Raw genomic sequence first — 72,089 nt, forward strand, 5'->3', positions numbered from 1 at the left:
AGTTGAGAAAATGAAGATAGAGTCAGCTGGAATGTGAACTGTGTAATTTTTTTCCAGGAAATGAGTGCAAGCAGAGGGAACAGAACATCTTTTTTGTTGTGTCTGCCATTCTGGAGTATCATCCATCCCAGAGCTTAGTTTTATTTCAGTGGCAAGAACATGGGATGCAAATCATAAACACCCCTTATAGATTCAGCAATTATAGTTCATTCTCCTTCTAAAGCATCCTTCTAAAGATAAAGCTTATCACTTGTTGGAGTCAACCTTTAGATATTATGATAGCTGCTCTGTGCCTTTGTGTAAGGTTTGTATCAGCAAAAACAGCACCTGCTGTTGTCCTGTGAAGAAGGTGGCTTCTATCTTATCTTTCACAGACAGATTTCACTGTGGCAGAACACTGATGCCTTTTGTATTCTGGCTTTAGAAAAAGGCTCCTGATTTTATCGCCCTCTCCTGTCTAGTCATCTCCTTGTTTTGACATAATATCTCTGGAACACTAATTGAGATTAAAAGTAATCTTCAAAAACATCATTCTCATACTGAGAAAACCAAGCTGAAAGACAAGAGAACATGATACAAGATTTGCCATGTTTAGCTAGGCAGAAAGAGGAACTGTTTTGCATATATTATTGTTTAAAACCTTGAGAGTGTAGTTGGAAAAAACTGATTTGCATCCATTAAAAACCACAGGGAAATCTACAGAACACGTCAGTTGTGTTATTTTCAGCTCATTTAGCCCCCAATTCTGCTGACACCCAGAACAAAGCTAGAAAATAACTAATTACAAACAACTATTTAATTTTAATTAATTCTTTTTCCCATTAAGATAGGTATAACTAATTTGCATTACAACTGTAACCTAATAATATGTAATTTCACTCTTCTTTTGATGTAACTATAAATGTTAATTATTTTTATGGTTACATTCTGTAGCTTCAATAAACAATAGAGGAGGGATATCATATAGTTCATGTTCTGACTTATAGCTATAATTTTCACCCACAATGAGCATCAAGAGCTTTTGAGGCAGCTTACATCATGGCACATGTTGGGGAGCACAGAGTACACTGACACAGGGTGACATTGCCTGTTCTCCATATTCACAAAGAATTGTGTTGGTGCAAATTCCCCATTTTCATAGGTTCACCTTGATTCTGGCAACTCCGTTAAATGATTTCCAAGTGCCCCAGGTCTCTGTGTGACCAAGGGCTAAATTTCCCTGGGATTCCATCCATATAAAGAGTATTAAAGATTTTAGTCTTGGCATTCTCTGCTGTTCCTTCAAGATTCACAGATGTTCTGAGAAAACTTTTCCTTCATTTTAACCTCAGAAGGGATTGAATGATAGCCAAAAAGCAGATACACATTAAATGTGGAGGCTCTCACTACTAGCTTGGTAGTTGACAAGGGACAAAAGAGATCAAACTGACTCTTTATATAAGAGAAAACAATATTACATCGGCCTTTGGAAAGTTTCAGCCCTCTCATTTTAGTGGACTAGTGTCACAATCTTGGACTGGAATTATTGACTCAGGTGAGGAAGTAGACCATGTGGTTCTGAGGCTGGGACTTTGGTAGTTCCATGTTCATGTTCATGTGGATACTGCTCAAAGGTCCTGTTGCTGGGTCATCACAATCCATGCACAAATCCATGTGAAGTTCTGTTTCATAAGAAGGTCATTCATATACTTTAGAGAAAGGTGGGGGCAAACTGGTCAAAGTCCCCAGTGGAAGAAAGTCTCTCATGTAATTCTGGGACTGTTGTATTGGCTTCCTTGATCCACTGGAGACATCACTATACAGTACTGTAGTTGACTATGTGACATGTGCACCAAGAGAGAGCTGGACACATGCCATTCATTTTCCTTTCCTTTATTTTCCTTTCCTTTCAAACTCCTGGAATTCTCTACCTGATAGGTAGATTTGGACACCTGTCTCCTGACTCACGTTTATTCCATGCTACATTAGGCCTCCCTGCAGGAGATGGGCAGTTAGAGTTGTGACCCTCATTAAAACTCATCACCTGTGTCTTGCCTCATTATACTGGGACTGGGTGGGCAAAGGCTGGGTCAGAAGGCTTTATGCCTCAGAGAGGCTGAGCTCTGGCCTAACTGTCTGACAGAAAAGGAAGCCCCGCTGCTTGCTGGGAACTCAAAACCCAGCCTTTCTGCAGCTACACACAATTTAGGTGTGGGTCTGGCAGATGGAATGTCCAGAATGGAGAATTCTGGGACTGGGAATAGGAAGGAAGGCAGGCAGGCAGGCAGGCACAGTGTCTAGCCCTGCCCACTTTGCTTCCTTCCTCCTCAACACCAAGTCTGAAGAGGACTCTGGGTCCTGACTCTGGGTAACTTGTATCCAGATTTTCCAGGGCCCTTGCATGCATGTATAGCTTACATACCAGCCACAACTTCTTCTCTTCAATCTCAGTACAGAAAGTGTGAATTAGATGGTAATGGGAGTGGGAGTGGACACTCCCTTGTGTGTGCCAGCTTTAGTAATAATGAATAGGGTTCTAGATTCCTACAGATACAGCCCTGTCCCATAAACTAAAAACTACTGAACTGTTTACAACAATGGTCAACACTGGAACTTGTCAAATAATTGCAACCAAGAAAAATCCCTCTGAAAAGCAGAATAATGTACAGTGTATCCCTGTTGCTGTTTTGGGCATTAATGTATGTTTAGTGAATGCTGATAGACTGCTGATAATTATGGTTTCCCCACAAGTATCATTGTAATCTTGTCCTAAAGTATGATGTAATGTCTCTTAAAAAGCTTCTGCAACAACCTGCATTATTTGAATTTCACCTATTAGTTCTGTACCCCATTCTGATGAAAGTGAGTGACATCTCTTCTTTGGCTGCATTTAGGTCCAGCAGGGCTCTTGCAAAGATTGAGCTTAATGAAACAAGCAATAAGCATTAGTCTCCAGTGGAAGGAATAGCAAATCAAAATATTATAAAGGTGTAGAACTGCCTCAGAGTTACAAATTTTGGGAATATAAGTAGTAGTAGACGTTGTCTAGAGCAGTGGTTCTTAACCTTTTTGAAAGAAACGCCCCCTTGAGCCATTGAGGAAGTTATCATCGCCCCCCTCCCCACGGTGATGATATCTTTTTATTTATTTATTTATTTATTTATTTATTTATTTATTTATTTATTTATTTATTTATTTATTTATTTATTTATTTATTTATTTATTTACACTTAAATCCAATGACCCCTGAAAACAAAATTCAATTCCAAGAAAATGAAATGCCCCAAAAAAGTAACATTTAATGATTTAGTTGCAAGCGAATTTTAAGACGCAAAAAGAAATATAAAAAAGGGCATTAAAAACAAACTGCAATGCAGGAACTAAAACTTTCAAGACAAAACTCTGAAACTAAATTAAGATTGGAGGAAAATATATATTCATGCACTGTAAAAAGGCTGTAGCCATCTTCACAGGTTTGGCTTGCTCCAGCGCCCCCCTATCGCCCCCCTTCTGCTCCAGCGCCCCCACACCGCCCCTTTTCATTCTACTGCCCCCCTGAAAAATGAAATCGCCCCCTGGGGGGCATTATTGCCCACGTTAAGAACCACTGGTCTAGAGGGGCGAGGTAAAAACTGAATAAATAAATAAATAAAATAAATAAAATATAATCTCACTGCCATCAATTTTTTCTTCATAGCAAATAATTTTACATTGGGAAAAATGCGAGAGGTAAGCATTTAGTCTATTGATCTGGGCAGGTGAACAATTTGTTCCATTTCATTTTTGAAGCATAGTGCTGTTTATCCGATGTAGCAGCTGAGAGGGGATTTTATTGCTGTAATCCTGTGATAAAAAAATCAACAGGAGGCAAAAACATTTACTCTGCTAGAATGTAAGGCTCTATAATGCTTTCATTTAGGTTCATTTCAGGAGCCCATACAAGTCTATGTCCCATGGTCTTGATGTTTTAAAACAATAGTGTTTTTGTTTTGTTTAGGCTATGGATCTGCTGATTATCCAAAACACAGTGCACACCTTCAAGCCACCTTGGGTCCTTTTAAAGGAAAAAGGTGGGATAAAAATATTTAAAATAAATAAATAATGAATATATTGCGTAATTCTACATTTGTGTTAAGTATCTCCCACAGAGCAATGAACATCTTTATACTTATCTTGGATATGAATTTCCCATTATTTTGAAAGGTCAGTTTTCCCCCTTTGTACTTCCCAGTTTGGTTGATCTCCTCCTTTGTATCTGGTGACATTTCAGTTATGTAGGGGATGGCACTAAATGCTTTATTTAGAGGGAGGGAGGGAGAGAGGGAGAGATTTTGTTTTCTCGTGACCTATATGTGGAATTATTCTACCAGGTATAGGGAAGAAAATGGAGAGAGAAAATTCAACAATAATTAAGCTATGCAGCTTTATGAACACGCCCCTTTTCTCGGGGCTAGTCTTAGCATAAGGCATAGTGGACAGTTGCCTCATTAGCAGATTGTGAGGGGCACATGATGGACAGGGGTGTATGAGCCATGTGACCGAGTCTGAAGCCTTCTAAGTTACCTTGTTGCCCTTGGATGCAATGGAATGCTCTCTTGTCAACAAGGTTGAAATAAAAGTTGGCTATCAAAGGCTTTGTACATTGAATGGGGAAGGCGCTGTTTTGCTGTTTTGCCTTTTGCCTCCAGCAACATAATGTTTGGGAAGCCCCTGTCTTCTTTTACTTTTTCCTTTTTGGGATCAGCACTGAGGCCTTCATTTTGACCTCTCAAACTGCTGTCTTGTTTGAATGTTACTCCATCACATCCCATTTTTGTATATGGGATGTGATGGAATAACATTCAAACAACACAGCAGTGTATATATATATACACTGCTGTGTTGTTTGAATGTTATATATATACTGGTTGGTAAAGAGGATTTGTATTCTGAAGAAATAAAACAAAATAATGTAGCCTACTTATTGTTTACAGAAGTGCTGTTCTCAAAAGGCAGATTAGAAGTTAAATAAACCTTTTAAATTGGTGGATCTGATTACCCTATGAGTAATAGTGGCATTAGAATACAATATTATGGAGGGAAATTTGTTTTAAGATGTTATCTAAATTGCAAAGTAAGGCAAGAAGCAAGCAATTTCATGGGAATTAATACTTTTCCATACACTGGTCTCAAAACATCATTGCTATATTGTATACCCAGTCTATCCAGGAGATTTCCATCCTAGTATTTATTTTTCTATTAAAAATTAACTGCACCTTTCTTTTCAATGTGGTTAACTTTGAATAGATTGTTTTGTTTTACACAGCTGGATGGCTTTACCACAGACTACTTTGGAATTTCTCTCCTCAAGAATTACAGTATGACAGAATCAAGTCATTTGTCTCACTTCTTCCCCCAAGAAGCCTTTAAAAATGAGTGTCACTGATAGTGAGAAGGTGCAGATATCTGTTGTGAGGCATAGGGAAACAGTGTGCAGGCTGCACTTGTCTGTGGCAATATGCAAAAAAGGGATAGGTCTACTGGGAAGAACTGAGGGAAGGTTATCATATGAGTAAGAGCTTCATGGCACAGTACTTAAACCACTGTACTGTACTGCGGTGAAAACTCTGTTGATGACCTGGATTGATCCCAGCAGATTCAGGTAACCGGCTCATTGTTGACTGAGCCTTCCATCCTTCTGAGGTCAGTAAAATGACTACCCAGCTTGCTGGGGTGGAGACAGTGTGTATTTTGCATAATTAAATTGTAAGCCACCCAGAGAGTGCTTCAAGCACTATGGGATGGTATATAAGCAGAACACTTTGCTTTGAATGATTTGTCCCTCTGCCCTTTCTGCCATATTTCCCAGAATCTCAGTCCCTGATGATGCTGTGTTAATGTTTTCCCATGTGAAATTTCAACCACTCTCCAGCAATCTGACAGAAACAAAAGCTCTTGGAAAAGAATTGCAAAGGGGCAAAGATTTTGTGGGTGAGTTTGAGGATTTTTGTGCTTACTTTGCTCACAAGGCAGGTGAGGAGTGTGCCTGTCCTATCTTTGATGCATAATTATCTCTAGAGCATCTGTCAGCCTCCCTGCACCCTAGCTCCATACACATAAATGCCAGAGGAACAGGTCACGTGGTAACTCCTCCCCCAAGATCTTTTCAGACAAAGAAGTGTGGGCAGCTAGGGAAGCTGCAGAGTGATGCAAAAATGTACATTACAGAGCAGGATCAGCACCGCCCTCAGTCACCTTACTACATTGTGTTAAGGTCAAAAATATAACCATATAGATTCTAAAGGATCATGTGAATGAGGCTGTAAATTGAACCACATTTCATGGAGAAATAACAGGTTTGGGAAATTGGAGGCAAATCACAGCACAACAGCAGCTTTAACATTCTCCGTGAGCTTGACAAAATAGACTACTCTCCCTCACACCCAATTCAAGGTTTACAAGGAATGTGCAATATTATAGAATTCTTATGGGTGTAAGAACATTGAAGAATGAAAAAAACTGAGCAAAAATTCTTGAAGATGTTTATTTTGAGAAAAATTACAAGATTTTCTCATTTCTTACTCCCCTAAATATAAAAGGCCACTATGAATAATTATTTTCAAAACTGTGTGGTGTTAGTTTCCCTACCTATAATACCATCATGCCCTAAAAAGACTCTTAAGTAGAGGAAATTGCAGAGAATTCTTAGGGAGGAAAAGAACATAATTTTACTATAACCACTGCTAATGATGAGCCCCACTTCTGAGAAATTGCTGAAGAATTTCTCCCTCCCCTAGAGAGATTTGGTGAAACTGTAACCCAGTTTCCCTGCCCACATATGGGGTAGAGAACTTCAAAAGGCCATTTGTGCACAGCTACGGTTTTTGGTCACTTTACTGCCTTGCTCTCATCTGTCCTTCTTTTCTTATTCTTGTTGCTGCTTTGGCCAGATCAATCTACAGTACATTCACAAATAATCTGTGCAGTCAGAAGTTGCCCAATATGAAATGGATGCTTTTATTTCAATATAAGCATCTTAAGCAGAAACGTTCATTGCTTCCATGCTATCCTCGGCACCAACTCTCAGTGAAAATTTCATCTTCCTAAATTCCAATGGGTACAGAAGAACTCTCTGTTCCCTGTGTTGTGGCAGGAAGTCACTAATCTAAGCGATATCTCATGATAAGCTGTTGGTAAAAATGTCGTATTTTGACAGCAACCTCTGGGTAATAATTACCTGCAGTCCTGTCATTAAACTAAGATACTTCAAAGAATCTTCTTTTACTTGTGGAGCTGGCTTCTGAATATAACAACAGCCTCCTTTGGAATACCTGTGTTTAGATTAAGGAAATGAGCAGATCCTTAGTTTGAATCTCAATTCTGCTCTCTCTGAGGCATGGTTTAGTTTTGCTCCTTTTTACAATTTACTGAATATTAAGATAAATGCATCTTTTTAAATGTGACCTTGGGTGAAATGCTGTTTAAAAGAAAAAAGCAGAAATATACAACTATGTTGCAATTATCTTACTTTTTCTGTGGGATATTGTGTGTAGTTCTAAAGTTTCTTTCCTTGAAGTATCTTTTCTTTTTCTTTTTTTAAGTTGGCTTCTAAGGGGGATTTGAGTGATAAAGAAACGTGGGCAAACACTTCTTATCCCCTTTCCTACCAGTTTTTTGCTTCCTTGGGAGTCAGCTCCAAGCTTTTGCTTCCCCCCGCCGATTGGAGAAAAGATCAAAAATCTCCCTTTTTATATATATAAAAGATATAAGAACTGAGGTGGCAAGGACATTATGCCCAAGCCTATACTTCATAAAATGCTGACATGTCATGTATTTCTTAAACGTATCTATAGCCATATGTAAGTTAACAACACAGGGGAAAAAAACATTAGTGAACTACAAGCAACATATTGTTTTGTAGGTCTGTGTCTCTGCAGACAAAGGGCATGTTTGAATAGATTCCTATGCATACTTGCTTTGTAGAATTTTCTGATGCGTTGTTTGTTCTCTATTGTGTAAGATCAATTTTGATGTTCACTTCTTCTCCACCTGGCATAGATTTTTGGATAAGCTTGAATCTGAAGACAAATCAAAAGAACAATAAAACAACACAGGCTGTTACTGCCTACAGCTCACTCACAGCGTGTGATTCTATGGTATGAACAAACATGTGGACTTGTAAGAAAATGTTCATCATGAAAAGAATGAAAGGCCTCCCGCCCTGCTGACACTCAATTTCTTCCCCCCCTTTCTCTCTATAACCAACTCAGCAATCGATAACCTGCAAGCTAAAAAGGCCCATGTCAATATGAGCCCCTCATGGCATCTTGTTCTGATGCTTTTGACATTTGCTCTAAGTATATCTCTGTTGAGCCCCACAAAAATATTTTCATCTGCTTTGACCGAACAAAGTCTCTTTCCATATGTGTCCACCAAGAGTGAAATGGGTGTGATTCAGAGATGCAATTTGCTGTGGTCAAAAGTGTACCCTTGCAGCTGCTTCTACAAGTTTAATGGCCAAGCAAACTCTCAAAGTCACTGGAATACGCAAGTTAGACATACACACTTCACGCAGGCAAAGCATGTTTAAAAGTTCAAGGTTCACTACATCTTTGTTAGTACATGTTGGCACCTCCCTGGTACAGAATGACATGGGGCACACTGGAACACATGGAAATAAGCCAGCTCAACAGAGTCACAAAATAGTGCTGGTATATTGGGCCATTCATCATTAACAATGTGGTAGGCAGTATCAATTAAGAGGCTCAGTACTGTACTTTCTGAAAACTTGCTCCATGCATTGGTAATATTCCCAGTTTGGATGAAGTAAGACTGTGTCTCAGGGACGACAGCAGGTGCAGGCTCGCTTCCCTATAGCAATGTTGGAATGCTGCACTGCAGAGCTGAATGTAGGCTGCCAACTAGGTTATTCCTCTTTGTTCCTTCTCTGACCCTACCAGACGTTTCTGCCTGTTGGATTAAAAAGCTGTCCCATTTGACATACTCTTCTCCACCGCACCCCCAAAAGTGCAGAGGAGGCCAGTGTCTGGTTGCCAGTGCTGAACTTCCAGTGTATGACTGAATAACTTGGCTTCAAAACTAATAATTTAAAAACTGGATCAAATGTAACATCTGTCCCTCAACATAGCAAAATGGAGTTTTGACACCACAAAGGTTTCCATTTGTAGTCCCTCCCTCTTTACATACAACTCAGTTGGCAGACTTGGGGTTGGGGGAATCAAGCTAGCTTTTGGTCTTCAGAAAGGAGAGGATCTGCATATTAGTATCCTTTTCACCTCTGTCCCATGTAAGGTAAGCTCCATTTGATTTTGTTAGTAGTGTGACTTCATGAGCCACTGGCATTAGCTCTGGCTCAAGTTTTATTGGCCCTAACCCAAAATTGCATACTATTTTTGCCCAATGAATAATTATGGAGAGTACAATACTTGTGTGTGACTTTTTTAGGTTATCCAATAAAGATACCGCTCAGCCGTGGACTTCATTCCCACAATTACTCACTTTTCTTCCCTCAGTACATTTCCATGTATGCTACTCCACAGGTTAATATTCCATCACACTTTTATTCACTGAATGAAGATAATTAGTGTATTCTGGCCGTTTAAACACCTTGTTGCTTTCATATGAAAACCATGGCTATTTTGACTTGGGATGCAACAGTTCTAAACAACGTTGCACTGCATTCAAATCAAGGTTCTTTAACCAATATGTTTGACTTCCTGCACTTCCTTCCCAATTATTTTCACTGAATGATCTTGAGTTTGTTTGTTTTTTAAATTTATTGGCCATCATCTTGGCATCCATTTTCATTTATCCTAATATTTCTTCATTGCTTATCCTCTCAAGGTAAGAATCCGTTAGCACTCTGCCATATATATTTGCCTATGTCCACAACTCCATGTCATACAATGGAACCAGAAACACATTCAATGATCAAGGATAAAGAAATCACAGTCTTTAAGTCTCAAAGGTGCTGTTCCTTCTATATTTGTATGGAATTGCTTAAGCATGAAATAATGGAACTTCCATATAAGAGCTTCCTACTTCACTTGACAGTCAAGCAAGGGAGATTACTATGAGGTCTAGACATACTTTGCATACAAACCTCACTGACTCCAAAGCAAATGCCTACATTTCATGGGCAGATACTGAAACCTCAGTGTGTTTTACTGTATACAACATAAAAGGCATATAAAAATATAGCTAATGTACCTAAAATGATATTTATGATACAAGTACAGTAAGGTGCTTTGGGTCAAAGATGGTATATCATCAGTGAAAAAAATGAAGGACAAGACCATGCCCAAAGACCATGTGTTTTACTGTGAGCATGAAAGCAATGGGACAAACACATGGCTTATGGCCTGCAGTGAGCACATCACACTGCAATAATTTGTTACACATCCACTTGGAAAAATAATGCAACCAAGCAAGAATCTGAATTTTGTAGCTTCATTTTATTTTGAAAAATACAGATACCACACCTCTGGTTACTGTCCTTTTACATTTCTATGCAACTGAACATTATTCACATTCTGAAGCAGCAGTCTAGATAAAAGGAGAAGTTAGCTGTTCAGCCAATGATCATAAATACTTTAATTTAACCATTTCTCTGGCAACATAGTATGATAAAGCTTAAGGAATGATTCCATACGTATTACAATAGAATACTGGTAACAATAAAAGATAATCAGAAAACAGGTTTCAGCCTCATACCCCAAACCAATTAAAGTTACATGTATTTAATACCAAGGAAAGTTAGTCATGACTATATTAAGCTCCTTTGATATTTCAGTGGGAATTGACCACAGCTAGCCTCAGTTAGACTGAGATCCCAGTTTCCATTAAATTTAGCAAATTACCACATTACAACAGGTGAACTTCCCTGCCTACTTTTTGAGAGCACGTTGGTTTAGAAAAAGCCTCATGCTTGTCAAGAGGTGAACTCCCAAATTATTCCTAGATCTCCTTCCTATAAAATTATTCCCTTGAACCCATTCACTTTTGATGTCTAGGTGGATATGACCACTTGGCATGCATCCAAGTTGCTGGGAAAGGGAGATGATGAGGGAGGGCTTTCCATATTGCAACAGAAGTCATTTTCACATGATGTCTTCCTTAGAAGGGCATAATACAGTGGATGAGATGTTACCATGCCTTGCTGAAACCACCCTGCTCAAGCTACATGTCAAGTCAGAAATCATACAAACTTGGAAGGAGCCTCATTGGAAGGAGACTTGCTTTGAAAACAATATACACATTGCATGGATTGTATGCCTCATTTATTTTAATTTATCTGTGTCATGCCAGAAGGCACTTGACAAAAAATGGGTGACAAATGCTGACATTTCTTATCTTGAGTTCCCAGGTCTGATATAAAATGGGAAAATGCACTTTTTTTGCATGCAGAGGCAGACTATGCATCTCCCTGCTCTGTAAGAAACTTGATTTGCAATCGAGATGGGTAAGGAAGTACGTCACCCATGTTTCCTTGTTGAAAAATATCAATCGACCTCAAGTATTATCACATTCCATAGAGCCACAGCTAATGAGTAAATGTATATCCTCTCCCTCCTACAAAGACCAGTCATAAATGGTTTTTCCCCCACCGCTGAAACTTCTTGTAGGAGCAGATCTTGGAAGGTGGGGTCAGCCCCCTTCTCCTAAAGCCCTATCACAAGCATTCAAAACCAGCCACAGAGGGCCGACAAACTCCCCATAGCAAGTTTCAGAGTAACATAGAAGGCTGGAAGTGGGAGAAGAAAGCTCCACTGGTCTAACAGTGCAAGGCTGAATTTATTTAGGCAAAGTGGAAGACACCTTCTTAGTCTAGGCTTTACAGTCATCCAACACAACACACAGTAGTTTCTAGGCTGTGTTATATCTTTCCTTAATTGGGATGTGGGTGCTTCTTATAGTTACTAGAAGTGATCAAATGGAGGACTCAGGAAGAAGAAAGTAGATAAATTACAACTACAGTTGGGCATAAATCAAAAAAAGTGTGATTCCTTTTCATTCATGATTTGTTCAGGTCAATGAATCATGAAATGAATTTGATATGTTTTTCTTTTGACTTTATAACCCTATAAAATCCACCCCTCAGCACCTAGAGACACCATATTTGCAGGGACGCTTCCTCTGACTCTCTTCTACAAGCCATGCATGTTTAGTAAATTTTGGATTTTGGATGTCTGAGTTATACACCCACAAGTTGGACACCCCCAGGAAAGTCCCCCACCTAGAGACACCAAAATCACATAGAAACTTACATTGACTCTCCTCTACAATCCTCCCAAGTCTGGTGAAGATTGATGAAGACTGGGTTTCAGACATCCATGTTATACACCCACAAATTGAGTCCCCCCAGGAAAGTGCCTCTTAGCAGCTGGCTTGGGGAAACCCAATCTTCACCCAGTCTTCCCCAAACTTGGGATTGTTTTAAAAAACTGCAGACATGTAGAGGAGGAGGTAAGGAAAGCTAAATTAGGCTTGAAGTATCAGTGAATACCACTTAGACTATCTTCATAAAGTATATTTTCTAGTTTAATTCTCATTTACAATACAATGGCACTTAAGAGGCACTAGCAACCTGCATCTTATACAGCATTAAAAACTAAAAATGTTATTTTTATATATTACATGATCTCTGGGAATACTTGAAATTGCTAACTAATGATTTACATTAGCTTTTTTTTCCGGCACTGGAGATGTAAGAATTTATACAACATCTTGTGAAGTATAAAAAAAGATGCTTGAAAGCATTAATAAATTAATAAAAACCTACAACACCTAATCTGCTATTCATCTCTGTTTCTACTGAAAGCCAATAGGCTAGAGACCACAATAATTAAGGCAATTAGTATAATGCTAAACAGTAACAGCCACCATTTTTAACAAATGAGGCAGTCAACAGAACTCTGTAGAAAACTCTCTTCATAATATCCAAAATAGAATGAAGAATGAAGAAAACATTTTCCATGTCATATCCGAGTCTTTCCTAGTCATGTTGAACATCTCAGCAGAAGGAAGGAAGGAAGGAAGGAAGGAAGGAAGGAAGGAAGGAAGGAAGGAAGGAAGACAAGAGCAAATCATATTCATAAGGAAGATAATGTCAACATTTCCAAAGGACCAATACTGCTTCCATTTATCCATTCTTAAATACTGTCCTTTCATTTGCAGTCTAAAACAGGATCTAACTCAGGCCAACCAAACCCACCATCAAAATGGCAGCCATGTACTATCACCATGGGTTTCTTGGTGCTTTATAGCAAACAGCTGATGCAGTACTTGAACTGTGGTCCATCTGTTTAACAACCAAAGTCTAAAATATACATTCAGTTCACTGAACCTATTCTTGCTTAGCTAAGGTATGTGCAAACACAGAACCTTTATATATATTACAAATATACTGTAAAATGACATATAAGAACTGTAGCAAGCCAAAGCAGGGGCGGGGGGGGGGGGGGAGAGATGCCAGATTCCTATTCAATCTAATGGCACTGTAATGCTCTTTGTAATTTTTTGCCACATGAAACCTTAATTTTCTTCTACTTATGTGCTGAGGAAAAACAGTGACTCTGGAAAATATGCATTGTAAGGCCACTTTTTCAGAAGCAAATAATTTACCTCAAGTTCAGACAAAGAGTGCTAAAAAGGGATCACTACCTCTCAAAATAATGGCAACTCCTGAATTTGATCATATGAGTCACACGTTGTTATGTATGGACTTGTTGATTTAATAAGAGAGTAAAGGCAAATACATTTTTCTTCCATCATCCCTGCCAGCCCCAGCTCCAATACTTTTTTTGCACACGTGTCAGGGAAAGGTGTGAAAAAACAAAAAAAATCTTGTGCACAAGATATCCACACAGATCTTCATAAGATGGAGTGAGCAGGGTCAGAATCATCAGAGCCATGAAGAATACTTTGCTTGGCAGTGGGTCAATTTATAAAATAATGAGAAGCAATAATATTCCCCATGGGACTGGAACAGATACATATGGTGATCGCTTTTACTTACAGTGGTTTAGATTATAGTTCTTGGTCCATTACCACTACAGCCTAGTTAGGCTTTTCTTTGTCAAATGCATTTGAAATCCTCTACATGAACTATGATTATGCTCAATTGGCTAAATTATTTGCATTAGGAAGTGGGGGGAACCATTTTACTCTTTCCTCTTTGCAACTGAAAATTAGCTATATTTTTGACTTATGACCAAGTTTGCTGACTTGGAAAGTCTTATGCCGTCAGAACACCTTACACCACCTTATATATATTATTATCCCAATGTCTTTAAGGGGCATTAATATTACACTGTTCTCATAAAAATAAACAATTGTCTACTATGTGGACAATAGCAGTGCATCCCCTATAGCTGTTTCTGAGTCTTGACTATGAGTAGAACTGATTCCAGTATCAGAGTCTGTATCATTTATGTCTAAAGTGGTCACTTTGTGAAGAAGTTCTGTCCCTGCAAAAGTCTTGGTAACCGTTTCACTACCCTTTGCTAATTCCTCACTGGGTGGGAATCTACATTCAGTTTCGTCTTTAGCATGAAAGGCATTAAGCTCTTCCACAAGCAGTTCAAATTCTTTTCCCTTCTTCTGAAGCATTAGATCTCTGTATTTTAACTCCTGCTGGATATAATTCATTTGAGAATGGATCCTCAAGGCATCTTTCATACTTTTTTCTAGATCACACTTCATGCTTTCTACATCAGAATGTTTCATTTCACCATTAATTGCTTCCTCTGTCCATGTGTCTCCATCGTCTGCACTCTTTTCAAGCCCTTTCATCTCTTGTTCAATCTCTGAAGACAGCTTTTCAATCAACAATTGGTGATGCTTTAGCCCTTCTTCCACTTGTGCAAGTCTCTCATCTTTGCAAAGGCCTTCCTGCATCAGTAGCTGACTGTGAGACACATCCTTTTGCTGTTCAGCATTACCCAAAGTTGCCATTAAGTAAGTCTCCTGCACATAATTTTCTCCATCACTTTCAAGCCGGTCTTGGTGACACTTGGCCTCACACTTCTCAATTTCTAAGTCCAGCTCCTTCATTCTGTTGACTTGCTGGTGAATGGTGTGATCTTGGGACAAGATCAAGTGGATGAGTGTTTCTATATTGTCCCTCTCCTGGAGAACCCCTTCTTGTTTAAGTTTTGCCAGCTTCCGGAAAGTTTTCCTGACAATCCTCTTTTGCTTGTCCACTGGCAACATCTTCATGTAATTCGCTGGGCTGAGGTCCCAGTGTTTTTCTAGATTTGGTACCATCTTAGCCTCAGCTGTCCTCCATAATGGGAAGGGCGGGAAGACATCTGCCTTGACTAAGACAAAGTGCAAATTGGGTTGCTCTTCACCCCAGGCTTTCCAGAGTCTCAACATTTTTGTGAGAGGAGGAAGAACTCGCTCAGAACCTCTCCATTTCTCAACAATGCAGTAATCCTTTGGCTGTCCAAAGAGAAACCTCTTCTCACCAAAAGTGGCTTGATGTTCTTCAAGCAGAGCTTCAATTACTTGCATGCAAGTTGTACGCTTGGTGAGTCCACTTACAATTTTCTCTTCCTGGCAAACCCAGACTACTATTTCTCGCTCAGAGGAAGCCATCTCTTTCACTGGCGATCTGCAATAAAAGAAAGAAAAATATTACATAAAGTTACTGTATCTCTGTGGCACGGAATATGATACACATTGGTTATACAGTACTTCAATTGTGGGATGATTCTGACAACTTAAGACCATCTGGCCAGAGAGGCAAAGAAAGATAACTTGTAAATTAAAATGGTTATGACTGTAACAAACTGCAACCATTAGCTTATCTTCTTGTTAGCTTTTTAAAAAGAAGTTGAGAATGTAGCAAGCTAACTACTTCATAACAAGCAGTTGTTGTTTGTTAGGTGTTAATGAGGAGCTACCAGGGATAACTAGCGAACAGCAGGGGAGAGAGAGGTCAACCACTTAGGAGAAACTAGAACCCATGCTGCAATGAATGGTGCAAGCATAGAATAGGCACAATCCAGTAAAAATGGAGCCTGCTGCCCAATGATACTGTAGTTAAGTTCTACGGAACTCAGTAGGACTTGCATACTCATTTATTTGTTTCTCCAAGCATTCTGCCAATGTGCTCATGGCTTTGCTTCTCCCCAGTTTCTCCTTATAACCACCACCACCCAGCACTTTTCATGGCCGACTGGGGATTTGAAACTGGTATCCCAAGCCCTGGTCCAATAATCCAACCACTAGAAATAAATACGGGCAGAACTGCTCTATAATTCTCATTTACTTTCAGTGGGACTTCAGCAGGAGGAACCTTCCGAACCCAGCTATCTAACACTGTCCTACCATTATATAAGCCACATATGAAAACGGCATATGGGACCACATTGTTTGCATGAGCTGTGTGGCATTTATAGGTGCAAACCTGTTAAACTGGCTATCACAGAAGCACATGCTTCCAAGTTTCCTTCACCAATTTATCAAAGAGACACCTCTGTAACACTCATGTTTTGTTCAGCAAACATCTAAATGAGGGGTGGCCAATGTATGGACATGAATGACCAGCAGCCCCCAATCCTCCCTTTTTAAGCATCCCTTATGTCCTCTAGTACTTCAAATTTTTTTTTTGAAAAAAAAGTCATGATTTACTGCAAAATTGAGTTGCAAGCCACTAAATCGGTGGTTTCCTTCAATGACAGAGTGAACTGATATCGCTTGCAGTGTTGACTGGAAGAAGAAATTGTAACTATATTCCATTACAAGCCTCATCCCCTGGTATCTCTTCAAGCAGAATTAGTCAGTCACAATCAATCAATCAATTAATATCTTCTTTATTATTTAAAAAGCCAAACCACCTCTGCAACCTCTTGTTAGTTAAACAGCCCCTACTGTTTCTCCTTCCACCAGAATCGTTGCATGGTTCTGAAAGCCGATTTAGATTTATTCTATAATAAATTAAATCCAATCTTAAATTAATTTTGATTTGTCTTTTATTTAGTCCCAGTGCATTTTGAGGGGAAATTTTAAAAAATGAATCAAATAAAATCTATCTTTTCTATTAACAGCCGGATTGTTGATCTTAACATCCATGAATCTGAATATAATACACTATATCATATAAAAACATAACTATAAACATAGAAACATATTTCCACATGTAATAATGCCGTGAAAGGTTAAAGGCAACAGGAAAAGAGGAAGATCAAACATGAGATGCATTGATCCCCTAAAGGAAGCCATAGGCTTGGGTTTGCAAGAGCTGAGCAGGACTGTTGAGTTCAGCCCATTTTGCACATCACTTATTCATAGAGTCTCCATAAGTTCTGGTTGATTTGACAGCACATAACATATGAACATATATATTTATAAACATATATATATATATGTACAAATATAAAAAAAAATAAGTTATAATTAAAAACTACTTAAATTTACCAAGCTCCAATCATTCTGTGTGCAATTCTCAAGCAACTGCCAACTGGAAAAGTGGCCTCCAATCCATCAAATTTATCTATCCTTGACCTGAGGCATAAATTGGAAAAGCGTTTGCTTAAATCTGCCTGCTTGGGAGTCATACTTTCATATTTTCTCATTTTGGACAAAAATGTGTCCTTCCTTGAGATATTCTACTTCTGTTTGAGAGCAAAAAGATGCAACATTATATAGCACATACACACAGTAAACGTATTCTGCTTTAAGAACTTTGCATTTTATACAAAATACAGGTGGGTTTTGGGTGCAACATATAAGTTTTTGAATACCAAAAAACAAAACAAAACACTGCAAATATTTTCTCCAAGTAGTGCCAAAATGCACCCACATACAAAAGGTTTGTAATTTGAACTGAAAATAAAACTTTTGGAATTTTGGTTCCAACCCCCAAAATGAAATAAGGATTTATATCCCTACTTGGAAAACAAGACTACCCATTACTCTCTAATGCATGTACAGAGATGCTTAGCCTGTCATTATATTAGCAATGGCTGTTCTTTGCTTTTCTGTTATCTGTCGAGAGTAAATGATAATTACTTGTGTCAAACATGTATGCTGTCATCCAACCTGAGCTGTCCTGTGTCTCAACAAGAGTACAGTATAACTGGAGACAACTCTTGTGTTCTGGAAAGAATATTCTTGAGCAGAATAGCCTTGAAACCTGGCTGGCTAGTATTTTCAACAGAAGCATATAGCCTGGAAACATTTTGTTGCTGCTCCCCATCTTAATCCTTGAATCAAAGTAGGCAATATTGTACTTCACTTCTAGCCCAAGTGTATTTAAAAAGGTGATAAAAGCTGGAATGCACAGATAAATTTGCTGTTTTGCCTGCACTAGTCTTGCAAATAGTTGTTAAGAATATGACACAAGTCAGCACGACACTGGTAGAAGTTTAGAATGTTAAAGGACTATTGAAACTTTCATCTTACAACCCAATTATCCTACAATAGGCAAAGCAGCCCTCCACCCACCTGTGACTGGTTTTCTTTACTATTCAGTGCCATTCAGAGTACAATTCCAAGGTCATTGAATTAACTTTCCAATAATAAGATTTTAACTGCTACCTGGTTCCCTCACACCCTCAGTTTTTCATGGATCTACTCATTGCTAATAATAATTATAATCTATCAAGCCCATTCTGAAAAGGTAAAACTTTCCACAGTTTCCTAGGAAGTGAGTACTCAGAAGTGGTTTGCTGTTCCTTTCAGAAGAGGGTGCCTTGGGACTGGAAAGCTTGCCCAAAGCTACACAAGCTAGCTGCATGTATGTATTACAAGCATGCTACATATTACATGTAGCAGCAACCTCATGCGACAGGAAAGGTCCATGTGAAGCATTATAATTACACTTTTAAAAATGTGGAGTGTATTCTTCATTTGATGTATTTTAATTTAATGTTGAGTTATTTTTTATAACCCAGGCTGAGAGTATCCATTTGTAACACTTTTAATTATTTTCAGTGGATAGCTCAGTGGTTTGGGTATCTGGCTGCAGAGCCAGAGGTTGGGACTTCCATTTCCCCACTGTGCCTCCAGGAAGAATGGCCAACCTGTGTGGCCTTGGGCATTCTCCACAGTCCCAGGATGCACTGCAGAAGAGGGAAATGGAAAAACCACTTCTTGAATAACCAAGTTTTTAACTGGCTTTTAAAAACACCCAGCGAGGGTGCCAGCCGAATTTCTGTTGGGAGGGCATTCCACAGCCAAGGAGCCACCGCCGAGAAGGCCCGGTTTCTTGTTTTTTCCTTCCGGGCCTCTCTCGGCGTCAGACCCCTCAGCCGCCCCTGCTGGCTATGTCGGGTGATTCGGGTAGATCTGGGTGGGAGAAGACGATCTGCCAAATATTGAGGTCCCAAACCGTTTAGGGCTTTATAAGTGATCATTAGCACTTTGAAGTCAACGCGGAAACGGATGGGCAACCAGTGCAAAGCAGCCAGAGTGGGGGAGACATGCTGGTGTTTTCTCACACCACTAAGGAGCCTGGTTGCTGCATTCTGGACCATCTGAACTTTCCGCGTCAGCCTCAAAGGCAGCCCCATGTAGAGTGCATTACAATGGTCTAATCTCAAGATTACGAGCGCATGGACTAGAGTAGTGAGGGCCCCCCGATCAAGATATGGTTGCAGCTGGGCAATCTGCCATAGATGAAAATAGGCAGAGCGGACCACAGACGCCACCTGGGTTTCCATGGTAAGCGCCGGGTCCAGATGTATTCCCAAGCTGCGGACCTCACTCTTTGCGGCAAGGGTCGTCCCTCCAAAGGAGAGGGAGTCACCTATGCCGCTGACGGAAGGGCCGCCCACCCTCAAGACCTCAGTCTTGTCCGGGTTCAGCCTCAATCCATTTGACTGCATCCATTCCAGTATGGTGTCCAGGCAGCGCTGGAGGGACCGGACGGCATCCACTGAAGTTGGTGTAAAGGAGATGTAGAGCTGTGTATCATCAGCGTACTAGAAAACCTTGGAAACAGCTGATGTAAGTCAGAATTGACCTGAGGGCACTTCTACCTCCTCTTACTACTACTACTACTACTACTACTACTACTACTACTACTACTACTACTACTACTACTACTACTACTACTACTACTACTACTACCTCAATACAGGACTGAAACTCGCATCAACAGTGTCAATGCAGAAGAAAAGCCTTGGCTTTCTGGTATTTGTTTTATACCACCACCAGGTGATGATTTTTTTTTTTTGGTCTCTTTTCAATGCAGGCCCTGTTTCTACGGTCTCTGACACTGAATAGTTATCTGCCAGTCAGCACATCACATGGGCTGGGGTCATTTGATGGCATTTCCTTATGGGGTTTATTTGTTACTCCACCTCTCCAAATGCCATCAATGGGTAAAACAAGGAGGGAAGGGAGAAGAAAGATGGCATAGACAGGATGGAGGATATAGGCAAAAGAGGAGGGCCATCTGTGTTGGGCATGGGACATCTGGGAGAAATTCTAGATGGGAGTATAGACTGGTGGTAGGAAGACAACTCAGTGCATCTAGCAATAAATACCCTCCCTATACATGGACACTAATTCCATGATGATCACTTCAAATCTCCAGCAAAAAAAATATCCAATATAGTAGGTGTCTAGAAGCAAAGCCCCAGTAACTAAAGCATATTCTCAAAAAATATGCATGTATTTGGGAATAGCTCTTTGTCAAACTGATATATTTTGTCTAAACAAGGTTGTAGACTGCAATTGCTAAGCAGCATAGATGCAGAAAATGTGTCCTGTAGTTCTGTGATCACACAGCAGCAAGAGCAGGCAAACAATAGAAATTCAAAGACAATGATTATTATACATTTCCCCCTCTAGGCAAGTATGTACTTGTAAATCACAGAAGAAAAATGAGAGATTTAAAAAAAAGATTCTAAGAGGGCATCTTTGTGGGCAAGAGGAGTCTTTGTATCCATGGGGATTGGAAGATGGATTAATCGGTCTGTTTCCAGACAGCACTACTTCTGCATTTATTCACCTCTAGGTCTGCTTTGTCTTGCTTCTCAACAACTCATGAATGTTTTCTTTTGAAATCATCATGAAAATGCATATCTAAACATATTTGAGCATATTTCCCCTGAAAATAGGGATTTCTCAGTATACTTTATATCAAAATATGCTGTTCTGAATGGCTTTTTAATACAGAGAGTTACAAATCAGTACATGTTTGCATTACATTGCAGCACATACAAGAGACTAACATCTTCGCTGGAATGAAGGATTACTCAAGGTACTTCAATATCCAGTGGTTAAAATAAAGAAAGCCAGAACTGTAAGTTAGAAAGACCTGAGCAATGTTGTTAATAACAGCCATTCTGAAGGTCAGTAATTCACACCGTAGATCCACCATCATTTGGAGGCAATATCAATATGAGTGTCTCTTGTCTATAGTTTTGTTTACAAACACTAATACATATATTGGAAATAAATGTGCCAGTAACGTGTGTGTGTGTGTGTGTGTGTGTGTGTGTGTGTGTGTGTGTGTGTGTGTGTGTGTGTGTGTGTGTGTGTGTGTGTAAAAGTTGGCACACATGAATAATAGCTGCATCTGCAATAATAAGTAAATCAGCAAGAGAAAAAAATAGCAACATATTATATTGCATTATGTATAAAGCTGGTGACTTTTTGTACAACACACAGTGACATTTTTAAATAGCAGGGATTTCATTTTGTAAAGTTACAGTACTCTGCTTTTAAAGTATGGGTGTGTATATATACCCTTTGTGGAAATAGTCAAGCAAAGGACGGTCAGGCATCTGTCAGGAAATAGCTTATGCACAGGATGTCCTGCTTTAGGGCAGGAACCAGAGCCAGATGACTCAGTTCCCCCTGCAGTGCTACAATTCTTTATGGCTATACAGTATGGATCAGGAGGGACTAAATGAAACCTTTCTTAGTCTAAACTCCTTTCTATTACTATATGCATTCTAAGTTTCACAAACACACGCCAAGGACAAAGTTTAAGGTGCTTCAGTATATGTCAGTATTAAGGAGTTTCCCTCTGGTGACAAACTACTATTTTAAAACAAGTGTAGGAATCCTTTGTGTCAACCTATAGCTGAAATACATTTTGTATGTGCAGCTGACAATGCAAAAGCAAGAGAAAAAAATCCTAAATGTATCAAACGATGTCTATGCATGCATATTTAAAGAGAAAATACCTATAGAAATCTGCATTGGAATATGAATTTAATGAATGTGATTTTTTAAAATGGTGGATTGTTTTAAAAGTTTACAAGGACGTCACAAACAACCCACCAAGTGATGCGCATATAGGAAAGCAGTACACTCCAGGAACAGACTATCCCACCCAATCTTAAACACAGCCAGACACTCCAGATCGAGGATGACACAGACTTCTCAGCCTAAGGAGATAAAGTAGTAAATTTGAACAGAAGCTCAGCAGTCAATGTAGACATCCATGAATAGCTACTGAAAGGGGGGGGGGGGCTCTGCAAGAAGAGATTGTACTTTAATAACCTGGCAGTGTTCCATGTTTTGATCTGCTTTCCAGAATGGGTATCATCCCATGCCCCAAGGTGCTAAACAATAATTAATTTTAAACTGAAATTCGGTACAGAACAAGACGAATCATTGGTCTGGCTCCAAGTCTAAAATGAAATCTAAATGGCTAACCATTTACAGATAATATTCCTCCTTTGATCCTGTGGGTCTTACAGAACAGTTCTGCAGTTCTACTACACTGGGCAGTAGAACTATAGAACGTCAAGGCTAATGACAGTCTAACCAGCAGTATGTCACAGCGAATGCTGATCTAAGATAACTGTGCTCTTATGCTTTATAAAAAGTACTCAATAACACAAAAAATACTTTTTTAAACCCCCAAGCTTGTGCTACAACCTTCAGAGACATGATCAAGCATCTCTGACAATTCAACCACCACAGTATCTGGGGATTCCTTTTTCCAAAAATGCTTCTTGATAAATGCTGCACAGCTCCTGATGATCACTACTGAACTAGATGGGATTATGATCTGATTTAGGATAAATCTATTTGTGACCTTCTCTCTTTTCAATAGCCAGTTATGATACTGCGCATTAATGATAAACTCACACTATCGAAATAGGTAAGAAAACAATGAACACCCAGTAACAGCAGGAATGATGAATGTCATCTTCCCATTCAGTTTCCATCCCTTCCACACAAAACTCACAGAGCAGCTCTTGTTAAGTGACAATAGTTATATTTTATGTCCATGGCTTCGCACGGCCTTGCGCTCTGTAGATTTTCATGGAAATTTAACTGTGGTCCTCCACACAATCTGGTTGGCAACTGAAAGAACTTGGGAGTTGCTGTCCAAAACAATCTGGTGGGCCACAGTTGCCTAGATGAGGTTTCTTAGAAAAAGAGGTTTGTGTTGATATGCTATTAATTACACTCATATACACACACAGTGTTCAGAATAGTGAATGTGGCACACATACTGTATGTATGGTAGCTGTAGGAAAGTAGCATGTCTTTTTTCAAGAGCTAGTGAAGGAAACCACACGGCAAAGCAACAACAGTAAGGCTTAGGAGGTAAAACCAGGAGTTATCTAGTGCCTCAGTGGGAAAGAGGCAAAGAAAAGAAAAATAGGAGGCTGTTATCTCTTTGCTAGAGAAGCAAAAATAAATGAGTGAGGTCATCGAGAGAGAGGTGGGATATAAATGAAGTGAAGTTAATAAATACATAACTATCCGAACCTTAATCGAATGAAAGGACACAGTCGTGTTTATGAGTACTCATCTCTAACCCAGCCTGTGCAACACAGTACTGTATAGGCCTGTGCTGTTTCTCACTCCGTATATGAACTATCATTTATATTCATTTGGCTTTCTTTACCATTTCTTTCATCTGAAGCAAACTATTAATTCCAAAGTTATCAAGCAGTACCATGCAACCACAATATCCAAAACATCTGTTCTTTGTCATCTCACAGATGAGAAGATTAAAGATAATAAAGTCTAATATCATGTGGTCCTTTCAGGCAAATTACATCATAATTCTTTAATTATAGCTAATCCTGGTAATACTCAGCAAAGATGTCCTGAACTCAGCTTCTGCTTGTCAGTAACTACTTAATACCACAGACTTGTTTTTTTGTTTCTCTGTCCAAAAATTGAGCTTATATAATAATGATGATCAAGGAATTGCCAAGGGACATACACTGACATTAAGAAGTGTAAGAGAGAAGCCATGCCTTTACCACCTGTGGAGACACTGTGGATAGTGTCAGACTTGAACTCCAATCAGTCCTACCTAGCATAGCCATTAGTGGGCGTGGTGTCCACCCTCGTGCCCCTTTGCTTGACCTTCAAGCCCCAGAGCACACAAAGGCGAACACTCTCTTCTTTTACACTTGCTGCCACCAGGTGATCTCTAAATCACCATTACTTCAGAAAGATTCAGGTCCACACTTCAAGTTCTTTTAAATAAAACTTTGGTTTATAGATTACAGAGATTCATAAATCTCTTCAATAGCTAATCACCTTAAATTTCCCAAACTACACACTCTATTACTCTGTCTGGCTTTTCTCTCCTGCCTGACTCTTACATTTCTCTAACTCTCTCAATCTGACTTAATCTGCTCTTGACTCTCTGACTCCGCCTCTTATAACATCTCTCTCGGCTCCACCTCACAGCAATATGAATATTCATAAACCATTACATAATACAACAAGAGCCATAGATCTAATAAATGGAGAACGCTACAGTGGGGAAGACTGGAAGTTGCAGTCCAATTATCATCCTGCCATTATGCCGACTGCTGCTCTCCTTGGTCAGGAATGCAATACAATAGAGCTCTCACAGGACCATACCATTTCAAAACACATTCTGGAATAGCCTTGTTCAAGTGTTCATCTTGAAAGCAGGGAGGTTTCAAAGAGTGATAGTGATAGTGACAAATATATAAACTGCACTTCATACAGACCTTGACATTCTCAACATGAAAATCCCCATAGTCATCCAAAAATGTATTCAGACTGAATACCTGAAAGAAGCTTATGTTACCAGGATAAAACGGTTATCTTTAGCCTCATCACAAGACAGAAGAACAGGTTATGTATGTATTGGTACAGAAACAGAAGTTAATGTGTGCCTGGGATCCATATGTCTATCCTCAGCTTTGGAACATGTGAAATCATATTGGAGGGGCTTGTCACCACAAGCGGTCAAAACAAACCAGGCATTAGAAAATGCCACTATAATCACAGCACCTGCAACTTCTAGACAAGTTTCGGATCTCAATGTCATTTTTATTTTTTAAGGTTTTTTTTCAGACAGTGTAGTGACTGTTTAAAGCAAAGTTTCAAAGATGAGATCACGATTATTTGCCATCTACAAAAATCAAAAGCATACTCAGTTCTGCCTTTCCTTTGGAGTTTCCCCTTTTTTGTGCATTTCAAACAGTAAATAAATATGGATTTATGAAAGTCCCTAAGGCACAGCTCTTCAAGTTCTGACTACATTTCATTTGAAACTCAAAGCTGTTCAAGCTCCATTTTTTGGAACTTGCCTGATGAAGCTTAGATATTTGGGTTTTTTTGTTGTTGTTGTATGTTCAAATACTATTATGTGCTAGAATAAAAAACTAATAAAATAAACAAAAATCTAATAGAATTTTAAGTAAACCTGTATTTACTGTATATCTTGCTTTTACAGGGAGCATAAAAATCCCCCATTACAACGACTTCCCAAGATGCCTTCAGCCTCCTGCCAGCAATTTCTGCTGATCTATTGCTAAGAAGATTGTGGCGAATTCAATAAACTCCTTTTGAGCAACTTATAGCAGAGTTGGAAAATGAATGAAACCATTCTGAACATCTCCTCTAGCTACCCAGACAAAACTGTTGTTCTGTAGCTTTGACTACTCTGTGATGAATTCAAGGCCAATAACAAGGTCTAGCAGCCTAAATGTTAAAAGTTGCAATGTCTAAATTTGTCTCAAATCCTAAGATCTTCAGGGGGAACCTTTCTCTGTATCTCACTGCCCCCAGAGGCATATTTTGTGAGAATGTGGGAGAGAGGTTTATGTGTAGCTGCTCCCTGGTTGTGGAATAACAGCCCTCCACAGACTAGGTTGGCCCCATCCCTTATGTTCATCTGCAATAAAGAAATATGTTTCTTTTAAAACAACAACAGGCTTTTAACAACTATGATGGACATTAAAGCTAGATTCACCCTAAGATTTTCATTATTGTGTTTGTGGGTGTGTTTTTAAGGTTCTTCCATTTTTAGATGACTATTTTTAAACTATCACATGTTTACTTGTTTTTTTAATTGAATAAGGCATTGTGTTTTTAATTGAATAAGGCATTGTGTTTTACTAGTATTTTAATTATTGTGAGCTGCCCTGACTGCCATTATGGAAGAAAGACAGCACAGAAATGGCGAAAACAAAACAAAACACAATACAGTACAGCAAAATAAAATTCCAGCCCAGGCAAAAAAAGGGTAGCTTCAAACTTCCAGAGGACATAGTTTGGTGTCTGATGGGGAAGAGTAATTCCCTTGGAAACATCTGGCCAAGAAATAATGTAATCAGAAATGTGCATAAAACCAAATCAGGTCTGGTTACTTGAACACATGAGATATAGCCCCAAATACTTCACAGTATTTGCCTTGCAGTCAAGCTTGAACAAACGGTCCAGCACATGGAACCAGCAAGCCTGAACAAGACATCGACCTTTAGTGAAGTTTGTTCCACTTTAGATTTACTATACTGGCAAGTCAATTTTGAGAATTGGATATGCTTGCGCTTTTAAATTTACTCAGCAAAATACAGGAGCTCAAGCAAACCCATTCTGGAGAAGGCACAAAAATGACATATTTAGGAGAAAAATTAGTCACCTATATGCTCACCTATAATAGGACAAGTGAGTCACAAAATGAGTGAGAAATGGCATTGCCACATATTTTGCCAAGGATATTAAAAAGTATTACATGATAACAAAATTCCCCTTATTACCTTTGGCTGAAATGGTGGTGAATGTAGCAGGGAGAAGAGCTGCATCGTTGATACCCATTCAGGTTTTAAAGCACAGATGGTCAAAGTCTGATCCATGGCAACATGCACCTTCAATAGCACCAGTCCCTGGTGTAGCCCCAGCACACACACGTGCGCGTGCACACCCACCCACCCACTCTAATTTTTCTCACTACTAACAATGGGGAAAAAAGGACTTCCTTGAGCCATCATAGGCATCCTTCAGTCTCGAGAGACTATGGTAACATGCTCTGAATCGAGGAGTGTCCTCTCCAGAGCATGAAGCCCGGGTAAGGTAATATGGAGGATAGGCTGTTACCCAAGCAGCAAATCCCCCCTCTCCACATTGCTGAAATAGTCCAATGGAAAGGCAAGAGCCAATACAACTGGTTCCAGCAATGTTGCAGGAGTTGGCAGAACGACACATGCTGCCTTCGGGACTCCAGCTCCGGATTTTGCCTCGAGGTTAACTCCTGAAGCCTTTTCCATGAGTGGATATAGCCACAAGGCAGTGGAGGTTTGAAATTGGAGTTTTCCTTCTCCTAGATGGGCTGCCTTCCATGGCTGACGAGCCCCACCTACCAGGCCTGCTCTTTAATAGTGCAAAAGTATGATCTGATCCTTAAAAACTTTCCTGACTCCCCGGCTTATGCAAATCTCATTGCCTTTCCTATTTACCATATTAAGGCCAGATATAAAATTTGAGAATTTCGCATGCCGTTAGGCGCGCGGTCCTGGAACACGCTCTTTTAAATCAGGAAGTCCCACCCCTAGGCCCCACCCCCTTCCTTTGAGCCAAGGAAGGCCAAAAACATAGTGAAATTATCCCTCACACTTCCTAGAGGGTGTGGAGTTAAATGAAATAAATGTTGCTCCTCCCTCTCCTTCAATAGGAGTGATTCTCCTGCCCCCATACTCCAGTTTTTGGTAAAATGTGCCAAGAGTTCAAAGGCAGCTTCCTGCTAAACACACTGTTATTCATTTTTACACATGCAAGAGAGTACTCAGAAGTAGTTTTTTCTGACATTGCCCTGGGACTGAGCAACTTGCCAAAGACCACATAGGCTGACCATCTGGAAAACCCTTAAAAAGGTCACCATGAAACACAATGGACTTGAGAGCATTTGATCATCATCGACAACACTTTAGTTACAGTCTTATTATTCCACTATCAAACACCATGTTAATTTTTATTACAGGATTTTAAAGGTTTTTTTTAGAGTAGTTACTTATATTTTCAATCTAGTTCATGAAGTTTTCATGGTTATATTCCTTAAACATTTAAGTTTTTATAGTTGCATTTTTTGGATACTCAAGACGTAATTCAATAAATAAAACCATTATAACACATTTACATCTGCTTGCATGTGCCTATTCAATAAAAAATGAGAAAAGTAGAGATTTTCTTGGACATTTGGTTTATTTGTGTTGCATGGGGCAAAGAAGTTAAAGGTTCTTCAGAAGGAGGGAGTAAATTGTACAAGGTGTAAAATATTCCTTTGGATCAAACCTTTTGGGATAAATGCTAGGAGTGACTAACACAAGCTTCCGATTTTCCCTAGACATTTATAAACTTCTGTAGAGCTGTTCAGCTATCAGACTCCCTGACCTGACATCAGTATAGGACATGGAAAGATCATATTTGTGCTCAGTGCATTGGGTTAAAAATCTGCAGATAAGCAGGCTCAGAACAATCTTAGAAAAAATTAATGGTAGTCTTGCTATGAGTATCTTATAGTGTCTGTTGAGGAAAAATTGGGATATTTATTCTTTATAATAGTGCTCTCTACAGATCATGATATGTAATGCTAAGTATGAATACAACTCTTGTTGTTATGGAAAGTAGCAAGAATTCTATGCTAAGTATTTAAAACAAGAATGTCTAGATAATACACAAAACTAAAAGACTCTCCGAAAAGAAGAACCACAAAAATGTCTCAATCAATAGTTCTGATTAGTCTTAAATTATACACATTTGATACTAAGGGAAAAAGCAAAACATTTGGTGTTTGTTTTACATGGCCAGTTTCTATTGGTCTAGGCCATGGATGGGCAATATTCAATGAGTTAAGGGCAATTTCCCTCCTCCAGGACCCAAGAACTGCCACACCAGCTCCTGAGGTGAGCAAAAAGTATAAAATAGAACATGTTTCTGAAAGTGCAGTTGCTGTCTTCTTCCTGTGGGTTTGAGGGTGGACTGTGGGTTTTTCAATCTGTGCTTTTTAAGCTTTTACATGATCAGAGTCTTCAGGTGCACAATGAAAATAAAGCCAGACACATCCAACTTTTATTTCTGTATTGGGAGTCCTAACAGCATTCAACTCTAGATAATGCAGACCCACATTACACAGACTAGCAAACGACTGACAACTTTAATTTTGAAAATCATTGGAAAGCAATTACATACCTTGCACATATTCCAATATACTGGTTTTACTGTGCATTACAAATACTATTAGTAGTCAAACTAGATAATAGGCTTAGCCCATATTTGGAAGGGCTCATTCAATTAGTAAAAGATACCTACTTCTCACAGCATGTGATTTTCCTCAGCTTTTTATCTTTTATTTAACATGCTTTGTTTTGTGATTGGTCACTCAAGAGTAAACATGGGCTTAAACTTCATGTCTGATTGTTGAGGCATATGTTTCTTGAGGAAAGCCCATCATGCATTCTTCTAGATGTCTAGTTTAACCTTAATCTTATCTATTTTTTTTAAAAAAAAAACAGTTATTTTGCTTTACTTTCAGCAAACTAAGAGTATCAGACAAGATCAGAGTACATGTAAAGGAGTCTGGGAAGAATCTTTCCAAGAAGTCTAAGGGCAGCAGCAGAATAATGATCAACAACAAAACAAATGTCTTCCAAAATCTTTCCGAAGGGCGGAGGGAGGGCTTAACAAAGAGAGATCAAAATACAGTGGTGCCTCGCTTAACGAGCGCACCGTTTAATGACGAATCCACATAGCGATGCGGATTTTGCTATCGTTTTAATGATCACATTGCGATGTTTTATATGGCTAAATATCACATTGTGATGATCGGTAAGCATTTCGGGCAGCGAAAATGGCGGCCGGATGGAGGATTCCCCGCATAGTGGTGAGCTTTCCCCCAATAGGAATGCATTAAACGGAGTTTAATGCATTCCTATGGGTTCCCCTCCCGCATAGCGACAAATCCGGATAGTGACGTTAATCCTGGAACAGATTAATGTCGCTATGCGGGGCACCACTGTACAACTCTGTTCTGTGTTCTCATATTACATATTCATAAGTACACCACTCTCCTGTTTGACTCATTTTATTTTCCCTGTACAAAAAGATAACATGCTAATATAAGCCTTGTATGAGCCATTAACCTGGAACAATGGCACAGGGTTTCCAGGAAATCTTTTATGAAGAAAACTACTGCAGACAGGTATGTAGACTTACTGTTTTTGTGGATTCAACATCCAGGTCAACAGCATTTTCTCTTCTTCACCCCTCTTGTGCTTATTCACTTGTGGTCTTCCAGATGTTGTTGGCCTATATGTCCTATCAGTCTTAGTTTCCACAGCCAATGGTGAGGATCTAGGACTGCTGCACTTCCAGAAACAACACAATGGATCACTATCATCCTAGAGGGCACATTTTATAGACAACTAGGCCTGAAAATGGAAAACTCATAATAAAAGAGGATCAAAAGAAGAAAAATGTAAACTAGAAGAGGGACAATCAGAAAAGAACTTGGAAGTAACTGATTGTGTGACTAGTTTCTTATAATTAGTTTTCTTTCCTAAGAATTAGCATATAAATTATACTACTTAATTGTGTACATGTAATTTCTGGGTTATAGTTACAGTTAGGTAACAGTAAAGGTTTCCCTTGACATTTAGTCCAGTCGTGTCTGACTCTAGGGGGCAGTGCTCATCCCCATTTTAGCCATAGACCCAGTGTTTGTCTGTAGACAGTTTCCGTGGTCATGTTGCCAGCATGACTAGACAGGGAATGCCGTTACCTTCCCACCCTGGTGGTACCTATTTATCTACTTGCATTTTTACATGCTTTCGAACTGCTAGGTTGGCGGGAGCTGGGACAAGCGACAGAAGCTCACTCCGTCGCGTGGATTTGATCTTACGGCTGCTGGTCTTCTGAACTTGCAGCACAGAGGCTTCTGCAGTTTAACCTGCACCGCCACCACATCCCATAGTTATAGTTAGACTTTGCTAAATGGTGAATGGATAAAGTCACAGAATTCATTAGTGGGCTCATAATGTACCTCATACAGCTCTACACAGTCTATCGGGTGCACTGAGTTGATGAAGAAGAAAGGAAGAAGTGTGTCTTTTTCAACACCTCAGTGACTTGTAACATTATGATTTTTTTAAAAAGATAAGTTACTAAAATTAACTATTTCAGTTACTTCTAACAAACCGAGAAAGTAGATAGTTGCTTCATTTAAAAATATCACTATAATGACAGATAACTGTATTTGGACCTTGTAGCTATAATTGAAACTAATTACTCATTAAAGTCATTTCCCTCATTCTCGGGAACAGTGGTCAGGAGAAGAGAGAGTAGCAAAAAGAGAGTGGGGATAGCATGAAGGAGACTAATGCAAGGATGAAAAAAGGACTTCAAGGCAATAGAACACAGGAGAAATATTATGTTCTCATTGCCCATCCATCTACACAGCCAAGGCTCCGTACATTTTCACAATTTGGTAACATCTTATTTGAAAACAATAATCATGTGCTATCAATCAGTTCTGACTTATTGAAAGGGAGGGATAACACTGGGTTTCTGTCACAGAATTATATGTCTATCTTCATAATAGATTCTCAGGACTTGGGTAAATTTTTGATGCAGTAAAATGTTTTCTGAATTATTATTGGTTTTCTCCCTTGTAGGAAAGATTATAACAAAGAAACTAGTGTGCATAAATACACCTGTTCATACTCCAGCCTCATCTCCACCCTAGCAAAACTTGGCTGCCCTCCAGTCACCCCGAATCAATTAAATTATGTAGGAATGTCTTCTATCAAAGGTGAGGAAAGTAAATGGATAGGCTTGTGCATAATTTATCTTGAAAGTGACCCAATGGTCCTTCTAGCTGCTTGTAAGTAAAACTAACCAAACCAGTCTTTCCATTGAAAGCCGCCTGTAAAAAGAAAAATAAAAAGAAAGAAAATCTTGCTCATTCATCTTACATTTGTTGGCATCTTATATCTTAGGGTTCAAGCTTGAGGCTTTTGAGAAACTCCAGCATTCATTCTTCCTCTGGCTTCTTGACATCATGGCCCCTTCGTCTCTCAGGCAGCTACACCTGGAGCATAGAGCAGGCCACAGTAACATACACATCTATCCCTGTTTCCCAGAATCCCTCCTTTCTGTCTGCTGTCAAGTAGTCTCCCCATCATTTCCTCTTAATTGAAAAGGGAGTGACAGTCATTACCAAGGCAAAGCACATCACCTTTGCACAAGAGGGAGGCTTCAGAGCCTTGAGAAAACCCCAGGATTTGCAGATGTACAAAGTCGAGGAGGAGGCTAAAGGGGAAGAGAAGACTGACTGTTTGGGGGATGGCGCACGAAAAATGCGTGGAAGGCAGGAAAGAATGGAGTCTAAAAAGTTTTCCAGGTGAAAGACAGGACTGGGAACACTGAACAGAAGCACTCCACACTGCAATTCCTTTATTAATTACAGTATTGTCTTTATTTATTTATTTAAAATATTTGTATCCCGCCTTTCTCCTTAAAAGGGACTCAAATAGGTCTCCTCTTTCTCTTGCTGTGTTAGAAAAAAGAAGATTTTGGCCCTTTAATTAGTGACATTTACTTTTCATCACCTGCCTTTGGCCTCCAGATTTTTTTAAGGCAAAGGTTTATTCCTCTCCTTCCACCACGAAGCCCAAGGAAACATACATCCCACACAAGTCTCACCAGCAGTAATTTGGATTAAGAATATGTGACAACACTAAATTTATGGTATGAGAGGAGATCTGAAAGGGATCATATGCATTACACCAATGGCTCTCAACCTCTTGTCCATCAGAGGTATGTTGGACTAATGCTCAGAAAGTTGAATGAGCATGGTCAAAAGTCCAGGTCAGATTCTGAGAGTTGAAGTTCACAATATCTAGCAAGCCAAATGATGAAAATACTTTCACTATACCTCTGAGGGTAGGGATTTAATGAACTAAGAAAGAAGAATGTATCTTAACAGTAGCAGATGCATATGTACACACTGAAATGCCAATGACTGCTGCTTCAACCACCTATCAACGCAACAGGCTGTTGCTCTAATTATTGTAGTAGCTGTTGCTAACTTGATTTGTCTCCTGCCTTTTCCCCAGAAACTGGGACCCAAGACAGCTTAAAGAATATGTTTTTTTTTAAATGACAATTTTCAAAGTACATTATAATGATGAAAATATAGATCACTTGTCATATTAAAACAGAATAGTGAAAAATATTTTTAAACCATCCAATTAAAAATAATAAGTGCAGTTAACAACAGAAAAGCAACACACTTCCTGAAAAGCCTATCTTTAGCTGTTGAAGGCCTGCCTACACTGGTATAAAGCCCTAAACAGCTTAAGTCCAAGCTATCTTAAGGATCATGTCTCCCTTTCTCTTCAGGCAAGCTTTCCTTCAGTGACTGGCTTTCTGAGTGGGGTTATTAAATAGACTGTTGTGCCTTACTGTGTTTTTGGTGTTGTTTTTGTTTATTGTGTTATAGCGTGCTGTTTGACTCTTTTTAGTATTTGTATACTTACAGTTTTCAGTTTAAACATAAAATGTGTTTTAATGATGTAAGCTGCCTGGGGTCCTCTAAAGAGAAAGGTAGGGTCAAAATATTTTAAATAAGTAATAAAGAATAATAAATAGTATCTTCTATGTTGGCAGGACATTGGTGGCCATCCTAGCCTCTCTTGGTAGGGATTTCCATATACTAATAATGACCACTGAAAAGGCCCTGTCCCTTCATCCTTATCAAACATATGTCTCCTCTAGATCTGAAAGCCCAGGCAGGTTTGCATGGAAATATGTGGTCTTTCAGACAGCCCTGACAGAGCAGATTCAAAGCATGCGTAGCTTTGAAGTGCATAACCATCACTGTGAATTGCCCCCAGAATAGGGTGAATGCTGAATGTGTTTTGAATTCTAGCCATTTTATAACTATCAAAGTACAGTATGGTACAGTCAAATCCTCTTCAAGATTACACACATTGCATTTAAAATGCTTGGCTTATTTTTTAAGGGACATTTTTTTCATCAGCATGTCCTGCTTCTGACAACAATGGTGACCAACTATGGTTGAGAACAGAGGAGAGCAGATCATCTCTTTGTGTGTTGGATGGAGGACAGAACGTTCACATAATCATCTCCAGCACAAAATATTATAAACTGAAATGTCTGGAAGTCTGAAACAAAGTGAATTATACATGCCATTCATCAGACTAGAAAAAAATTCTGTATGCCTAATTATAGTGCAAGCAATAAACCAAGCATTTTACACATTTTCAAAAAAGAAGGGAAGGGCGGGGAGCTCAGCAGCAACTTCCTCAGAGCTTAAATTGAACATTTTTTTCAAATCAACTACTCAGTAATGAATGTATGCCGCACTCTCCAAGGCCTTATCAAAAATAGTCTCAAAATTGGCAAAGAAGCAAGACATGAATATTGGCACACTACCCATCAAAATTAGGAGATGTGAAAATATGATTCAGTGCACAGTTCAGAACAAAACCTAACTGAAACAGTTAACCTTCTGTCCAGCTGGATGATGTCATGAGGGAGCAACTGCTTCTGTGCCAGTTGGTTATCATAAAACATTTTGAGACATTCAGACCTGTCTCAGCAGTGCCAATAATTATATGGTGAGTGTATCCACCATATAGTTATGGCTGATGACCGGTTTCCAAGAATGGTAGAGAAACTGTGGGTTTTTTCTCCATTATGATAACTTTTTTCCCTGTACAAAAGAAAGGTAACATGCTAAATCACATAAATCAAAATAACTGTGATACCAATGACATCTACATCAAAAAAAAGCAAAAATCACTAATATAAGAGGTGTATGACAACACCATTCTCCACAACCCTGAGTAACCAAACAAAACATGCTAACAGAAGAGCAGTGCCCAAATACTGTGTGTGTGTATATGCCCTGTCAAGTCAATTCCAGATTATGGCAATTCTTTCCGGGGTTTTCTATGTAGACAATACACAGAAGAGGTTTACGAAATATTTTGGCTGTAATTCTGTTCAGCTTTGTTCCAATCAACAGTAGTTACTGATCACTGTGAGACAACCTCAGATTCCACATATACTGTAAGCAGCAAGTGTTAGTAAAGACCAGGATCCTGAACAAGCACTCATAAGCACGGATAAGGGATGAGCTTGAAAAAGTCACTTTTAGGGGTTGAACTCTAATAATTCTTTCCAGAAATGACAGTGGCCATGTTGGCAGGGAGATTTCGGGAATGGCAGTCATAAGAAGTAACTTCAAAACTAACTTCCAGTAAATATATGTTAAAAAGCTCACAATATCCATATGAAATGAACCCAGTGGCATTCTCAACTAATAATATTTTTGCAATGAGTTGATTCAAATGATTTTTATGTTACTTTTGTTGCCATGTTGTTGTTGTTTAGTTGTTAAGTCATGTCCAACTCTTTGTGACCCCATGGACCACAGCACGCCAGGCCCTCCTGTCTTCCACTGCCTCCCAGAGTTGGGTCAAAGTCATGTTGGTAGATTCTATGACACTATCCAACCATCTCATCCTATGTCATCCCCTTCTCCTCTTGCCTTCACATTTTCCCAACATAAGAGTCTTTTCCAGGGAGGCCTCTCCTCTCATGAGATGGCCAAAGTATTGGAGCCTCAGCTTCAGGATCTATCCTTTAAGTAAGCACTCGGGGTTGATTTCCTTCATAATGGATAGTGTTGATCTCCTTGTAGTCCAGAGGACTAAGAGTCTCCTCCAGCACCACAATTCAAAAGCACCAATTATTTGCCGGTCAGCCTTCTTTATGGTCCAGCTCTTACTTCCATACATCACTACTGAAAAAACCATAGCTTTGACTATGAGGACCTTTGTCGGCAAGGTGATGTCTCTGCTTTTTGTTACCATACTTAATTTAAACACAGTAAAGAGATTTTTTGATCACTTTATCTCATGATGACATCTTAAATTACAACATTTATTGAAATAATTTCACTGATCTAGTCAGTACTAGTCTTTTGCAGTAAAATGGGATAATATTTTGGCACTTAAAGAAGGAGACACAAGTTCCACAAAAATCCATGCCATCATGAATTTGTTAGTTTTAAAATTCCACAAGATTGTTTTAAATGTTTATTGGAGCATCTGTGGTGGTACAGACATTGGCAAACAGAAGGATGTGAAGTTCTTTGACATAAAAAAAAAATCTGATCTCAGCGTTTTAAAAAAACCCGGAAAAGTCACAAATGTTACTGCAAGAATTAGTCCAGAAAATACACCCACATGCCCCACCTTCAAATCCTTACTATTTAAGCTAAATCAATCATAGGAAATGAAGCCATCACAAAATGTATGTGAGTGTGTTCAGCTGAGGGAGATTCCATCACTGACATGAATGAAAAGTCAATGCTTTGGAGTATGTGTCTCTGTTCTCCAAACATTTCTTAGCATTATTTATAAACATAATATATAGCCCAGTCAACAGCACTATTGATCATAGTATAATCATTTGCTGAAAAGTCTTTACACCCAATATGCACTTCCAGAAGCGTTTGAAAGACAAATGGCAATCAAATGAAAATAGGTTTTCAGGGATCAGGAGTTATGAACAGAAAGTGAGTCAAACTGAAATAATTCAAAATAAGATGTCAACTGGATTAAGTGTCTGTATAAGAAGGCCTATAGATTCCACAGTGAAAGACAGCTCAAGCTGCAATGAAGTAAAATACTGTTTATAATGTGTGAACACAATTCTTTTCCATAGCATAAAGGAGGCTCAGAGTTTTATAAAGTGTCTAGGAGCAGAAATGCTGATGTTGCAGTCTACTAAAGCTTCAAGACAGTGGATTCATGTGAAGTAACATGACATATGTTGGATATTCAGTGAAGCTTTCCTTAAACATCTGGACATTCACCTCATACACTTCAACAAAGGTGAAACACAACTTTTTGTCTGGTAGATCTTTATACTGGAGTCTACACTATGAATTCTAGAAACTAAGTCATTACCTGTAATCATGTGTAATTTTTTTTCGGTCAGTGCATCGTTAAAAATGGGGAAACAGCCTGTTTACATCTGTTTTAACTATTATAGCACTTCACAATTTGGCCTAACTGATTATTACTCTGAGGCTGCCAGGCTAGGCCTTACTTGACTACAGATAGATACCAAAACCCCACACAATCACCAGCAAATGTTTTGTTGGAAAAGCTTAGTATTTTGAGAGGTACTATACTTCTGAGGACCGCCATACCATGCAACCCTAACTAAAATAATTATAGACCCACTATGGTCTGACATTTCTTCTGAAATATTTAAGCAATCTCAGGTGGCTGTCACTACTCAAACCTGTGCTTTCTGCACTGAAGTGCAATTCTGTTCGTGTTTATTAGAAGTAAGGCCCTCTGTGTTCTCTGAGGCTCGTCCCAAAGGATGATAATATATACAGTAAATGCAAGCTGCCTTACACCCAAACTGATGCTTTTAATAAGCCCTTTACTCCCTTCAGGGATGAAGTGCACGCCTTATGTCAATCCTTGTCTTCTCCCCCCTCCCTCTAAATTACAAGCACTTCTTTTTTTTTCCAGGAAGCTATTTTCCTTCCATATAGGAAATCCCTACCTCATAATTATTATGAGTAGGCGTGAGTACTATACCTATGCTGCCAACCAAAAACATACTAATAAATAATAATTAAGAGTAGACTACTCTTTAGAAATATGAATCTTGCTTGCAGTGTTACATAAATTACTATAATCTCGGGAAGGGTTACAATATTGATTTGTGGATGTCTAAAAAAGATCACTAAAATGGCACATTTATGTCTAGTCAGAAGTAAATCACTTATGAGATTTATGCCTATGTAAATATGCATCACATTGAAGAGCAAAATCTTATTATTTATTTTATATCCAGCTCTTCCTTGTTAGGGAACCCGGGGTGGTGCACAACTTAATGAAATGCATCATGTACACCTAATAATTAAAACATCCTATCATAAAACTAAAACACATACAACAAAATGCACATCATCTCAGAAGTCCAAGGGCCACATTATGCCCCCCCAAGTCTTAATAAACAACTATATATGCCATTGTTGTTTAAAAGTATGTTGTATGGAAGGCAACCCCATTTCCCTATAAACGAGGACTTCCACTGTTGCCACCACTACGAATAATTTATCCCAAGTCGTTATGCTACAAATTATTCCCACAAGTGGGATCAAGAGCATGGACTCCTTAGCCAATTTTGAAGTGCCATGCCACATTTTTTTCAGCGTACATGAACATTTGTGTGTTTTAAGGCCCATTTATGAAAATATACATCAATTGTGCCTGTATGAAAAAGTAAACGTTTTTCTGCATAACACATTTTGCATGCAATTTCTGCCTAGTAACAATGCATGTCTGTATATTTCCTCTAAGTCAGACAGATTTTTGTACACAGATCAAAGGTGCCTCACTTTTTGCACACTTTTTCAAATGCAACATTTTCCTATCTAATTTTCCTGTTATAAATAGCATTAAAACATAGGAAAAGCGCACCTTCTGATGTCTAGCTGCTATAGTTCTTTTCCTGTTTTTTAAATATGAATTTTTGGAAGTGAAGATTTGCTTATGCTAGCATTGCAATGTAAACCAAAGCAGTGTCCCATCCATTTCTTGTACTTAGAAGAATTATGCAAAAACTTCACGTGATCATTCATAAGCTGCCAACAAAGCTGGATGAGTTGTACCTTCTCAAAGAGAAGACGACATGTACTGCCCCCAAAGCACAAAATGATCATACGGGCAGGTTCCATTCCCACATACTGAAAAATGTGTATTTAACATGTGCTTAGCCATACAATTGGGAGGAAAGCTTCTGGGCAGCATTCAGCCCTCCAGGAGTTTTGGCCTATATATCTCATTAATATGTTATGTGCCATCAACTCAAAGTGAACTCATAATGATCTTAAGTAAGATATTCAAGGAATGGTTTAATACAGTGGTCCTCAACCATGGGCCTCCAGATGTTCTTGGACTATAACTCCCAGAAGCCTTCAACACCACCTCTGCTGGCCAGGATTTCTGGGAGTTGAAGTCCAAGAACATCTGGAGGCCCAAGGTTGGAGACCACTGGTTTAATACATTCCACTACTTCCCCCCCCCCCCATTGATTCACAGTGTGGTGTAATGGATCAAGTTAGGGACCAGGACTCTGGAGAACAAGGTATGAATCCCCACTCAGCCTGGAAACTCACTGGGGGATTAGGTGGAACTGGTAAAACTACTCCTTGAGCATCTCACCTTGAAGGCCCTATTAGTGTTGCTATAAGTCAGTTTCAGCTTGACAGCACAGAACACACAAACACTTTCTCACAAGAATTTCATGCCCGACTGCAGGCTGGAACTCAGGTTTCCTGAGTTCTAGTCTGTCATATACATCTATACCTCCCATTAGCCTCACTCATTCACCGTGGTAAATCCAAAACATTTAAAGGCTTTCCCACCCTGACCTGGATGACTGAATGCAGTGTAGCTGCTCAAAAGAATATCCTGCAAACTTTGTAAACTTAAATTAAAGCCAGTTGCCAGCTGGTTAGGGTTAAGTTTCTTTGGCTTCATCACGTTTAGCATATATTTAGTCAATTCTGCTGAAGTCCTGACACTTTTATAGGGCCCACAGGACCCATGTTCTGATTTAAGTACCATAGCCTTCAAAGGCCAGCAGATAAATTTCTAATATGTACCCTTCTAATCCATTCAGGAATTTACATTTACAGAACATTTATACTTACAATGTCTTCAGATTATAATGTTTGCAAAATGCTCTCATGTATTTGTTCTATTATTTCACAGGATCCCTAAGGAATGTTTGTCCCCATAACCATTACCTTGTGAGTAAATACAGATTATCTGGATGCACTTGGAATGCAAATGCCACAGGCAGCTTCATTCTGTTGCCTGCTGCCAATTTCCAGATCTTTTGTTATGAGTGAAAGCTGGAATGAAACCTTCAATCAACAGACTTGAGTCACTGTCAATGCAAGGACTGGATCACCTGCACCTTCCCTTACAGAAATGTACATTCAAAAATAGAACTGGATAAAGCTATTTCACTGAAACCTCTTTAATTAAACAAAGCATCAGTGCCAAATCTTACAGTGTAATATATGCTATTGAGTGGAAACACTGAAGGGTGCCAAATCCAGTACAATGTGGAGGGGGAAACAGCTTTCCCAAAAGATTTAGAATGCACAAATCACAGCTTCTGACCAAAGACAGTGAAAAAATTCCTTCCTTCCTTCCTTCCTTCCTTCCTTCCTTCCTTCCTTCCTTCCTTCCTTCCTTCCTTCCTTCCTTCCTTCCTTCCTTCCTTCCGTTAGGAACTTAGATCCTAGATTTGCTAGCCCATTAACCCCTCATATTCTCTAGTCTATAACACCTTTATCTCATTAGTCAAAATCCAAAGGAAAAAAAGCAAAACAGAGACAAAAACATGTCAGACCTTAAAGACTATCATTATTTTTTAACCTATCTTCTCTAGGCCCTTGTTAATCAGGCACTGCTCATCATGGAGTGTTTGCCTTCAATTCAGACATCAGGTGTGCACCAAAAAGCCAGTGTTCCCAAACTGGAGTCTGACACAACCCTATATTTTAGTTATTTTATATTCTATCTGATAAGCATATGACTTCTGTAAACTTTGACTCAACAGAAGTTATATGTTTAGCTCTCTATTACAGTTTAAACAAGAACGTCTATAAGTGGATGCCTACTGCAAATAAGCTAATTCCCCTACTTTTTGTATTTTTTAACTTTTTTTAAAAAAATATGTGCGATAAATTAATATACCCTTGAGATACAGAACTAGTATAAATGTAAGTTACTTGGACTGATCTGCTAAGAGATGCTACTTCAAGAGAAAAGACCCCCCTCAGATATTTGTCCTTAAGAACGTTTGCAAGGACACTAATGCTGGAGCCTCTGCCAAGCCAAGGCTTTGGCAGCATGGCTCTCTTTTGCCTCCCTTCTCCACGGGTAGAGCAAGATCTGAAGGTCTTTCGAGAACAGTTAGATGAGAGGGGGGAACCCCGGGTTATTTAAGGGGCATTCCCCCCTCTATACGCCCTCTTCCTTTTTTGGCATCAGTTAGGGACAAAGCCTCAGCGTGGCTGTGAGTTATGTTAGGGACTGCCAGGCCTTCGAGGATCGGCGTTCAGGACTAGGGGGCAGAGTCCTGATTTTTTGGTCTTCTTTGTGTCAGCATTTTGTTGCGTTGTTCAGATATCAATGAGGGGGGAGAGGGTCGTGACCACATGGATTGTGCGGGTCGCGCTTTCCTGCATTGGGGCAGGAATCCATGAGTTGGAGTGGGGCAAGCTATTCACTGGAGAGCTTTTTAGGAAAGCCCCAGGATACTGGTGTTTGGAAGTGCAAGGCATGTTTGACCCAAAAACTTAAATCTGTACGTGACATGGAGGTTACAGTCAAGAAATGATGGCCAAAGTATCAGAAAGGAGAGTGTCGGGACCATTGGCAACAGCTCCACTGGAGACCTGATGGGTCTCACCATTGGAAATGGTAACAAAGGAGGTACAAGGTGGGTTTAGATTGATACATTTTCTGTCCTATTCTGAAGGGGAGTCAGTTAACAATGCTATCCCTGAGGAACTTGAGTGGAAACTTAGGTGTATCCCTGATGCTATCCCTGAGTGGAAACTTAGATGTAGAGTGAGATGTAACCGTGGCCCATTATTGGGATGCTTATCCTTTATGGTGAAAGGATCATGGGAAAGTGTAAAGTTATACTAGATACCTTCCTTCAATGCCAGAAGAGTTAGACGTACCTCTGGGTAAGGACAATCATAGGCTCCAACCACGTCCCTGACGCTTTTAGGCATGGAAGTGGACACGATACAATAAGTGTCTAGGCTGCCAGATATTATGTTGGCTGACCTTAAGATCAAAGTAGCCTCGAAGTTGCAAGGGAGAAAAGTGTCCCTGAGAGAGCTTCAGGAGATGGTAGGACATTTACATTTTGATCATACATTTGGGGCGCTGGGTCATGCCTTTCTGAGTGACTTTGAAAGGTGAAAGGGTTCCATTGCCCATTTCACAGGACTAGATTTGCGTATAGTATGAGAGAAGATTTTAAGGTTTGGGGTTAGTTCTTAACTGCGTGCACCGGGCTTTTCATTTGTTTGTTTGTTTGTTTGTTTGTTTGCTTGCTTGCTTGCTTGCTTGCTTGCTTTGGAGAAGGCATGATAATTAAGGCCGAACCTTAGGTCAGTCGGACGCTGCAAGCTCCTTAGATTTCATCATTTACTTTAGCAGCAGGTGGTGCACAGGCAAATGGCTGGTGGAATGGCACCACGCGGGACCAACCAGAGACTTGACAATTCCGAGTTCTTCCCGTTAAAAAAAGGTAAAGGTTCCCCTTGACAATTTTTGTCCAGTCGTGTCCGACTCTAGGGGGCGGCACTCATCCCGCTCTTCATGCCATAGAGCCAGCGTTTGTCCGAAGACAATCTTTCCGTGGTCACATGGCCAGTGTGATTTAGACACGGAACACTGTTTACCTTCCCACTGAGATGGTACCTATTTATCTACTCGCATTTGCATGCTTTCGAACCGCTAGGTTGGCGGGAGCTGGGACAAGCAACGGGCGCTCACTCCGTCGCGTGGATTCGATCTTACGACTGCTTGGTCTTCTGACCCTGCAGCACAGGCTTCTGCGGTTTAGCCCACAGCGCCACCACGTCTTCCCATTAGTTGGTGCATTATGGCTTTGGAGAGAGGAATGGACGAATACTGTTGTATGTTTTGGGGGACAATCCGGCAGTGGTCTATTTAATTAATAACCTCACATGCATGCAGAACAGATCATGACACTGGTGCAGGCTAGACATGTACCAGGTGTAGATAATAGCTTAGCTGATGCATTATCACGTAAATGGATTGAGCGGTCATGGAAGTAGATCCGGGAGCCAACGAGTTCATGGAGACTCTTCTCCCAGAGGTTTGAAAATTTGGCATGATGCTGCGAAAGGACAATAGGCCTGGCCTGGCACCGGGGACTCGAACAGGGTACTTGGCAGTGAGTATGGATTTTCAGGAAGTTCAGGTACTTAGTTGAATTAGAACCAGTGTGGCCTGCCCCAGAGGAGCATCTACAACAGTTCATTGGGTATCTAGGCAGGAAGGGTTTGGTGCCAGGATCTATACAGGGCAAGTTATTGGTGATGGCGTTCTACACTAAAATTAATGGATATTAGGATTATTCTTAATATGACCGCTTTAGGAAAATGATGGAAGCTTGGTCTAAGGCAGGGGTGGGCAATTAATTTCTATAGGGGGCCACATGAAAAAGCTGAACTGTGTTCGAGGGTTGAACCAACTTTACTTAAAAATAAAATGAAACAGTGATGTTATGATTGTTTTTATTTTAAACTTGTTAATCTTCACAAATACTAAAGAGTTTTTTGTGGTATGTTAAAGATAAGCAACTGATCAACTTTTAGACAAAAAGCTATAAATAGTTTTGATGTTCAAAACGGTCCATGGGCCGGACAGGAGTGGCTCGCGGGCCGTATGTGGCCCTCAGGCTGCACTTTGCCCAGGTCTGGTCTAAGGAAAGAGACAGAGTTAAAGATTCAAGAGTACCCATATCTCTGGGACTATTAGAAAGCATGGGTAAGCAGTGGTAGGCTCCCTGTTGAGATGATTAGGAAGTTGCTTTATTCAGGGTGGTGTCCTTATTAACTTTTGACGCCCTCAGGATTAGCGAAGTGCTGCCATTGGAAAGGAAGATGAAATCAGAGTAGTTATGCAATGGGAGGATGTTAGTGTAGTCAATGGGATGGTGCAGATTCACATCCGCCGATCCAAAGCTGATTAACAAGGCACCCTTTGACGTCTAGATAGGGGCCCGGTTTGTTTTATCTTGCAGATACCATAATAATGATGAGAAGAAAGCACACCATGATCATTCGCCGCAGCTATGTTTTTTGGGCAGCTCACTACTCTGCCATGCCCCCATGGGGAGCAGTCTCAGACTTGGACATACAGCCTTTATCGAATGGAAAGGACGCCGTGGGATGCTGCGAGGCCAACCTTGTCATATGGCTGCCTTTGGTCAACATCCCCCAGATGTGTTGGTAATACACTTGGGCAGTAATGAACGAACCAGGAGCTGCGGAAAAGACTGATCCTTGATGTGATTTAGGACATCACATGGTTGAGGGTTACATGTCCTGCCATGGTCATTGTATGGTCAATGATCATCCCTTGGCCAGCATGGAGGGATGTGAGGCAATTTTTGGCCCACTAACACTACACAAAAGAGTGTTAGCAGGGTGGTCTGCAGAGCTGTCTGCAGCAGCCTGGATCAGTGATTGGTCACCAGAGGATCCATGGATAGGCCTGAGTTTTTTTCGAAACGATGGTGTACACCCATCCGAATGATGTTTCATGCTATGAACATTGTATGGCTGTCAACCATCCCTCAGCTGATATGGAGGCATGCGAGACATGTTTTGGCCCTCTAACACTGCGCCAAGTAGTGTTAGCAGTGTAGTCTGCAAAGCTGATTGCAGCGGCCTGGGATCAGTGATTGGTCACCAGGTGATCCGAATGGATAGCCTGGGTTTTTTTTTTAACGATGGCATATATTTGTCCAATAGGGGGGCCTGCTTGCTGACCTAGATAGGCTTGGTGGTGGGCATGGGACTTAACAAGGCTAGTCCCTATGCTGTGGCAGGTAGTGCGGATAAAACAGGTTTTTTTCTGGTGAGTCCCACTACAAACTCAGGTAAGCTAACAGCCCATCAGACCTTGCAGTGCTGCAGATCGTGCAATTACAGTCTTTGGGGGAAAAGATGCGCTGGGCCACAACCAGACCAACAGTCAACGAGTATAGATGGCTCGAGGTCTGGGGATGTTCAAATTGCAGCCAGCTGGCCGGGTTCTTGCTATCTTTAAGATGGCGAGAACCTGGGGCCAGAGACTCGCCCATTTGTTGATTAAGGGGTACTTTGAGACCTCTGTGATTTACCTGCTTCTGCACTACAGCAGGCACCCCCCTTTGCCAAAGGATGGCAACATTGAATTATGATCAGTAAAGTGTGGCCCATGTTTTAACTCACAATATTTGTCTCACATCTTTATTCCAGGGTGGAGAGGGCAATAAACTACTCTTAGAAGCATCTGCACTGAAAATATGTGAAGATTATTAAAATGGTGCAAAAGATTAACAATAATGAAAATTCACTTCTGTGCACTGACAAGCGTTGGCAGGGGAAGCACAACTGACTTATGGTTTCTATGCAATGCAAAGTCACATATGTTTTCCTACGGTTTTTCAGAATAAAGCTGAAAAACAACTACTTCTTTCACATGATATATAAAAACATAAATAGGTCCCTTCTCTCTTTTCAAAGCTATTTAATACATAAAACTATCTCACTTAAAATTCACATGGGAGTCAAACTACATCAGGGGTTCCCTACCTTGGATAACCCAGGTGTTCCTGGACTGCAACTGCCAGAAACTCCTAGTGGTGAAGGCTTCTGGGGTCACCCAAGGATGGGAACTACTGTACCCACATGTAATTCTTCAAGCTCTCCCCGTCTTTTAACATTAAATGGTATCTTATGAACTTTTTGACCAAAATCCTATGTTATTACAGTAGCACAACTTTGCTGGCACAAATCTCAGCAGCAAACTGGTGCAGGTTAAAGTCTTTGTGGGCCTCCGCTCTTGCACACCAAGTCACATGGCTTGGTAGGCAAGAATAAACACCTACTCTGACTTCTTAACTGGTGGCAATGAGGTTGTGCCAGTGCAAAAGTGTAACAGGAATCTAGCCAGTACTTGAGAAGTGTAGGAGCAATTCCAGACCTTCTTCCGTGTCTTGCAGGTTCCAAAATGAAATAATATTCATTGGAACAGAAATGCAAAACACAAATATAGGCAAATATGGCTCATTGAGCTGAAGTGACTTATTTATGGGTAAGGCTGCAAACCTATACCCATTTACCTGGCAGCAAGGTAAAGTCAGTGATTTTGATGTACACGACAGCTCTTTAAATGCCAGATTAACTTTTACTGAAGAAAACTCTTCTCTTTTCTCTGAATTCTGCAGCATTACACACAAGTCCATTTATCATGTAATTTACTCTGCTGGAATGAAATGGTTAATTACCTTTCTAAAGTAGGTAGTAGATAATTAACTGTTAAGAGAAAAGATATTTCTGCCTAGCCACACAGGATTTTTTTTTCCTGGGGTTTACATTACTACATACCTAGAGATTACTAAAAACTGTTTGCCAAGCAGCAGCTGTATCTATGCATGCTTCTTCAGAAGTATGCCAGACTTAACCCAGGGTCCAGCCCAACATGGACATCCTTCATCAGTGGACTAGCCCCTTCTGGTCCTGAAGTGACTATGTGGTCTACTTTCTGCATCAAACCAAATGTGTAGAGGAGAGGAGTGAAATCTGCTCCCTTCCTTACCTCACTAAGGTAGTATTTTTTTCACTCACCCATCTCCAAGAAATGTTTTACATACAAGTATCACTTACCTGGATATACAGGCAGAAGTACTCTGTGCTGCACTCTTTGTGAATCATTTACTGTACTACGCCTCCAGGCAAGAACATTACTGGATTGAGGCATTTAGTCAACAAAATGTTGCAGCATAAAGTATTTCTGTTCTGGATTTCAACTTTGTTTGTTATTAAAGGGTTACTATATATTTGCTATATATTTCCTCTTCTGTATCTGTTTTACCTCCTGCAAACAAGAGTGTCTGAACGAAACCTTTAAACTGTAGGACTAAAATGGATGAAAATAATTTCCTAGAGCTGGCTGGGTATCTCAGTGGTTTAGGTATATGGCTAAAAAGCCAATGGCTGAGAGTTCAATTCCTCACTCTGTTTTCTGCAAGTAGAGCCAGCCTGTGTGGCCTCGGGCAAGCTGCACAGTCCCATGGCACCTCCAGAAGAAGGGTACATTCTTCAGGCAGAAAACCCTGAAAATTGTCACCATAAGTCAGAGTTGACTTGCTGGCACATGATTATTATTTATTATTAATTTCCTAACACACACACACACACACACACACACACACACACACACACACACACGCACGCACACACACACACACACACACACACACACACACACACACCAATAATGTACCCTCCTCCACAGCTAAAAAATTCCTAACAGATTAGTCCATACAAGAAGAAACAGCAGCCTACAAACATCCAAATTATGGCACGTTAAGTATTCGTGACAAGCAGCACCTTCAGGGTAGGGAATATACTGAAGCAGATAAACCAAAATTGATCAATCAAGTTGTCCACAGTCAATGCTTTTGGAGAGAGAAAGAGAAAGAGAGAGAGAGAGGCTGATGCAATGGCAAAGTGTCCTTGATCACATTCATTTCCAGAGAGGTAGTCCCCTTCAACTACTGTCTCACACATCAGAGAATTTGGGCTACAGTTCACAAAATATTTCACCTAATAAACTCTGAAATAAAAGTTATCTTCAAGGTGCCACAAATTCTTTGTTAGTTTTCCTGCAACTTATCACACTGTAACAAAAGCGACAAAAAGAGCACCCATTATTGGGTCTTCACATTGTCCCAAGACATCCACAGGTAAACCAAGCCAGAATAATAATGTCTTCTCTATAATCACTGTTTTCAGCATATGAAAACCAGTTGATAGTTCAGCACATCACAGATTGCTACTATCATAGCAAGCCAGGCTTCATAAGTTTCCAAAACACTCCATGGATTCTTTAGTTGTGTTGTAGAAACTTGTCAATACTGCAACATAACTGATGCTCTACAAATTCTACAGATTACACAGGGGGTGGGGTGATTTTTGTGACTAAGTATGAGACTCGCACTCAGTTCCAGTCCTATCTGAATATACCTTACACTTACAAATCACCATTTGCCTTAGGTGTGATAAATAAGTTGCACTTCAATGACTACAAAGAGTATATTTCTCAACACTAGATGCTGAAGGACTACAAAAGAGCTGTGGCTTTCATATTTTGCTTATAAGATGCCAAGAGTCATAAAGATGCTTATTGAACTTGGAAACTAAGTAAAGGGATATTTTTGGCCTGTTTTCATCAGCTGCATCCAAAAACAAAGAACCTAATATGTCTGTTTGAACACAAATCTCACATTGTTTACTGAAACCTACGGGTGTGCAAAGATGCCTGCATCATGAAATTCAAATGAAAGGGAATTCTATGCTAGCATATCACAGTAGGATGACTGGACAATAGGAGCCAAATATAAATGAGACTCTCAATGCATCATTGTTTCAATTTATTGGTCAACTGTTCAGCACTTAAAACATTCTTGTTCACTTCTGTTGGGGTTCTTAGACCCTCCCTGCTTAGGAACACACCTCACAACAGTGCTGTTGATTACAAATTAATACGTATGAGGACTTGAGTGTGCTAAGAACCAGCAGGCTCAATTTGTGCTCAAAGTCAAAAAGTCAATTTCCCAGGCTGGTGCTTGAAACTCAATAGGTTACTTCCACCTCTTAGAAGTCTGATAGACAGACCCTGCTTATAGCCAGATTCAGTCTTGTCTGGTGATTGAGAAAGTACAAGACAATGCCACTGATCTTATTGCATCATTTCTGATTTACAGTGTTCATTTGCCATCTCTGTTGGCAGACTTTGAATGATCAGACACTAATCTCCACCAGGAGCAAACCATGCACAACTGGTCCTCTGGTTTGAATGGAATAATGCAATGAAGGATGTCTTTGTTTGTGTTCTGCTATTGTGCCAGGACTTGTGCTCCCCTGTTTATTCCATTAAACCAGATGGAGCAAACCAAACTGTGAAGGTATTTGCGATGGACTTCTGGAAATCAAAAGGTATAATCTCCCTCCCCTCGCACAACATTTCAAGCCACATATGTAATCACAGCAGAAATTTGTTACGTGGCTATGACTTTTCTGCTTTTTTAAATTTATGCGTTCTTCATAAATGTATCCAAGAGTAGACCTTTGGAATCTGCTGCATTTGTAGGTTTCCTCAGAAGCAAGTTCCACTGTGCTCAATGGGGCATGTCTAAATAAGTGTACATAAGTCTGCTACTTAAAAACAGTCATTTTCTAACAGAGAAAGAGAGAGAGATTGTAAAGAAAAAAAATTATTTGGACTTCAGCGACCAAAGAACAGCCAAAGACTCATTCTATTGGCATGTAACTACACTATTGTTAATGATAAGGACTGATATTATTTTATTTTTTAATTTGGTCCTTGTTGGAGATTAATGGCCTTATCGTTCAAGAATGTAAATACAGTACAGCTCTGAATAGAAGTCAAAGCACACATATTCAAAGGGAATAATCCAGTAAAGAAATATGGGATAAGGAACAATATACACTTTGAAGAATAACAAAACAGCTCTCTTTTTTTTTTGTCAAAGTTCAGTGGCCAAACAATGCTCAAATCAGAACACAAAATAAAGAGGCTACCAGACACCACTGTTCTCAATACTGAGATGGAAGGTGTCACATTAGCTGCTCATACCAACCTCTAAAGACTTGTCCAGCCACTGTAATTTCTAAAGCGCCTGTAAACCATCAGCTTCCCTCTGAGGAAACTTGCACTTAAGGTGTAAAGGATTTAAAAATAATTACACAATTCTGAGGCATGCAATTTTCTCCTCATAATATCAGCAAAACTCAGGGAGAAGCAAGTATAATTAAGGGGGAGAGGTGGCTACTGAAAAGTGGGGGAGGGGGAACTCGCGAAAACTTTCAAAACTCTGTTTGCCCCCCTTACCTGCTAAGCGCAAGAAAATGAAGCGCGTTTACAACTTAACAACAGCAAAGCTTTGCACTCAGTCCAAGTTTTCTCTTGGCCACTCCCGCAACACACACACACACACACGTTTCTCCTTGGTGTAATAAACTTACAGTGAATGGGGAAGGCAGCGAGGACTGACCCCAGGGACTGGAAACTTTCGGAGCAAGTTAAGTGCGGAGGGAGCCCAACCCCACCAAGCCGAGGATCCTCAAGTCTCAGCTCATTTGTGCCCGCAATTAACGAGCGTCCCACTGTTTGTCGCTGGACAATCAGTCCGCAGAAAAAAAAATCCCTTACTTTCCCTTTCGGATGAGGGGCGCTGTAACATGTATTCCTCCTCCTCTGTCCTACCCAGGATGTTGTCATCCTCTCCCCCCCCACCCACGACGGGCATGATTCGGGCATTCTCTCACACACTCAACTTATTTACCTTTTGAAAGTGCGCCTGGATCCCCCTTGTGCGCTCCCACCCGTAGAGGTCAATAATGGGGAACCCGCTATAAAACCCGAGGGCAGCGCCCCCCCTCCTTTTCTTTTTTCCACCACGGGGAGAGGGAGAAAGAAAAAAGGAAGTTTTCTTCCGACTGACTGCCAGATCCCAAACTTCTCGGGGGCAGGTAAAGGGAAAAGAAAACCACGCAGCCTCCCCCGCCCCACCTCCCGATCCTTTCACGGGTAACTTTTTCCAGAGTTCAGCTGGACGCGTAAGTGAAACGGCGGATGATGCCTCCGTCGCAGGCTCGGGCGCCTGTGTCGCAAGAGCGTCCCCGATGCAACAGGTACTCCCCCGTTTCCAAGCGTCACTAGTTCGAAACGAGACGAGGCAAACAGCTCGGGCTTCCGTTTGCGCCCCCCCCCCCCTTATTTTTTACCTATTTTTGTGCCGGGTCTTCAAGAGATTCCGTCCAAAGGGAGCCATGGCAAGTTCCCAAGGCGGCAGGACGGCAACAACATCAAAGGACGAGGGAGCCCAAACCAAGGCGGGCTGCGAAAGCTTCCCTCCCTCGGCGGCCACTTGGGCTCGGGAAGAGTCAGTCACTCAGCGCCCAAGTTGTGTAACCCGTTGCTAACTTTGAACTCCTGCCTCCTGGTTGTTGCTGCGGCGGCGGCGGCGGCGGCGACTCGCTTTTGGAGCCGTGCCCAGCTGCAGTTCTTGAAGGAGGCGTTTAGGGAACCGGGGAGGGGACGGAGGGAGGGGACGAAGGGAGGGAGGAAGGAAGGAAGGAAGGAATGGGGAGTTTGGAAAGAACGAGAAGTCATAGTAAGACTGTGTGGCGCGAGTGTAAACGATCGCGGAGCCAAGCGGTTGCTTCACTTGGTCATCAACAGAACAGCAGGCGCGCCGTATTTCGGGGCATCGTGCAACAGAGGCGAGCGGCAAAAGAGTTTACACTGTGAGTGGGGCAGGCCAGGACACACACACACACACACACACACACACAGAGAGAGAGAGAGAGAGAGAGAGAGAGAGAGAGAGAGAGAGAGAGAGCACTTAACAAGAGGACAACGCGCCATCACGGACTGGCTATACTGGTTCTGTTCTGGGCACCGGATGGGTCGAAGAAACCTCCCCAGCGGAAAAGCTGGCATACCCGAAGCTACATTGCCCATGAATTTATAGTCCCTGAACCCCAGGGTGTAGTGTGGTTTCACCTGGGAGAGGAATGAGGGTCAGAAAAGCAGGACACATCTTGGAACAGCTACAGTTTCAGACTAGGATGCCAAGCATCCCCCAACAGGCATAGCCCAATAGCTCAGCTTAGAGTATGTAACTTTTTCAGGGTGGTGCCAGCGATCACAGTGAGCAATCTCTGTTGGGTTCTGCTTTAAAAAGTCACTAATTTATTTATTTATTTATTTATTTATTTATTTATTTATTTATTTATTTATACCCCGCCCCTCTAGACCATGTCTACTCCGGCGGTTGAGTAGTGAGCAAACCGCCATGCTGTTTTTCAAGTAGCATGTTCAGAAAGAGAGAAGTTGAAATGCAAGAAAGTGAGCAGAATAGGTGCTGCAATTTGATTCACAGGGCTGTGTTTTGTGTGAAACAGCAGTTGGTGCTCCCAGGGGGCTACCAATTGATCTGAGAGTCCAGTGTTCATATTGGATGTGATGCAATTCACATTCCAGCCCACAGCTTCCCTTCCTTTCCTTCCTCTGATTCCACCTCTGCTGATCCTTCCTTCCTCTGGTCTTGCCTCTGCGATTGTTATGTTTAATGTAATTCAACTTGGTTTTGAAAGAGAAATGATAATAACAAGAACACAACAATGAAGTGATAGTTAATCTAACACTAGTTTCATATATGTAAGAATGTTTTAAAAAATAAAAATTCAGAGGACGATGAGAAAGAGGAAAGAAGGAAATGGAGAGGGTGTTTCCCCAGTCCTGAATATCACAGTCCAACTGCCTATGCCACCAAAATCCCATCTATGGGCACCCACCATATTTTTACAAGAATGTATCAGAACTAACTACACAGGGGGAAGTCCATTCAAATTGTTCCAGCATGAAAAAGTCAAAGCCTCCAGTGGCAGAGTCAGAAAAGCTGCTTTGGAAGCAAAAGGGATTAGGACAATTTGAATCAGCCTTTGTGCTATGTGGCCAGTACAAAATACTTCAAATTCACCTGTGTTATAAGCAGAACAAACCTCACAGTATCTGACCATGTAGTTCCAGCCTAGAGTATATTATAATTGTACAATGCAAACCTGAGCATCCTGGCTGCTCCTGAACACTTGGGAGTTCAGTGGATTTATTCTTTGCCAACATGGCCTGAATCCAATTGTGAGGTCCAGGTAGAGCAGAGCCATTGAATCAATGTACATAAATGCAAGACTGTTATCTGCCCATATGAGCCTTTACAAAAGCTAAGATTAGCAGGGCTCCATATCATAGTCTCATAGTCCCATATCTTCATACATTGCTGTACTAATGTTTTTCTAGGTTTAAATTCTTGCTTGTTTGATCATTTTAATGATGCATTTATTGAAAATTATAGAGGGACGTGGTTTTGCTGTGGGCTAAACTGCAGAAGCCTGTGCGGCAGGGTCAGAAGACAAGCAGTCGTAAGATCGAATCCACGTGACGGAGTGAGCTCCCGTCTCTTTGTCCCAGCTCCTCGCCAACCGAGCAGTTCGAAAGCATGTAAATGGGAGTAGATAAATAGGTACCACCTCGGTGGGAAGGTAAAACGGCACCCCCTAGTCATGCTGGCCACGTGACAATGGAAACTGTCTTCGGTCAAGCACTGGCTCTACGGCTTGAAAAACGGGATGAGCACCGCTCCCTAGAGTCAGACATGACTGGACTAAAAAAATATCAAGTGGAAGCTTTACCTTTACCTTTATATTATTATTTAAGCTTGTTTTTAAATTTAGTAAACTGCCTTGAATCCCTTTTATAGGGAGAAAGGTGGTATATAAAATACAACATGTAATACAATAAAAATAAATACATTTATTTATTCAGTGTTGCTCTTTTATTTGGGACTAAATAAATGATTCAATGTTGCTCTTTTAGTTGAGACTAACAATTGGATGTTGGCTGCAGTGTTTTGAAGTACAGCTCCAAACCTAAGCAAAGATAATGTTACAAAAATGTACAGCCCAGTTTTGTGTACTTTGTGTGCTTGGATGTAATTCAGCGCCATTTAGGTCTTAGTAAAAGTACATAAGATAGCACGTTGCACCACAGGGTGGTGAGAAAGGAATACTGGAAACATAAAAGCCAACAATTTGAAAGCATGAAAGCCAACAATTACTTGGATCACAGTCTTGTACCAATCAGAACACAAAAGTATCTTGTGAAACAGTGATCATTAATACAGGACAATATAGTAACTGTCACATTAGAAGGACAGGAAGTTAATTTTTGATGATGCAACAATCAACAGAAGTTTAATTGGGTAGTGTTTTGGAGATATCCTTTCACTTTCCATAGGCAAAGCCTCACCATTAGACATAGATGGTCATCTTCCCGTTTTAGGAGAAACAACATAGAGGATCATGAAAAAGTGGGATGGGGGAAGGGAGGACCCTAATCCAATGGGTGATGAGATCGTCATTCAGATGTTTCTGGTGTATCTGATACAGGAATTGACATTAAAGCTAGGCCTGTTGGACGGCATTGCCTATCTCTTTGAAGACAAGCCTTTCGGCTTTGCCTCATCTGATTTCTGTAACACTTCACAGCTACTTTTCTCATGAAATTGTTACCACAGCTGGTGTTAGTGATGGGGGAATTGGGTGTTGCCCATCTAGCTAAGCGGGGCGGGGGGGGACAAAACTGAGCTGTGAGGCTCCAAGCTAAGCTGAGCGCAGTGGCTCTGTTTTGTACTGTTTTGTTGATTGTACAGCGAGTTACCAAAATATAGGAATTGGTACAAAACATGTTAAAACAAAACACTGATAATTAAGTGGTTCCTCTGTGCCTTTGCATATTGCTCACTAGAATTCCTGGTATTTTGTTTAAAGCAGTCATAAAAAAAATGGTATGTTAGATTATAAGATGATACTGAATTTGAACATCCAATGTGACATGACATTTCTTCCTGGCTATGGTGAAAATATATGTTTAATACAGTGCATGTAAAGCAGGAAGATTGTTAGTTTGAGGCCTAAGTGATTGTTTTAAAACATAGGTATACATTCAGTCTGGCAAAAAAAGGTTAAATGATTTTTCCCCTGCTTCTGTCAAGTTTGATATAAAATGTACCCTTGGGGTGCTGGAAGAGAGGTGTTATAATCCATCACAATTAGGTGAAATCTATATGTCTCGGTAAAAACAGAGGTATATAGTCATGCAGGCTGAGGACTGGGTCAGGTCAAATAGCCACAGAGTTTGTTGGAAGGAGAGACAGAATAGGGAAGACTTTAAAGAGAACTTCTGTACCACAGCAGGTGCTCTGTTCCTGACACAGAAAGAACTTTGAGTACAATGAGGGAAGAGTTCAGTCACTGAATGACTCAACACCTCCTAAGATTTACAGGCAAGATGCCACGGGAGAGCAATTCTGAGTGGTAGCTATCACAAGCCCATGCCTTAAGGAAGGAATCCTTCTGAGAAATTAGTGAAGAAAGCCAGCAGCACGTCACAACCAGACCTGGGATACTGAGTCCAAAGTACGGAAAGACGAAATAGAGGAGGTACTCAAGAGAAGCACAGTCTAATTCCTATTCCCTTATCCCCGTATATAAAAAAAAATGAACCATGTCGATTATGCTTGATCCAAGGGAAGGAGGAGTCACAGGTGAACATTCTCACATGTGGCCCATGCATGCAATAATTCTTCCACGTGGTTCCCAACTTTGTACATGCATGCATTGTTCCTTGTAGAAGGCAGCACCAGATCCCTCAACATACTGTAACACCTGCCACAGGCTTCATAAACCCTCTAAGGTTTATGCAAAGTGTGGGGGAAGCACTTCTTAACAAAATCACTCCTCACCCAGGGTGCTGTTTAAGCCAATATTGGAAGTATCTGCAGCAAAAAGTGCAACTGTTTGCTGTAAGAACATAGGGAGGTGTTCTCACCCTCTTAGTGTAATTGCAACTGTAATTGCAACTAATCATGTGAAAGTAACTTTCCAAGCTGCTTTTTCCCTGTTACAATTTTTCCAGGAGCTATAATCACACAGGTTATATTATTTTGGAGGGTAAGAGTACCAGTGAAACCTAGATAGTTTATAATATTTGCTTTTTGTACAGATACTCTATATCAGTGGAAACAAAGCTGGGGCAAACAGTGTGTATTCTTATCAGGTGGCAGATTCAGTACTCTTAATCAGATCCCCAGAGATTCCAGCTGACAATTCTCTTGCTGTGTACCTTTATTTGTCTGCTAACAGTGCTCTCATCCTTGGCATACATACTACTTTCCTGTAGAACGAAAGAGCAGGATTTGTCATCTTCACAATACTCCAACTCCTTCCCCTTCTTGCACGTCAGTCCTTGGTTAAACCACAATGAAATTGTGGATTTGGAATTGTATTGCTTAGTCCACGTTTATCCTTGTAATAATACAAAGAGGCAAGTCACTAACCTTCTTATGCAGAGCTGGAGACTGAGAGTTTGATTCCACACTGTGTCTCCTTGACATGGACTGAATTTGATGGTCCATAGGGTCCTTTCCAGCTTTGCTAAGATTATTATTCTAAGATTATTATTTATATAAAGAAGAGTATAGAGAAGAGACAGTGAGTGTGTCTCGCACCAGTAAACGGGCTTCAGTTGTGAAGAGCTTGGAATCCAATTCATCCACTTTTCCAACACATGAATACATTGGACCTCAATAAACTCACCCAAGCTCTTCTTCTACATCATGACATCCTGTGTCATTCAGGGTCTTCTTGAACACATTCAGGTCATAGTTTTGGAGTAACCAGTAACCGGGTTTATTACAAAAGGAAGTAGAAAGGCCATTGTTTCTGATGACATTCCTAATGGAATCACTATTTCTGTTACTTGTCAAGTTGCATACAACTTATAGCCACCAAAAACAGGGTTAAGAAGGAAATTTAAGAAGTGGTTTTACTAGTGCCAACTACCACCACCATCACACACAGTTTTCCATATTTTTCTGTTTATAACACACCCCCATTTATAAGACGCCCCCCCCCAATTTTCTAACTCAAAAATTAAGAAAACTTAGCTTGAGGATTCAGCCTCTGAGCTCAGAATGTCAGACATTTTATCTTTGTTGAATCTTGAGCCTACAGGAGGTGTATTCCAATTGCTTTGTTCAGGATCAGCTGACATCAGTTCCATAAGGCTCATGACTGGAAGATGCTAAGTCTCTTGACTGTAGGAAATTCAGCCTCGAGGTTGAAGCAAGACTGTTTAGAGAGGCAAGGTATGTGCCATTTTGTTCTCTCTTCAGCTAACTTCTATGTAAAAGTTGCCCCTCAATTTTTAGCATAATGGTTTTAGGAAAAAGTAGCATCTTATAGATGGAAAAATACAGTATTTCTACCTGAGCAGAGGTTTGAACCCAGGTGTCATGAATTCTAGTACATTGCTTTATCTACTGCACCACACTGAGCACCTACAACCAGTATTTAGGCAATATTTAAATGGGACTGGAAACGTCTATTTAGTACTATGGAAATAAAGAGAAAGAAACTATGTGACAAAATAGCATAGAAGGAAGTACTGTGTACTCAATGAGACAATCACTCATCTAGTGACTGTCAGCATATATCCAGAGGTTTTGTACTATGATAGGTGACCTCTGCTTTGGCCTGTGCGTATATTTCTGTTCCATTGAGTCAGAACCAACTTATAGCTACCCTAATAGGGCTTTCATGGTAACTAAGCTATTTTATGAGTGGTTTTATCTGTTCCACTCCCCCAGTGGGTTTCCATGACCAAGTGAGGATTCAAACCTGGTTTCCAGATTTCCAGCCCATCATTCTATTGCATACTCATTAGTTATTTCTGAATTTAGTGGTCAAAGCATAAACTACTACTGAATCTTAACTATTTATTATCCTCCCATACCCAGTCTCCATAGGTGGTTTTTGTGCTATTTGTTTCATTTTAATGATGCCACCAATATTTACCTAGTGTAATGTAGAAGCTCTCTCTTTTATAATGCTTTGCTGTATGATAAAATTAGTATCATGCCCCCAGTCCTTGGAAAGCAAATGGAACATTTGGATTTATAATTTCCGAAGGAGCCTGAGCACCGACTCAATATACTTCAGCTGTCCTGTAAACTAGATCTCTTGGGACTCCTTCCACATGGAGTACTGTTGAACATACCCATGCTAGGCTCGCTCTCAGCCTCACAGAGCACTGAGGCATGGTGCTTCCAATGTACATGATATCTCTATTGAGTACTGAAGAGACAAGAAACCCACCCACCCCATTAAATGGTTGCTTTAATCACTGTATTGACCCCATAATATTTAGATAAAGAGAAGGGGCTTTGATGCAGACCTTAGATGTTTGTTGGCAAAGGTTAATTGAGAACCCCAGAGCACTCGGCCAAATTTTTTATCCTGATCAATACAACCAGAGTTGTCAAATGACAGAACCTGTTTGTGAAAATACTTTGGTTTTCCAAGCAAGGTGTTCTCACAAAGTTATTTTTGTTGTCTGGTTGGTTATGAAGCTCCTTTGGTTGGCTGAGCACATTTCTCTTCAAGCTAACAAATGTCTCTCCTCCCATTTCTTTCTGGAAATAAAATAATAAAATCCATGGTGTGAGACTCATCATCATCATCACAGTTGCAGAACAGCTTCTCTAGGTATGCTTGAGGATGTTTCATCAAAGAAGAGCTAGAACATAAGAACACACTTGCTGGACCAGAGGCCTGTGTAGTACAGCATTAAAAATATATTTATTTTATTTATTTGTTTGTTTTATTTATATCCCGCCTATCTAGTCAGTTAAGACCACTCTAGGCGGCTTGTTTTTGTAAGCTTCTTGTTGTGCATATGTTCTGTGTTACTATTAGACTTCTTTTTTCATTGCTGATGGCTGTGCTCAAGTTTTAGACATTCAAAATAGAAAGAAAATTGACACATATAAAAATGGGCAAGTCAAGAGTTCAGTGGGATATGAAAAAGTTGATTAATTTATTGGACTGAGAAAAGAAGAAAGGAGAGGAGAAAGATAGAAGATGCTACGCCTAATTGTAGCTACCCTAACCTACATGGAACAATGTTATAATTCATTCCATGGATTACCTATTAGTAGCTGCTTTGGGAATACCCTACATACTTTGAGTTAATCCCATGCCACTAAACTCCTTGAGCTGTGACTATGAAAAAAAAGCTGCTTGATTAAAGTTTAAAAAAAAGAAAGAAAAGAAATAGAGAGAGAGGGAGGGAGTATAGGGAAAAAAGCAAATAAATCCTTTAAAGCTGGCAGTTGCTCAGCTGATCCTGCTTCACATCTCCATAGAAAGCTTCCTATGGATATTGCAGAAGTAGGATTTAATTCAACAGAAGGGGGGGAAAATTCCTCACTATTGAGTGATGACAAATATTTCCCAACCACCTGAAATGCCTGCCAGTCTTTACTGGCAAAGAAACTTCATTCCACAGCTGGGAATATTTCCAATACACATTAACTCTTCACCCACCACCACACCCTTTTCCTCTTTCTTTGTCTAACTTAAAATATTTTAGGCAAGTTATTTCAGCAGATCTTCTACATTATGGCACTTCATTTCTCTTGCTGCAAAGATAAAGTGGTACAGCACCTAGGCAGGAGAGAGTGGCCAAAAAGTTCAGCTTCATATTCGGAATAGGAAATCTGTGACATCTGGTGTAAAGACTGAGCATAGGTTTCACTAGCAGCTTTCTTGGGGGCCACACTTAAGGGCTCATATGCCAGAATGTTCTTTCTACAAAACACAAGCAAGCACCCACCCACCCGGAAAACTAAAAGATGAGTTTCTCACCTTTCCTTTTTTTAAATGGAGGAACATTCAGTCATGTCAGCAACGGAATTTTGGGCAAGAGGGATGGGGCAAAGATTCATTTATGTATCTCAGGAATGCTGCTTTTTAAATTATAGGTTTTTAAACATTGTTAATTGTTTAATACATTATTGTATACATCTGTTTTTAATTGTTTTTTCAATGTGATATTTATCCCCTATGATAACTATTTGGCCTCTAGTTTCCAGTAGGACTAGTCAATTGTAAAGGATTATAGAGTTGTAAGCTAAAACACATTTGGAGGGCCATAGTTGCTGACCCCAGCCTATGAGAATACAGGGGAGAATGAATAACAAACATCGCCAGTGGTTGCTTTTTTTATTTCAGCCATGATCTGTGCAAAAGCAATGTCTTTCACTTGAGCTTTTTTGGATAGATTCTAACTATAGAAACATAAAATAAGCCATAGCTGCTGCACCAAAAAGAGAACTGAACTACCATAATGTATGCAGAAGTCAACATTGGCTTGACTTGGTTCAGGAATAAATGGCAAAGCAACATGTGAAGATGTGCAACACATACTACAGAGGTGGCCAGCAGGCAGGCAACAACTGCTGGGAGTGGAGGAAGCATGCAGTCACAAAGGCAGGCAGACAGCCACCACTCCTGAGCTAAGCACAATCTTCGCAGCAAGGCAGTCTCCCTGCTTGTTTTGTCAAAATCTGATGTTCCTCCCTCATAGGGATCAGAAGTATTACTTTTTTTGGACTGCAATGCCCAGAATGCCATTGTCCAGAATGCCGTTGGTGGCTGATGGATTTTCAGAGCTATAGTCTAAAAAGAAGCTTTCCCGTGATCTGTTCCCTACCCTGTATTATTGATGACGACGACGACGACGACGACGACGACGACGACGACGATAATAATAATAATAATAATAATAATAATAATAATAATAATAATAATAATAATAATAATAATAATAATAATAATAATAATAATAATAATAATAATAATAATAATAATAATAATAATAATAATAATGTGTCATCAAATTGATTCCAATTTACCATTCCTTTTTCTGAGACACTCTGGGACCAAGTAGGTTGCTAAAGGCTGCACAGATTGGCTCTTCACCTAGGAGTCACAAGACAGAATTGAATTCTCATCCCCTTTCTCCAGTGTGTTGTTTAGGATTGCTTATTTAAGAAGTGCTTCCTCTCCCCCAGGCTACACTGCTTATTGGCTACAACCCTCCCAAGTTCATTTATCATGGGCCACACACCCCAGTGGCTGCATTTTCTGTATCAATAAACAGGCTAAGATGTATGAACATAGAGTTTTCTCTACTTGAAAAGGAACCTTGCTTAGCCATGACTCCTGATCAAGCAGAGACACTGGATGTATCTGAGACCTCTTTTGCATTCATAAAAACGGGTAATACTACTAGTTGTGTTAGCCATTAAGTATTCCCAGTCTACCTCTTTTTATGTTTACCAACTATGAAGTGTTGTATGAACACTCCTTTGAAAAGACCTACAACTGTAGCTTCAGTAGTGCAAGCTTTTTCTTTTCAAATGACCTGGGAAGACCACCTGATACTACTAAAATATGATCCTTGAAAATGGAAGATCCCAACATCAGATTGTCATATCACACATAAATGTGCCAATACTTATTGTCAAACCGAACCTTTGTTTACACTGCCACATTTGTTCACTTGTGTCATGAAACTTTTTTTGTTTTAGCTGAAGATGGAAAACTTAACCAGCTTAGTTCAAATATCTTGAGGTAACATTCACTTCCAATGATCATTATAACACATCTGGCATATAGAATTTTTTCCCACTTCCCTTTTGTACATGTGTGTTTTGGACGTTTTTCAGTGAGATTGGCCTCTCCAAAGGTAAGAAGATCTAGGGCCCTTACACTCTTCTTCTGAACAGGTCCACACATTCTAAATGACATGCCTACATTTGACATTTCAGATATACAAACTCAACTGCTGCTCTTTCCCTTGCAATTAAGTCATTTCCAAACTAACCCTAGGACAAATGAGGTTTATGCTAATACTTAGCAGTTTAAAATGACTAGCAAGGGAATCTGTCTCTCCACATTAGCACATCCTTTTCAGCTGTTATCCAGTGGAAGAATTCACTTCCAACTAATTAAGTACAATAATATCCTGCAGGTTTAAAGTAGGGGAGGAGAAATAGTTCCACTTGCTATTTGGGCACTGAATAACAACAATGTTTTCTCCTGTAGGATCATTACTAATGAAGCTGGCAGGATTCTAGGATGTCTGACTTTATCTTTCTAGTCTATTCCCTGCAGGTTCAGTAGCATGAAGGCACAACAGTTTATTAACATATTTCATAAAGACGGTAGCTCTCTTTGTCTAAACTGAAGCAAAGTACAAGCCTTTTCACTGCTGTGATTTGTTCAGGATCTGCTTTCCAAAAAGTGGAAAGAGCTAAAATCAAGAGTGGAATAAGTTTGGAAAGTGGTCCAATGTCCACATAAAACAGACCAAAGTCCATGCTGGGCTCTCAGGCTGAAGATCGCTCACACCTGATTGTGTCTGAGACACTCTGGAACAGAAATAGGAGTATACTGAACGTGTCAGGCTTAATGAGCAAAACTAAGAAGGTTAAGAAAATAAAATTGTTTATTAAGACACCTTAGAACTCCTCAAAATGCAACAACATTATACAGTATTCGCAAAGGCTTTCACGGCCAGGATCTAATGGTTGTTGTGGGTTTTTCGGGCTCTTTGGCCGTGTTCTGAAGGTTGTTCTTCCTTACGTTTCTTCAGTCTCTGTGGCCGGCATCTTCAGAGGACAGCACTCTCTGCTCCAGAGCACAGAGTGCTATCCTCTGAAGATGCCGGCCACAGAGACTAGCGAAACGTTAGGAAGAACAACCTTCAGAGCACGGCCAAAGAGCCCAAAAAACCCACAACAACCAACATTATAGAGCTTGGCGAATAGAATGGGAGGAGTTGATGATGCATCACAATGAGACAATTGTCTCTATTTTTGAAGTCTGGAAGTGGATCCCTTTGCAGCCTAAATGTCACCATGCTCACACAACAGAAACACATAAGCAGCATGGGGGGGGGGCAGAGCTTCTAGAAATCCATATAGCTTCCTTTAAAAAAAGGATATCCCCTATTAGGATTGAGTAACCACTTGGGCTCCATGATCACTGAAGATCATGACAGCAGCCACAAAATTAAAAGATGTCTGCTTCTTGGGAAGAAAGCAATGACAAACCTAGACAGCATCTTAAAAAGCAGAGGCCTCACCTTGGCGACAAAGGTCCACATAGTCAAAGCTATGGTTTTTCCAGTAGCGATGTATGGAAGTGAGAGATGGATCATAGAGAAGGCTGACTGCCGAAGAATTGATACTTGAATTGTGGTGCTGGAGGAGACTCTTGAGAGTCCCATGGACTGAAAAGAGAACACACCTATCCATTTTGAAGGAAATCAACCCTGAGTGCTCACTGGAAGGACAGATCCTGAAGCTGAGGCTTCAATACTTTGGCCATCTCATGAGAAGACTCCCTGGAAAAGACCCTGATGTTGGGAAAGTGTGAAGGCAAGAGGAGAAGGGGACAACAGAGGATGAGATGGTTTGACAGTGTCATTGAAGTTACCAACATAAATTTGACCCAACTCCGGGAGGCAGTGTAAGACAGGATGGCCTGGTGTGCTTTGGTACCATGGGGTCACGAAAAGTCGGACACGACTAAACAACTAAACAACAACAACCACTGAAATACTCACTAACCTGGAGTTTATGAGGAAACAATATCCTGCATATTTTTAATCTACATATTCTGTGAATGAAATCTTGGTGAATTTGTAACTTTTAACATAACAGAGTGGGCCAAAAGATCTCAATGTATTCATGAAAACTTTCACGGCCAGGATCTAATGGTTGTTGTGAGTTTTTCAGGCTCTTTGACCGTGTTCTGAAGGTTGTTCTTCCTAACGTTTTACCAGTCTCTGTAGCCGGCATCTTCAGAGGACAGCACTCTCAATTGCAATTATGTGAAAGGCCTAGGACTGTTGTTTTTGCTTTGGTTGTGGGTGCTATGAAAGAATATTTTCAATTGGTTTGAAAGCATGAAGATACTATCTTTAAACTGGTAATGATCTTGAAATTCACAATGAAGCTCTGTAGAAAGTTAATGAAATAACATCATTCCCCTCATGAGGGAAGCTTTGAACAAATTTCTTTCATATGACAGAAGTACTGGGATTTAAGACTCCTTCAGATGAGGCAATGGTCCTACTACAGTCACTATACCTGACTGTTTCAGGGCAAAATCTCAGGTAGTAAGTTAGCCTAATAGCCTGCATTTGACATTGTATCCTTCTCATTCAGCTAGTAGATATATATTTTTTTAAAAAAATAAAGTAGTGACCTCACTTACTAATTGGATATATAACGTCCTTCAGTGAATAATCTGAAAAGTACAATTCAACACAAAACTGATTCCTGCCAATTTCAAAAACATGTAAGTAAAACAGAAGCTTTTTGTGAGGTAAGTTTGTTTCTTAAATGGGCTCTAAAGTGTCACTTCCTGACTCAAAGGCAGGTCATGTGGCCCTAATACCTATCTGGCAAGAAGATGCACACCAGGTGCATATTTTCTCATCTCAGTGCTCCAGGGCTTGTTGAATATTTCTCTTTCATGTAGCTATTAAAGGTACAGAATATCCTTCAAGGCCAGGTGGTAGCTATCCTAAGTGGCTATTATGACTGCTCTTTTTCACATCTAGCTCTGTGCTGGACAAGATATTTTATTTTCATATATGTCTGCCTGTTTGTTCAAATAGTCACATGCCACTCTTCACCTAATTTGCTTGCAGGGTAATTTACAAAATTTAAGGTAGCAATTCTAGCACATAATATAAACAACCTGCAGGTCAAAACAGAGCAGTCGGCAAAATTTTGAAATGTGTTAAGATCGTTTAAAAGCCTGGGAGAATAAACAGTGTTTTTTCTGGCACTGAACAAGGCCAACCCTAGCCCTATTGAGGCATGCATCTGATTATATATGCAGCTTTAAGTAGAAACAGGCGTGTGTGCATGCACATAAGCCCTGCCTCAAATTGCATCATGCCCCACAGATCTTCATGAACTGAGCACTAAGGTCTACAGAGAGCTGCCTTGTAACTAGGTTCAGGTGAATGCAGTTACAGAATTCCTAGGATCAGAAATCCTGACAAAATCAATCATGGCTACAAATTCTTCTGCTGTCTTGTACACTTTACATGTGAAGATCTATGATGTTTCCAAGGAAACAAAATTTGGGGCAAGACTTATGTGTTTGTGTCTGAATATGCTTGTTGATAACGTGAGTTTTGCCATGTAAGATATGTCATGGGAGGGGTAACATGGTCAAAGAGGCCCTTTCTTTTTGCTTGTCAAGGGCTTCATCTCCATTAGGAAAGGAATGGGGAACAGTCTTAGCAAGATGCTGTTGGGAAGAATTGTTCACTCCTACAGCATAGCCCAGACACTACATTACAGGCATATTTGCTTGCTAGTTCAATGGGACTTAATTTTCATATGGCACACCACTGGGGGAATACATGACTAGAGGTCTAAAAATGCTTAGTTTCTATTTTGTTTTTGCACATCTCAGCTAGATTCCTGGCTTCTCTTCTGTTCATAACCAGGTTTCAAGACTTTGCTTTTTTTCCTTCTTATATGAAAATTTTCCACACACATTTTAGTTAATGGATCAATTTTTGTGTGTGCATTTTCCTTGATGTGTGCACACATTCATCTCATTGACCAAAAGGGGTATCTATGTGTTTTTCAATTGCATGCATTTAACTATTCATATTTTTAAGGGGCAAAAAGTTTTGTATTCATTTTGTTTCTCTGAAATGCACTGCGACTCTGACATAGCTCAGATTTCCAAGGCAAGATGCAATTTGCCTCTTGATATGTCTTGAAGATAGGGTATGGAATGTGAAGTGGGTGTTTTCATCACAGATTTTGATTCCAAGGGAACTCTACTTGTGGCCATCCAGATGTTGTTGGGCTGCATCTCCCATCAGTCCTTCCCATTCTGCCTAGATTCTGAAAGTTACAGTCCAATGGTATCTAAATGGCAGGGCTTTTAGATACAGACAATATATGTATATGTCTGTCTATACATTCAGTCCTTCAAAAAATCTCTGATGTACGTATAACTGTGGGTCTTTTGGTATTTTGTGGTTTTTTCTCTCTCCATGATTCAGAAAGCCAGGAATTGCATATTGTTGCACCCATGTTGCCATCTGGAAAAAGGATGCCCAAATTTATATAAGAAAGGTCAACCTGGGTGTTGACAACACTATTGTTGGCAGTCATTGTGGTCTAAACAAGACCACCAAAACCCCATTGTACTAATACCATTCACAGACACAAAGTTAGGGAAAATCACAGAACCTGACTCCTTTAAAAAAAAAAAATAATAATAATTAGCCAGTTCTCAATCTCACCCAAACATCAAAACAATTGTCATGACTGTTTTTGACAAGTTCTTTAGGTATTTGTTGCTGGGATACAAAACAATCTGAATGTCTAGAAAAATAAAGCTTCCCTCCTCCCTCAAACATGGCTTTTCCCCTCTATCTCTATCTCTCTCCCTCTCCCTTCCCACTCCCTTTCTCTCTCTCTCTCTCTCTGGCATCTTTACATGCTCTTTTGTTGAAAGTCACTAATTCCTGTGGTATGGCTGAAGGCTCAATTTATAATCTTGCCCAAAAGATTCAAATCACCTCCATGATACTCATTAGTTTTCTAAAGTATGGACAAGATGTTTGGCCAATTGCTACCGAATACTTCAATAAGCACGGCCAGCTGGAGTTTATGAAAATCTTCCTGTGTAAAGCAAGTATTGTTTAAGCAGCCATTCTCAAACTTTTTTTTCACATAACAATCCTGATAAGGTGGTGTGTGAAAAAATTGTTTCCAGTCTGTGGCCCCTTCAAATGTGCCCAGGTAGATATATGGCCCCCACTGAGAATGGCTGGCCTAAAAGTGAGGATGGATCAACTTCAAATGAAATATGGTATAAAGAATCACTTCTGTTTTAGGAAGCAGTGGTAAGCATTTGGGAAAATAACTAACAAATTTGCTACAATCCATGAAAAAAATTGTAGCAAATAAAGTCATGGGTGGGTGTAGAAGTTTCTTTTAAAATAAAAATTAAAACTTTAAAAGTACTTGTTTGATGTTCTCTAAATTTGGCACAGTGGAAGCCCCTACCACTTTGACTTAATAATCAATTCAAAAATTAAAACTTTTTTGATTAGACGGCACCCTCCCATCCGTTTGCTGTTTGATCATGAAATATCAGAGGTGCAGTAGTACTCAAAATGTTGGACTTAATTTTCTTCTTCTTCTTCTTCTTCTTCTTCATCATCATCATCATCACCATCATCATCATCATCATCATCTTAGAACTGCAGTGCTGGAAGATACCCTATGTGTCATGGAGTCCGGCCCTCCTCATGGTGGCACAATGGGAAATTGAACTCCCCAAATCTGGCTTCACATTGAGCTATCCAACAGTTATTCATGTAAAACAATCTATGGGAGCTATTTTGTGTGCAATTTTCTTTTGTAAAAATTGATGTAATGTTAAAATGGTTATTATTTATAACTTTACAACTTGCCCTTTAAGCGGAGGCAAACTATTGAGATGCTTTTTTAGTGAAACGGTAATCTGTGGAAAAGTGAGTTTCAAGTTCAGTATACCATAAATCACCTGGCAAAGCAGCTGAAGCAGGCTGTGGTCACAGACTGGAATGCATGATCCATCCAGCCTATTACTGCAAGCAAGAACACCACCCAATTTTATTTGATATTGTGTAATATCTTCAGGGACTTTTTGAAACTGAAGAATCCATATCACCTCCTACCTCACCTTGGTGGGTTATTTAAAACAGAGCACAAGAGAAGGGATTCCATTGACATTGAGAGTCATTTTACCTTCTTGTCATTACCTTATTTCAAAGAAACAAACCTATGCATACTCACGCCAGAATGATAAGCTGAACAACTTCTGAGAAAGCATGCTTAATATTGTATTGAACACGAAACTCAGCGAGTGAATAGATTTAATCAAAAGCATTCAAGAAATTACATGTGGGTTTAATGACTAATCGCCTTGCCTGACTAACCACTAATGAAATAATAAAGAACAATTTTGCTGAAACATTATTTAGCAAACAAGTTTACATTTTAAGCCGCTTCCAAACAAGTATTATCACTGGATGAGTGATTTAGGACTTGCATGATACCGCCCTGAAAAACCTACACAAAGAAATAAAGACTCTGGTCTTTGAACTGTTCTACAAATGCAAACCTCCTTCAGTGTTTTGGAACTGCTGGATGCTCCACCTTTCTCTCAGCTTCCCTATAAATACCAGTCCAAACTCTGTGCTTGGCTTTATGCTTGCTGTCTTCTTTCTACTGAATGCACACGTGCAGATTCAATGGAAGTTGGCTGGAGGGACATTCAGGACAGGTAAAAGGAGAGGCATTTTTACATTCATGGAGGCTGGGACCAATAAATGTGATGGATGTATATGTATTCCAGAACCAGAATGTTTCCAGCGCTCCGTCTTGCCCGGTGATTTTTGATTCCTTTCAGCCTGTTTCGCCCGACACTGTGACCAGGACGCTTGCCCGCTGCCGTGCCACTACCTCCTCTTTGGACCCTTGCCCAGCCTGGCTAATCAAGGCAGCCAGGCCTTCAACAACGGAATGGGCAACTGCAATAATTAATGGGTCTTTCCTTGAGGGCAGATTTCCTTCTGCCCTCAAGGATACACTCATTAGGCCCATAAGAAAGAAACCTAGTTTGGCGGCGGACGAAATTGGCAACTATAGGCCCGTCACCAATGTTTCTTTCTTAAGCAAGGTAGTCGAGAGGGTAGTGGCCGATCAGCTTCAGGCATTCCTGGATGAAGCAGAGGCCCTGGACCCGTTCCAGTCGGGCTTCAGGCCGCGCCATGGAACAGAAACGGCATTGGTCGCCCTGTGTGATGACCTATTGAGGGAGGCCGACAGGGGAAAGGTATGTTTGCTGGTCCTCCTCGATATCTCAGCGGCCTTTGATACCATTGACCACGGTATCCTCCTGGGGAGGCTCGCCGAGTTGGGAATAAGTGGCCGGGCACTCGCCTGGCTCCGTTCCTTCTTGGAGGACCGTCCCCAGAGAGTGCAGCTTGGGGAGAATGTCTCGGCCCCGTGGAGCCTCAATTGTGGGGTTCCACAGGGGTCGATTATCTCCCCAATGCTGTTTAACATCTATATGAGGCCGCTGGGGGGGTCATCAGGGGGTGTGGAGCACTGTGCCATCAGTATGCGGATGACACGCAGCTCTACATCTCCTTTTTTCCAACCACGGGAGATGCCGTTCTGTCCCTTCAGCGTTGCCTGGAGACCGTACGGGAATGGATGCAGGAGAACGGGCTGAGGCTGAACCCGGACAAGACGGAGGTACTGAGGGTGGGAGCTCCAACAGCTGGAGATTTGGGGAACTCCCTCATTTTGGGGGGAGCGACCCTGTCTGCCAGGGGTGGGGGTCCGCAGCTTGGGGATCCATCTGGACCCGGCGCTCACTATGGAAACCCAGGTGGCGTCCGTGGTCCGTACCGCATTTTTTCACCTAAGGCGGATAGCCCAGTTGCGACCCTACCTTAATGTTGGGGCTCTCACCACTTTGGTGCATGCGCTTGTAATCTCAAGATTAGACCACTGTAATGCGCTCTACGTGGGGCTACCTTTGAGGCTGCTGCGGAGACTACAGGTGGTGCAGAATGCTGCGGCCAGATTACTCAGTGGAGTGAGAAGATACCAACATATCTCCCCCACTCTGGCCGCACTGCATTGGCTGCCCATCCGTTACCGCATCGACTTCAAAGTGCTGATGCTCACTTATAAAGCCCTTAACGGTTTAGGACCTCGATACTTGGCGGAACGCCTTCTCCCACCAAGATCTATCCGTGTCACTCGTGCGAGCCAGGAGGTGAGGTTGAGGAGCCTAACGCCGAGAGAGGCCCGGAAGGAAAAGACTAGAAATCGGGCCTTCTCGGCGGTGGCTCCTCGCCTCTGGAACAACTTACCTCCTGAGATCCGCGCGGCCCCCTCGCTGGGTACTTTTAAGAAACAACTAAAAACACTGATGTTCAGGCAGGCCTTCCCAACAGATAACCCCTGATGACTTTTTTCTTTTCTTTCTTCTTTTATACTTCTTTCTTGATTCGATTTTGTTTAATTGTAATGTTTTTAAAACTATATTGTTGTGTGATTGTAAGCCGCCTAGAGTGGTCTAATATGACCAGATAGGCGGGATAGAAATAAAATAAATAAATAAATAAATAAATATTTCCCCATTTGCTAGGGAACATGGGCAGGACAATGCTATTTTGGGGGATATAATGAATACTCATCCTCAATAAAACATTTACTTTGGTGTATCAATACATCACCCCCAAAAGGACTTGTGATTTGCTTGTTGTTGTTTAGTTGTTAAGTCGTGTCTGACTCTTTGTGACCTGTGTTTTGCTACTATGAGATATTTCATATTTGCAAGAGAGTAAAAAGACCAGCACTGTTTTCCATTACAGTACATCATTAACAAAGAAAACTGTTGTCAGACAAAAAAATCTATCTTACATCAAACTCTAGGTATTTTGCATTAAAATAGCCTTGAATTTTGTGCAAAACATAAGTTTTTCCATGCAAAATGCAAGTCTTCTCTGGAAAAAAGGGACAAAATACCCAAAAAAAAGTCCTTTGATGTTTTCATTCTCACAAAAAAATTGGCAAATATTTACTCTTTGCTCTTGCACTCCTTTCTTGCTGGCAGACTTCCCTTTGGCAAACAGCTGGCCATTTACAGGATTTTAGTCTAATAGGACAAGGCTTTTCTTATATTCTTTTCTTATGTTTGTATTGAAGTGGAAGAGTGTAATCTGAACTATCCAAGAGCTGATTTGATGATAGGTCAGCTGAGGCTGTGCTGAAACCAACACCCTCCCCACCTAATGAAGATGGAAATTTATTTGCGAAGGCTTTCACGGCTGGGATCTAATGATTGTTGTGGGGTTTTTTTTGGACTCTTTGGCCATGTTCTGAAGGTTATTCTTCCTAACGTTTTGCCAGTCTCTGGCATCTTCAGAGGACAGGAAGAACAACCTTCAGAACACGGCCAAAGAGCCCGAAAAACCCACAACAACCAAGTTGGAAATTATTTGGGACCACTCTTGCCTCAGCCTAATTTGGGGCTGGAAGAGGTTTGGATATGGCACAACTCTGCCCTTTCCATGTTCAGCCCCTTCTCTGCTTCATTTCTGGCTCTTCTGCTGCTAGATCTCCACAGAGCAGTTTTGCAAGTAGATCTCTCACATATCTGAGATCAGCCAGGGAAAGGAAATTTTGATGACAGAAGGGCATGTCCATGAACACGGGGGGGGGGGGGATTTCTGACCCCCCCTTCTGCAAGTTTTGTCTTCTCATGTTAGAACTGCCTGTCTGTATGCATGTGTATCTCAGTATACTTGTATATCCAAACTATTTGAAGGACCGTGTCTCCCTTTAACACCTGCCCAGGTGTTAAGATAATCAGGAAAGGCTTTTATTTCAACCTCACCACCCTCACAGGCATGTTTGGTGGGGATACAGGAGAGGGCCTTCTCTGTTGCTGCTCCTAGACTCTGGAACTCCCTCCCACAGGAGGCCAGGCCGGCCCCATCTTTGCTGTTCTTCCACAAGCAGTTGAGGACCTTTCTCTTCAGGCAAGCTTTCCCTTAATGACTTGACTGTCTGGATGGAGTTTTTAAATGGATGGTTGTGCCTTATGGCTTTGAATGCATTTTTTGTGTTGCTTTTGTTTAACTGTCTTTTAGTGGTGGTAACTCTTTGATCCTTTGTAGTATTTATACGATTACTCTTTTCAGCTTTTAATATTGTTTTGAATGATGTAGGCTGCCTTGGTTCCTTCTTAAGAAGAAAGGTGGGGTGAAATATTATAGAGAGATAGATAAAATTTTGGAGAGCTGGATTTGTATATTGCAGAAGAGAAATGTGGTGTTACGTGTGGGCAGAGAAATATCACATGTTCAAACATGTCTCAGTCATCTAAGTAGCCGAGCAAAATAATATTGTCAAGCAAAGAAAATATTCGCATGCCTAAAGGTGATAGAAAATGATATGCATAGTCAATCAATTTCACAATGTGAGATCCAACTTTTGGTGTATAATTTAACCCATGCAAAATGAAATGTTGTAGTTACTTATTATTAATAATTATCATAGAAAGTTAAGCTGTATTTATATGCAAATCACAATTCCTCATACATACACTGTCACTGTCACTGCTGTGTTTGCCATTGTCATCTGCATTTACAGTATGTGCTGCTTTTAGCATTCTGAAGTGGTCTTCCACAATCTGGCACTCTCCATAGGTTTAGACAGTAACAGTAATAGCTATTACCTATTGCTAGCCTCCTTGATCTAAGCATATATTTTCCTAGATTTGTCTCATAAGTTCATAAGTCGAGGCACCACTGTAGTCTTGTTTAAAGGTTTTTGCAATATAATCCTGTGTGTATTTATTCCAAAATACACCTTTTGGTATTCAGTGCAGATTTACTTCCATGTTAAGTGTG

The 72,089-nt window shown here is 40.4% G+C and overlaps 1 protein-coding gene across 2 annotated transcripts; it reads right to left on the bottom strand.

Moving 5' to 3' along the window:
- Window positions 1-10,414: 10,414 nt before the first annotated feature.
- Window positions 10,415-51,344, bottom strand: RASSF9 (Ras association domain family member 9). Of its 2 annotated transcripts, none has more exons than XM_020777738.3 (2): window positions 50,876-51,344; window positions 10,415-15,595 (listed from the first exon to the last, which is right to left on the bottom strand). In XM_020777738.3, exons 1-2 carry the CDS (start codon window positions 50,920-50,922, stop codon window positions 14,320-14,322), a joined length of 1,323 nt encoding a protein of 440 aa, XP_020633397.3. In that variant the 5' UTR covers window positions 50,923-51,344; the 3' UTR covers window positions 10,415-14,319. The 2 variants fall into 2 exon arrangements, with proteins under 2 accessions (XP_020633397.3, XP_020633408.3); XM_020777749.3 differs by lacking the exon at window positions 50,876-51,344 and adding an exon at window positions 50,114-50,334.
- Between the last annotated feature and the right edge of the window lie 20,745 nt (window positions 51,345-72,089).

The sequence above is a fragment of the Pogona vitticeps genome, chromosome 5 (genome assembly GCF_051106095.1).
Source record: "Pogona vitticeps strain Pit_001003342236 chromosome 5, PviZW2.1, whole genome shotgun sequence".
Lineage (NCBI taxonomy): Eukaryota > Metazoa > Chordata > Lepidosauria > Squamata > Agamidae > Pogona > Pogona vitticeps.

What these genes read in the sequence shown, in the direction of transcription:
- RASSF9 (XM_020777738.3), bottom strand. Translation starts at nt 50,922, where the DNA reads ATGGCTCCCTTTGGACGGAATCTCTTGAAGACCCGGCACAAAAATAG. An exon ending in AAGACCCGGCACAAAAATAG is followed by an intron (nt 15,596 to 50,875) that starts GTAAAAAATAAG and finishes CTTTTATTGCAG; the next exon opens with ATCGCCAGTGAAAGAGATGG.